This window comes from Juglans microcarpa x Juglans regia, chromosome 3D (assembly GCF_004785595.1).
Source record: "Juglans microcarpa x Juglans regia isolate MS1-56 chromosome 3D, Jm3101_v1.0, whole genome shotgun sequence".
Lineage (NCBI taxonomy): Eukaryota > Viridiplantae > Streptophyta > Magnoliopsida > Fagales > Juglandaceae > Juglans > Juglans microcarpa x Juglans regia.
Window position 1 is genome coordinate 22,808,536 of NC_054598.1, and position 72,089 is coordinate 22,880,624.

The 72,089-nt window shown below is 34.8% G+C and overlaps 5 protein-coding genes and 1 long non-coding RNA gene across 11 annotated transcripts; 3 read left to right on the forward strand and 3 right to left on the reverse strand.

Moving 5' to 3' along the window:
• Positions 1-12,455: 12,455 nt before the first annotated feature.
• LOC121256135 (small heat shock protein, chloroplastic-like) lies at positions 12,456-13,675 on the forward strand. 2 transcript variants are annotated; one of them, XR_005938919.1, is made up of 3 exons: positions 12,529-12,895; positions 13,020-13,580; positions 13,612-13,675. XR_005938919.1 is itself a non-coding variant. In XM_041156791.1 (2 exons), exons 1-2 carry the CDS (start codon positions 12,571-12,573, stop codon positions 13,499-13,501), a joined length of 807 nt encoding a protein of 268 aa, XP_041012725.1. In that variant the 5' UTR covers positions 12,456-12,570; the 3' UTR covers positions 13,502-13,579. The 2 variants fall into 2 exon arrangements, 1 of the variants encoding a protein (XP_041012725.1); XM_041156791.1 differs by lacking the exon at positions 13,612-13,675 and having other exon boundaries at positions 12,456-12,895; positions 13,020-13,579.
• A 24,236-nt stretch (positions 13,676-37,911) lies between these two features.
• On the forward strand, positions 37,912-42,452 carry LOC121255920 (protein WVD2-like 7). 2 transcript variants are annotated; one of them, XM_041156475.1, is made up of 9 exons: positions 37,912-38,324; positions 38,937-39,482; positions 39,577-39,861; positions 40,096-40,154; positions 40,263-40,337; positions 40,950-41,052; positions 41,144-41,215; positions 41,561-41,671; positions 42,051-42,452. In XM_041156475.1, the coding sequence occupies exons 1-9, from the start codon at positions 38,253-38,255 to the stop codon at positions 42,264-42,266; spliced, it is 1,539 nt and encodes a 512-aa protein (XP_041012409.1). In that variant the 5' UTR covers positions 37,912-38,252; the 3' UTR covers positions 42,267-42,452. The 2 variants fall into 2 exon arrangements, with proteins under 2 accessions (XP_041012409.1, XP_041012408.1); XM_041156474.1 differs by having other exon boundaries at positions 37,915-38,324; positions 39,577-39,942.
• Positions 42,453-42,871: 419 nt separating this feature from the next.
• LOC121255919 (two-component response regulator ARR11-like) lies at positions 42,872-47,813 on the reverse strand. Of its 2 annotated transcripts, XM_041156473.1 has the most exons (6): positions 47,522-47,813; positions 45,501-45,653; positions 44,993-45,379; positions 44,735-44,811; positions 44,093-44,246; positions 42,872-44,005 (listed from the first exon to the last, which is right to left on the reverse strand). In XM_041156473.1, exons 1-6 carry the CDS (start codon positions 47,646-47,648, stop codon positions 43,239-43,241), a joined length of 1,665 nt encoding a protein of 554 aa, XP_041012407.1. In that variant the 5' UTR covers positions 47,649-47,813; the 3' UTR covers positions 42,872-43,238. The 2 variants fall into 2 exon arrangements, with proteins under 2 accessions (XP_041012407.1, XP_041012406.1); XM_041156472.1 differs by having other exon boundaries at positions 42,872-44,246; positions 47,522-47,807.
• Positions 47,814-56,701: 8,888 nt separating this feature from the next.
• Positions 56,702-59,066, reverse strand: LOC121256760 (E3 ubiquitin-protein ligase AIRP2-like). Its single transcript, XM_041157648.1, has 5 exons — positions 58,778-59,066; positions 58,003-58,165; positions 57,818-57,884; positions 57,474-57,711; positions 56,702-57,365 (listed from the first exon to the last, which is right to left on the reverse strand). The coding sequence occupies exons 1-5, from the start codon at positions 58,858-58,860 to the stop codon at positions 57,158-57,160; spliced, it is 759 nt and encodes a 252-aa protein (XP_041013582.1). The 5' UTR covers positions 58,861-59,066; the 3' UTR covers positions 56,702-57,157.
• Positions 59,067-64,897: 5,831 nt separating this feature from the next.
• LOC121254928 (probable LRR receptor-like serine/threonine-protein kinase At1g67720) lies at positions 64,898-70,759 on the forward strand. Of its 3 annotated transcripts, none has more exons than XM_041155171.1 (15): positions 64,898-65,020; positions 65,778-66,315; positions 66,436-66,947; positions 67,134-67,263; positions 67,756-67,827; positions 67,910-67,978; positions 68,078-68,149; positions 68,329-68,397; positions 68,556-68,731; positions 68,818-69,071; positions 69,189-69,315; positions 69,423-69,488; positions 69,569-69,755; positions 69,846-69,978; positions 70,234-70,759. In XM_041155171.1, the coding sequence occupies exons 1-15, from the start codon at positions 64,969-64,971 to the stop codon at positions 70,591-70,593; spliced, it is 2,817 nt and encodes a 938-aa protein (XP_041011105.1). In that variant the 5' UTR covers positions 64,898-64,968; the 3' UTR covers positions 70,594-70,759. The 3 variants fall into 3 exon arrangements, 2 of the variants coding, with proteins under 2 accessions (XP_041011105.1, XP_041011104.1); XR_005938747.1 differs by lacking the exon at positions 64,898-65,020 and adding an exon at positions 65,050-65,576 and having other exon boundaries at positions 69,569-69,735; positions 70,234-70,347; XM_041155170.1 differs by lacking the exon at positions 64,898-65,020 and adding an exon at positions 65,055-65,576.
• On the reverse strand, positions 67,620-70,356 carry LOC121254929. The gene is made up of 2 exons (XR_005938748.1): positions 70,220-70,356; positions 67,620-67,944 (listed from the first exon to the last, which is right to left on the reverse strand). It is a non-coding gene; the product is annotated as an uncharacterized LOC121254929 (long non-coding RNA).
• Positions 70,760-72,089: the final 1,330 nt, after the last annotated feature.

Here is a 72,089-nt window from a genome sequence, read left to right on the forward strand (position 1 = left end):
GTATAGCCCAACATCGAGTGGGGGACCCATTTTAGGGGAAGGACTGCGACATTGGACCCAAGGCAAGTTGCAAGGATGTTCGTGCTTTGTCCTCATCAGTCTCTGCCATCCTTCAAGGCCAGAGGGAAAATGAGTGGCTGAGATCGAAGGTCCCTCATTAAAGCATATCTAGAGTCAGACTGACGTCAGAACTAAGATTGATAGTCCTGTAGTGTAAAAGGCATTGGAAAAAAGCCAAGACCTCACTTTCGAGATCATTAAGTGTTTACCCCTCACTCTAGTCAAAGTCTTCAAAAACACAAGTGACTTCAAAGCTTACAACGGAAGGATCAGCACCAGTGCTACTATAATATTCAAAATACTATTCAGGTAGGTTAGCTCCTATGACCATACTATGAATATGGGGTAAATGTTTGTGAGTATGTTGTAAGTTTAAGGTTTGCAATAGTTTGTAATTCACCTCCTTCTTACATGAAAGTACATTTTTCTTCATTATGTTTGATGGTTACCTCTATGTTGTGATTTGGAGATTATGAGTTTGAATGATTTGAATTGATGATGATATGATTTTCGAGTATTGAGTCTTATCGTTTGTCTATAATCATGGACGAGTTGAGGAGTCCCAACACCATTCCTACGGCACATTGCCACGAGTTTCATATGAGTAGAGTAATTCTCCGTGATAATCGAGCAGAACATCTTCGTATTGGCGTCACTTGATAACACGGGTAGAGAAAGTCTCGGGTTGATCATACATGGTGTCCTTGTATGTGTTGGCCAGGTAGAGTGATTCTCCGTATCGAACGGGTGGAGCGAATACCCGTTGGTACTTATATGATGAGATATTGTGGATTTTATGTAGATTGGTAAAAGGGTGGTTCCTCGCCTTAATAATGACTATACATATATGAGGTTTTCTCATAGGGTGATTTCTTGTCATGCTTGTGTACTTGAAATTTATTGTGTGTGATATATTACCATAACTATGAAACAGTGCATGCATATTCATTTTCATTGTCTCTCATTATTAGTACTATCAAGGGCTTTAACCTACTAGCAATTCTTAGAAGTCTAACTGTGGTGGTAACACCTGTGGTTTCATTTTACTGAAGCCGTAGATCTTGATGTAAGTTTAGCCAAGGCAGAGTTTTTCAAAGGAAGAAGGATCAGTCCCGTCCGAGGTGCAGACACAAAGGCCTGTCTCCAATGAGTAGTTATTTGTATTTGTTAATATGTTTATTTTTGTTAGGTGATTAACCATGTATAGTTAGGGGTGTCAAATCATATTAACGGGTCGTGTTCGTGTCGTATCAAAGTATGTATATTATACTATATGGGTCAACTCAAACACGACCCGTTAAGCTTATCGTGTCAAAATTTCAAACTCTAATACAACCCATTAACATAACGGGTTGACAGGACACGACCCATTTTGACCCGTTAGTGAATACTATGAAATAGGTTAACACGACATGACACGACCAGACCCGTTTCAACTGTTTATATAAATGGATTGAACATACCAAAAATTAACCCGTTTAACCTGATTAAATTTAGCATAATTTTATATAAATGTTAAAATCAAAATATCTATAAAAAATATAAAATGAATTACAAGTCCAAAATTACAATCCAAACAATAAAAATATCGAAATTAAAATCTCATCCATTTTACTTTCAAGTCTAAGGGTATAATTCTAACTTTAACTTTTCTAACGGGTCAAAACAGGTTGACCCATTATTAACCTGTTAAGCAATTGTGTCTTAACGGGTTAACTCGTTTTGACCCGAACCTGTTAAGATTAAATCCAAACCCGCTATTATCGTGTTGTGTTCGTGTTGGGTTAATGGGTTGTGCCACATATTACCACCCCTATGTATAGTTCGTTATATTTTAATGTAAGTGATGAACCGATGATGGTGTATAATATGATTTGGAAAGAAATGATGATGACATATAGATATTACTATTGAAGGATAAATTTTCTTGCTGGTAAAATCCTTTAGTACATTTAGTATTAGTCTTTGGCTAATCCCTTTACTTATTCCACTGTAATTTATTTTACTTTACGTGTACTCAACTCGAGAATATGTGCTTAGCCCCGAGTAAGACCTGGGGTGTTGCTGACTAGTTCATATCGCGGATCCTCGCCAAACTCTTTATCGAGAAATGAGGGTGCCACAAAATCTAAAAATCATCACTAGTATATTAGTAACTCAGAATGTCATTAAACTACTAAAATAAAAAAATTCTATAGTTCGGTCTATCAAACATAAATAAAAACAAAATTCTATAGTTCAAACTACAACTCAATTACAACCAACTCTTGAGCCCATAAGCAAACAAGTCAACCTCTAGTCCACTCGGTGTGTTGGTTTATAACGACCCAAGTACAATATGTCCCAAAATACAACTCCACAAATAATTAGCCCAACCTCCTTGAATTTCGCTTAAACACCATTACAAACCCCACATCACAACCCACAATCACCACCTAAATATAATTAGGTACCAAATTCAAGGTCGCAAGTCACTTCCTCCTATGTCTCTGATATCTCAAAACCGACCTTCGCTCAAACCAACCCGATTACACCAATTTCACAAACACAATCTTAATCCACAAAATTTCTCAATTGTTAGAAGAATTTAACAACCCGAATTACCCATAGATGGACCGAAAATTACACGATAGAGAGAGATTGGAAGAAAACTTACCACGACAAGGTGAGGTGGAGTGGTTGGATTTCGGGGCCGAGTTGTAAAAAGGGTTCAACGGAGTGAGCCAACGTGTTTGGACAAGGTACGGCGACCTCTACTAGTCACAATGGTTGGCTTAGCACGAAGAGAGATTTATTAAGAGAGAGAGAGAGAGTGAGTGAGTGAGCATCATATACATAGATATATATATATATATATATAGAAACAGACAAACGAGGATTAAGAGGCTTACCTATAGTTTCATGCGACATCGTGAGTGGCGGAGAAGCTGGGCGGCATGGATAGGGGTGGCCTAAACATGGAGAGGGAGAGAGAGTGAGACCAATTAAGAGAGAGAGAAAAGGGGTGTGTGTGTGTGTGTGTGTAGGGCTGCAACCCGATCCACAATGGCTAATTTAGAGCCGACCCGTCCCGTCAACCAGGCAAGTCGGAGCTGAACCGACCCAACCCGAATATTATGGGTCGGGTCGAAAACAAGACAGTGGGTTTCTCTTTTCTTCTTCTTCTTCAATCTCCACCGTTCACCTCCCAAGAACTCGAAGGGCCACAGTCCTACGGCTACAAACCCCTCACCACTCTCAGTCTCTCCATTACCGAATCGCCAGACCCTTCATCAGGTTCCAAACCCTCCGATAACTCCAATATCATTCCAGGTTGGGTTAATGGGTGAATTCAGAGCTCCAAAACCATCAGAACCCTCGAGACCACAGTGCAAGTTCACCTCCAGCTCTTTACTCGGACCTTGATTACCAAAGCTATCGAGAGTTACGGCGTGGAGGTGGTAATCGAAAAATGGAGGTTTCCTATCTGTTCTCCACTGTGGTGTCTCAATCAGTCCCGCCTTCTGGGCCGCCATGGGGTATATGAGCCAAGTACTTGAAGAGGACGAGGAAGAGGTCGAACTCGAGGACGACTTGGTCAGGGACCTAAGGGACCAAACTTGGCCTCCGGTTCTCGCGTGCTTACCTCCAGCCTTAGTTGGAACAGGAGTCTTGAAACACAGCTTTACCAGTTCCGATTCTGGCCCTTCGTTCTTACCCAACTTTACCGAGTCAAAATTCTTCAAACAGAGAAAGCTAGAAACCTCATCGAGTGTGACCATGATCTCAAGGTCCAAAAGAAAGCAAAGCTTAAATGTCAGTTATGCTCTTTCTCTGGCAAGGAGAAGACGTTGGGGGGCAAGGGCTAGGGTTTGATATAGAAGTGAAAGGTTTTAATAGACGGGTTCCACCGACATTCATCGGGTTTGATAGTTTTGAAACCGATTGTTATGTTAGCCCGACTTTATCGGGTTGGAACTACTCGGGCTGCACGGGTTCATCGGCCCATCAGGCTTCTTGCTCAAGCTTGTGTGTGTGTGTGTGTGTGTGTGTGTGTGTGTGTGTGTGTGTGTGTGTGTGTGTGTGTGAGCGGGTGAGAGAGAGGGATATGGATGGAGAAAGAGATAATGAGAGGCATAGACAGAGACAAAAAGAGAGACTTATTGGCATCAACAACTAAAACCAGGGACAAAGGGCTGTGACGTTGGGTATTTCATGGAGTGTGAGACACGAAAGTGAGAAGCGGCCACAGAGAGAGAGAAGGAATAGAGGTGAGAAACGTCGAATGGGGGTGTCTGCGCGTAGGAGAGAATAAAGAGAGACATTAGGGCAAGGGTTGGAGAAGCAAAATAGGGTTTTAGGTTGTAAGCCCAAAACAACATCGTTTTGGGTCCCTTTTTTCCCTTTTTGGGTGGGCTGGGCTTAAAGTTTTCTTATTGGGCTTGGGCCTAAATGGGCCAGTCATGAAAAGAGGCCTCTATACAAAGTCGTGGGATTCCATATGCATACTAAAGGAAGCAAGAGGTCTTGGGTTAAGGAAAGCAATGACATCAATAGAGCATACATGGTGAGATAAGATTAGGATGAAATATTCACACAAACAGGAATCAACCCTAGACCCAAGCCCTAAAGAACAAATACTTCATAACACATCCCTTCTCAATGCACCCAGGGCAACCAACCTACATATGGAAAGGCATCCTAAGCACCTACAAAACAACCCAAATAAGGGACTTCCATAGTGAAGCTCTTTCCTAACAACTCCCAACAAAAACTATCCGATATGAAATGAACAAGGGTCTAGACCATTGGAAGCCCATTGTCAGAGATAAAAGGAAGAGATAAATATAAGGAAATTTGACTTACAACAGTGACATAAGAGAAGTATGACTCAATTATTCCAAAAAAGGAAAGAGACTTCAATAAAAAGATGATATCTCTACAAATCAAAAGGGATCGTTGACTTCTCAAGAATTTTAATAGGCACAACATCTTCTCCAACCTCCCTCCAATCTTATTTCCTTCATTGTATTGAGAGATATGGGATGCGATGAAAGATTGTAAAATTATCCAACATAGTGGATTTTGTCCCAAACAATCCGTGAAAGTAGGTTTGCCAAACCACGTAAATCTTAGCGTCCCTCTCTTTACTTACATTTATATGTTTTATTTGTTATTTATTTCATGGATGAGTTGTGAGAGTCGTATCAACCCTCAAACCATCATCGTGGGTCATTCAATAGCATCGTTGGACTATAACCCTGTTGGAAAAATTCATCAATACAAACCATTCACCAGCTTGGCATGCCACACCTACATGACCAAAAGATATCCCATCAGAAGAGGTTCACACCATCTCTAGAGGGCAGGTGAAGTTTGGCCCTTCTGAACCACATGTAGCAATGTTTGCTGTAAAAAGGCCAAACAAAGCACCATGCCTTTAACAGCAAGAACCAATTATCTTCATTGAAGAAAATGCTAAATGTGCAGTTCGTCTCACAATGATGCCTTGGCCATCACAACTTTGATTGGCCAATACACTACTCACAAGATCCTGACCAGCAGTGTCAAGAAAATGATCTACTTGGGGGCAATTGAACTTTTAGTCATCCTTGGAATGGCATCACGAGCAACACAGCTGATGGCTAACATTTTAGTCGTTAAAGATCCCTCTGCCTACAAAAAAAATACAAGTGACCCCCCGAACCAACATGTGGCAAGGCAGTGTTAATCTCTATCTTTAATAAACAAGAAGGGGAAGTAAACCCTAATAGTAGATGAGTTTGAGATCTGGGATCCTGCAACTCTGCAAGCTACTACCCCATCCAAGGGGTTAGTCAAAGTGGAAATGGGTGATGACCCTAAGCTCAAGCAAGTAAAGTTTAGGCCATCAATACCTCGTCATCTCCAAAATGAGCTCCAAGCTTTCCTACAACAAAATTGCAATGTTTTTGCCTGGTCCCATGATGATATGCAAAGGATTGATTATGATGTGATTAAGCACTACCTTGGTGTAACCCTAACAGCCAAACCAATTAAGTAGAAAAGGAGAACCTTAGTTGCATAGTGAAACAAGATTGTTGCAGAGGAAATGGACAAGTTACTAAAGGCTTGCTTTATCAAGTAAGTATACTACTCGTCTTAGGTATCTAGCGTTGTGTTGGTTAGGAAGAACACTAGCAAATGGCATATATGGCATCGATGTCATAAACCTTAACATGATTGTTTCTCTTTTATCAAGTAAGTATACCACGGTGGGACACGAGCTCCTCAACTTCATAAACACCTTTTCAAGTTACAACCATATTAGCATGCAAGGCCCCAACCAAGACAAAACATCCTTCACCACAGAACGTGGTACTTACTACTATAAATTGCTACCTTTCAACTTCAAGAATGTTGATGCCACTTATCAATGTCTAGTATATATGATGCTCAAGCACCAAGTTAGCTACAACGTGGAAGTCTACTTGAATGAAATGCCTAATCAAAAGCGTGAAGGCCAGTCACCGCTTCTCAAACCTTGAGAAAGTTTTTGTTGTCCTATGTAGGTATAACATGGAACTCAGCTCATCAAAGTACACATTCGGTATTTGTAACTCCTGTCCTTGTGGTGAGACTTTTTATAAAATGATTTTAGAAAGGACGACAGGAATTACCATTCGATTTAAAACTTTTTGCTTCTATACCTAGAGTGCAAGACTCTACATTATAAAATAAAATGTGCTTTGAGAATAAAAGGGATTTACAGAGGAAAACATCAATTTTAAATATAAAAGGGCCTCTCATGTAGTTAAAACTCTCATGCCTAGACCTCCGTGCTCTTCTCCATGGGCCGTGTCCATCCTAACGCGTACTGCTCATTCAATTCCTGTGGGGGGAGGGGCACACATAAAAACTAAAATGAATCGAATACTCAGTAAGCATTACTTCATATCATTAAAATATAACAACATAGGTTTTCATTCATGCATTCATCATACCATACATACTATTAGTACATGCATGCCTGCATTCGTTTCAAAACATAACTGGATGGAGTTTTTCTTTAAAAAGGGTTTTCTTTTCGTAAAACGTATCTCTCGTCAGTGCCTTCACTTCTTCAAGAGTTCAATGCATTTATGCATTCATACATTATTTATTATCACTTTTATTGGCCGGTACACATTGTTATGCCCCGTGTGTTGGGGTTAGTAGCCTTTTGGACCAGGACTCAGCTCATGGCCACGGGTTGGGAATCTCTTTTCCGTTAGGGGGCAGCACTGGGTGCACTACCAGTACTACTTACCCGGCACTACAATCTGCCCAGTCCATTGGTGCCCTTTTCATTCATTCATTCATATGGCCATAACGTATTTTCATACATTAAATGTTCAGTCCTTTCATTCAGTTCAGTCCTTTCCTTTTCAGTCATTTTCATTTAACAGTTCGTTCATGGAGAAACATCATTTAAGAGCATGGGCTTAAACATCATCTTTCATGGCATCATTTAAAGCATCATTTCATGGCATCCTTAAAACATCAGTTCATAAGGACCTTTTAAAACACTTATTCACGTAGTTTAAAGTAAAGCACGAGGCATAAGCCTCAACATCTCTTTTCGTAGAAAATACATAGATACTACTTATAGTCATCCATTCACATGCATACAATTAATATTTTGGTTGCGTAAAAAGGGGCTGCCAAGAAGGGTTGTACTTACGTATACCTTTGAACACTTATACTTAGCATGTTTTCATAAAACATCTTTCGAGTCGTTTCGTAAGGCATCGTAAGGGAAAAGCATTTCATTTTCAGTTCATATCCTTTTGAAAAATGAACCTAACACTTACCTGGACTCCATGCTATATTCATATCATGCAGTCCGTTCATGTGCGTGTTAGATGGCAACTTGCATGCATACACATAACCTTAACGTCATTCTTTATCTAATGCATAAGCAACTAAATTAGAAGTAGAATTTCACTTCACTTGGAACACTCTCATTCTATCTCGTGCTCTTACGTGCCCTTTACTACGTTAAAACCTTCAGGGTCAACTTACGGTCACTACATCTTCCAAACTCAAGGTCTTACCTCGAGTGTTCATCCACTAAAGTGAACCCATGATTCACCTTAGGATTAAGACACTAAGAACTTCCTCTTATTCTTCTTATTGACCACATTCCGATGCATGATTCTGTCCGACGAAATCACGCATCCCAATCCTAGACAATATATTTGTCACTGCCTCTATGCATCTTAGCTTACACTAGATCCTCATTCCCATTCATACACACTACATGGCTCTAAGTCAACTTTGAGGCTTAAGCACCATCTAACCATGCTTAGGAAAGATTACCCATTACATATGGTGAATTCGTTCGGTACATTGTCTCACCAGATTACAAATGTACCTTACCCCTTTATCACCTATGACGAACATATAACACGATCACATGCTCGTAGGGACAAGCGCCATACTCTGATACCAATCTTCTCCTAACCCGACTAGCATGACTCTTCATGCTACCAATCCCTTTTAACAGTTCATCCCAACACTTAACACGATAAGACTCCATTTACAACTACGTCTTATGTCATGTCATATAGCTCGAGACTACTCCCAAGCTACACCGTGACCTTGTCACGTCATCTGACATCCTGCTACGTCATTTCTACGCCCCTCCTAACTCATCGTGAATATGGTCTCTCACGTACTCCTGTCACATCGTGACATCTCTTTATGTTCCTGCTACGCCACTCCTACACTAACTCCTCACCCATCACAAGCACGACTTCTAGTTTAACCATGTCACATCGTGACATTCCTAGTCATGCTTCCACTGCGCACTCTTACACTTGTTCTGTCACTTCACATATACTCCCAGCCATGAGTCAAATATAGTGACACTGTCATCTCAGACTACAAGCCACGTCTTAACTACCTTAGGACACTATTCCACAGTTCCCGACACCTCTCATGACGCTCTACGCCCAACAACTACACAACCATCATTATCTCTGCGACACGCCATACAGTGTATCGCTGCACCTCATAGAGTACACTCTACGTGTACTCCCTTCACACATACTACGACCCATCACCACTAGTACATACATGCCATATGGTGCATCACTCTATCATATGGAGTACACTCCGTGTGTACTCTCTTCACACACGCTACGCCACACATGGTACACTCACATGTACTCTTCCCATTCCACATTACGCCAGGAGGGTATATTTTACATAAACTCTCCTTATCCCACACTACGCCACAGGAGTACACTTTACGTGCACTCTCTTCCCAATCCACACGATGCCACACCACCATTACAGCATAGTCCACAACACTACACACCACAGTTCCCAATTACGCCCAACACCTCACATACACAGCACATCACATCACCACACTACATAGTAAACTCCACAATACTAATAGCACAATCCACAACCTAACCAACCAACTAACATATATAACGAAGGATAAAAAGTCATACCATCGTCGAGGTTGACCTGTGTGTTGTTCGCTGACCGTCACAGTTGATGACGTCGGAAGGGTAGTACGTGGCAACTAACCCACGTTCGGTGGCCGTTTAGGCCCTTGAAGGTGGCTACGGGTGCGGATCTAAGCTTAGGAGGGTTGGGTCATGGTCCTAGGGTGGTGGTCTCGTGGCGATATCAAGATGGTCACGTTGGAGACATGGCGGCTCATGGAGGAGTTTAGGCCATGGGTCTCAAATAGGGGAAATGCAATGGAGCTTATGGTGGCGTTGGGGTGGCTCCACGGTGGCAATAGGCGATGGATCTAGCTTGGGGTGGAGGAATGGCCTGTGAGAGAGAGTGGGGGAGCTAGGTGGCTCGGCTGGACATGGGGGTGGCCAGGGGAGGTCGCTGGTGGCCAGAGAAGGCTTCAATGGTGGTGCGGTGGCCAGGAGGCGGCGGACAGCAATGGAAATGAGAGAAATCCGTGGGTTTCGTACATGGCCTAAGGAGGAGCTACGGCTGTTGGGTCGGGGGGAGGAGGAAAGGCGTGGTCAAGGGAGACCCGTGGTGGTGCTCGGTGGCCTGGGTGGCCGCGTACGGCGGCCCTAGGAGCTGCGCACGGTGAAGTCGTGCTTGAAGGGCTGCGAGCGTGCGTGGGAGAGAATAGCTGTGAGGTGGAGGCTGGGTTCGGTGGTAGGAGCTCGCTGGCGTGAGAGGACGCCGATGGTGGTGGCGGCGAGGCTAGGCGGCACCAAGCTGGGCTGAAGGAGAATCGAGTGAGAGGGAAAGGGGCGTGTGGCGTAAGCTGGGGGTGAGGAGAGAGAGGGGGGAAGGGAAAACTGAGGGAGAAAGAGAGGAGGCTTGGGTATTTAATCCAGGCCCTTCATCTTGGAATCTACAAGATGATCTAACGGTGGAGAATTAAAACACTGATTTAAAATGCGTAAACATTAACTTAATTAAAAGCACTGAGAGGAATTAAGGTAGAATATTATTTAAACTAAACTTTAGTTTATAAAATAATATTCCTTCATCATTAATAAAATGATGAAGTCTTATTTAATATCTTTAAGGGAATAAAACCATTTAATTAATTTAGAGTTTTCAACATAATTCAAATCACATAATATTTTAAATAACTGAAATGATTTTAATAAAATGATATTAAAATGATTTCTAGCAATTATAATATTTTTGGAGCTCTTCAAAAATATTATAATTATTTTATTTAAAATCAAGTTTAGTTCAATAACACTGGAAATACCTCATATAAATATTTTCAGTGCATTTAAAATATTGGGCGTACTTTAGAAATCACATAATATCTTTAGAAACACGCCATCGAGATTCGGCATGCATAACGAGGCTCACAGTCGCTAGAGAAAAGGGGCAGACTGTTACATAATTGTCATCCTCAAAATTTGCTTACGTCAGAAAAAAGGAGCGGGATGTTACAATATCTCATCCTAAAATTTCTTGGGCTACCTAATTTATCAACGGGGCATTGACACCAGAAAATGGGTTTGAAAATGAACTAGTCCGTACGATTGCTCGCCCAATATTCACTCGGCTAAATTCGAACCAAACTTGACTCGTGAGAAAAAGAAGCTTAATCGTGAAAGCAGAAACCCATTCGATTATTAAATGACATATACTCTCTTAAATTTGACTTGACTCACTTAAGATTCGTTAAAGCCCGCTCATTTCTGTCCAATTTCAATCATTAGTTCAACTCGATTAAGCTCGTCCATAAATCGTTGAATATATATGTATAATTTATTCTAATATATTAATATTCTTATATATATATATATATATATATATATACACATATATATATGCTTTCATGCATATTAAATTTAATAATATAAGTATAGTAACCTTTATAATTAAATATGTAGCATGTAATCAAGTTTCTAATGCCTAGTCATTTATGCCTATATATTGAATATAGTTCATAACCATATGTTAGTTAATTAAGTAATTAAATGATTAAATTATAGTAGTTATTTTATAATGTGATAATAGTTACTATTTAGGACTTAGTTGTTTCAAATTCTACAAGGTAGGAACCATATAAGAAATTTATTCATAAAAGATATTATAATCTTATAATTCAATATAAGGTTTATATATTAGTTTGTAAAAGTTTCATTAAATTTAATAGGTTTCTTAATATTTTTAATTATTCAAATCATTCAAAAATAAATAAATAAATATTTAAAAGAGTACAAATAAAACTTTAGTTGTGACTCGACTCAGTTTAAGCTCGTTTAAGAGCACAAACAAAGATTGAAAAATAACTAAACTCGGCTCGAGCTCATGTTTGATCAACTCAACCCCAGTTCGGCTAGCTCCTGCTCGAACTCAAGTTATTTATGTCCAGCTCAACTCGATAACCCAAAAAATAATAAAAGTGTGAAAATCATATAAATTAAGAAAACTTTATAATTTAAGACTGGCAATATTTTTTCATACTTTTGTGAAAATATTTCTGTGGATTAGATATTTCTTAAAACTAAAATAAATAAACCACATAATGCCATAGTCTCCAATGTAGAGAAATAAATTTATCTATTGAGAAAAGCTAGGACAACAAAAATATATGGAAAATGATATTGGGCTCTCTCAAATTTACTATTCGGATTTTTTTTTTTTTTTTTAATGGTCGAGAAAGTAAGAAGTTGTATTATTAAGATGTTAAAAAAATATTTAAAAAATAAAAGAAAAATCAAGTTCAGCATGCTGGGCGCCTACATTATCCAAAATAAATTACCCGATCCAAAAATCAACAGGGACGTAAGAGTAATTTCGACAGTTGAGGAAAACACGTTCTTTTTTGCTTTTTTTTTTTTTTTTTTTTTTTTTTTTTTAGAGTGACGAGAGAAGACCAAAAAAAAAACACCGTGGACATAAACAAGTCAGCTTGCACGGGACTTTCCCTTATCCGAGTAAAGGTTTCTGGATTTGTCTAGAGATAGCAAGTACCTTCTAGTTCCTCGATGTATTTTCCAGAAACCTACACGCCTACCTTGTATATATACACGAACCCCATATCTCATGCTCTCATCAAATTCCCTTTGCTTCATTCAATATACAGTTTCTCGTCCAGGAAACTCTCAAGGAAAAACGATAAAAATGTCTCAAGCCGTCTCGAATTTGAGCCTCTCCCTGCCTCTGCCATTTAGAAAGGCCGGTACTTCTTCAAAGCCTCCATGCCCAGCACTTCCACACTTGTTCAAACCAATTGGCGGCAGAGGTCCGAGTCAAAACGGTATCAGGGCCATCGCAGGGGAGACCAGAGACAACCTCGACCACTTGCAGAGGGCCAACAAGCCCCAACAATCCAACCCCAAGAAGCGAGCTGCCCCAGTTGCACCCATAGGTAAAGTACTCGACTCCAAACCTATCTCTCGCCTTTAGGCCTTTCTTTAACAAATTCTTGCTATTTTTGTTTGGTTCTTGGGTACTGAAATTATGGGTTGTGTGCGCGCGCGCGCGCTGTGCAGGGTTGTGGGACCGCTTTCCAACGGCAAGAACGATGCAGCAAATGATGGAGACGATGGAGAGGATGATGGAGGATCCGATTACATACTCGGGTGGGTGGTCGGAGCCGTTGCCGAGCGGTAGAGGAGGGTACGGCAGGGGAAGGACGCCATGGGAGATAAAAGAATGTGAGAGTGAGTACAAGATGAGGTTTGACATGCCTGGGATGACCAAGGAGGATGTGAAGGTGTGGGTGGAGGAGAAAATGCTGATCGTAAAGGCTGAGAAGGTGCCCAAGAAGCAGCAGGCCGAAGGTCAGGGAAATGGAGAGGAAGAGGACCAGGATTGGTCTGCCAAGAGTTACGGCAGGTATAGCAGTAGGATTGCTTTGCCGGAGAATATTCAGTTCGAGAAGATTAAGGCGGAGGTGAAAGATGGGGTTTTGTATATAACTATTCCTAAGGCGAGGAGCCCTGCGAAAGTTTTGGACATCAATGTTCAATGACAAGTCTCTTTCGTAGCAAATCACTTTCGAAGTTTTTGGTGTAATTTAAAGAGAATAGATTGTAATTTGCAAGTTTAAGATGGTTTTTTTTTTTAAATCAAGTTCCATTTTGGAATTAGTAGTTATGATTTTGGGTGCTCTTTTGAGTTGAGCAGATTTGCATTTCGTTTGTCAGGTAATCGATCGTGTAAGAATATGACAAATTGGCAACAATCTCTTGCATATTTGGGGAGTTAAGCAAAAATGGGGAAATAATGTCATTATCAATCAAATTGGGCCTTTGAACTAGAATTAACCGAAAACAGCGAAAGTTAAATTGGGCCTTCGATCGTAGCTACTCCAAGGTTGTTTACACACTCCAATCTCATATGTTACTGTTTCTGGGTCGTCTAAAGTGGATCTTTATGAAACGGATTTTGGGTTGGGACGACTCAAGAAAGTAAAGTAGATGAGATCTCAATTGATTTTAGGGGAGCCATTTCACTCACTCAGAGTAGGGAATGATGTGTGGAGGGTGGCGTTGAGGACATGGGCTTTCAGCTACATAAAAGCTCAAATGGATGTCTTTATCACTACATACCATTTCCCGATATTTCGGTATCAATATGTTTTGAATATCGTTTCAAAATAATCGATTAAATTTTATATATAAATTATATTTCAAAATAATAATTTATATATAAATTATAAGTAGCTTAACCTTTATAAGAGTATTTTCATTAGTTTGACTAAATTTTTTTCATTAGTTTGACTAAATTTTTCTTAAAAATGTAGTCAATATCGTATTTTTTTATATTTATCTATTCTATTTAAATTTAATATTTATATTAAATTAGTCATTTATTCTTTATATAATAACAAAATATTATTAATTTAAGAATTTTTTATTTAATTTATTTGTATTATATTTTATAATTTTACTGATTTAATATTAATTATAATTATATTTTAATTAAATTAAATTTATTTATTAATATTAAATATTATTAATATTAACAATAATTATATTATAATTAATTTATCATTATAATTAACTTAATAATTAATATTCTAATTAATATTAATTTATTTTTTTATCATATTTTATATTTATTAATAATAAATTGAATCAAATTTTTTAATTATAAAAAATATCTATCTAGTCATGGCCTCTCTCTTTGTAATTTTTCAATCGTCTTTTCTTTATGTCTTCAGCTCTCAATTCTTTTGAAAATTAATTTCTTTGTAAGTATTATATTTTTAATGAAAAAGTTTATTTCATATCGATACAACTAATAGATTTTCAAGATCCGTTTTAAATTAGAATTAATAAATTATGATTCTCAGAATATGTGACTTCAAAAAATTATTATCTGATTAACCAGCATGATATGAAGAAATTATCAAAATATTATTCCTCTAGAAACTTATTCATGACAGATCATTGTCCAGCAAAGCGACAAATAATTCTGTACAAGATTATGTGTTCTGTACTATGTTTGTTTTTAGCGTCGGCCGACACTGTTCTTGTCTTTGATGTCGGCCGGTACTATGTTTGTCTTTATAATCTGCGATATAAAATAAAAAAACAAAAAAAAGTAGGAATCACTGATACAAATTTTACAAAGATAACCTATAACTAGAGAGAAAAATGGTGGCGCCCCCAATCCCCCTTATATAAATACACAGGGATCGAGACGCCAGGATGGTGACAACACGGTCACACATCCCAACGAAGTGCCAGTGTGTGTACATGCAACAGTGTACAAATATAATAACGCAGCGGTTAGTCAACTAAGTACCAGAATTTAAATACAAATATTTAAACAATTTATCTTAAAAAAAAATAAATATACAGTCATCCCAAATATAATACAAAAGGTAAATACATAAACTGATAAAAATACATAACTCACTAAACAGGAGCAATCCCAGATCACTCCCCCAACGGAGCCAAGCTAAGGCTCGTCATCATTGTCTGCATCAAAATCTGCGATACCATAAAATGGTACCACAGGTAAGTATAAACCAAACAACTCTCGGGATAAAAATACATTAATGCAACCAACAATATAGCAAAATACAGTTAACCATAAAATACCATTTTTTCCCAGAAAAAAAATGATTATTTCCAACACACGCCAAAAATCCCATTTTGGCCCAAAATATCCGTAACACATTTTCCCATAAAATGATTCACACAAACAATCCAATTATCGGACACTGTAGGCGAGAATCGCAGGCGGGACTCTACCACCGTCCCTGCTTACCACCATCCCTACCGCGTGCACCGTAGGCGGGAATCACAGGCGGGACACAACCACCATCCCTGCTTACCACCATCCCTAACGCGTGCACCGTAGGCGGGAATCACAGGCGGGACTCTACCACCATCCCTGCTTACCACCATCCCTACAGTTCCTTTACACATAATAAATACTTAACAGAGCACTGTAGGCGGGAATCACAGGCGGGACACAACCACCATCCCTGCTTACCACCATCCCTACAGTCTCTTTTCCTTTTACTCACATGAAAATCCAAATCCAATAAATACATGAACATGTATGCAATCATGCGAAAACCCAGTTTTCTTTATAAACATGATCATGCATGCAATATGCGATGTACGTGAACAAGTCATAACCAACAACCAACAACCACAATGCAAACAAACACAACTCCGTCCACAATCCATCCGACCCCCGAAACTCCTCGGACTCAGTCCGGCAAAACAACCCAATTCACAGATAATATGCGTTAGTGCAAAAATATATTTAAATCACGAAAGTTCTTTAAGGAAAATACTTACAGTGCAATATAATAATTTCCGGAGGATCTCGAAGTTGCAAGTGGTGATTTCTGAGCAACACCACAGTGTAAAATACACTGTGGCCGTGGGTCACAATTACCAACTTTTCAACGAGGACAAACGAAGACCCAAGATTGATAGGGTAGGGCCTAGGGAGGTCGGTGAAACCAATGGTGGTGGTGGTTTGCCGTGGGTGGCGGCGGAATGGGCGGTAGAAGACCAAAATGCCCAAATCGGAAATGTAGTTGGTGGAGCTTCACCGGTGACGGATCGGAGGTGAGGTTGGGTCCAATGGGTTGCCAAGAGGTCGGGGATGAAGTGGTAGGAAGATGGTGGCCAATGGTGGTGCGACGGCGGCGCAACGGCGGAAGGAGTGCCGCGGCTTCGAAGAGCTACTGGTGGTTAACGGCGGCACGGATGGAGGTGAGATTGGTAGGGTGAGGTCGCCGGCGGCTGGGGAAGCTAATGGGCTGGGCGGTGAGGGCCACCGCCGGCTCACGGCGGCGCTGGCGTGAAGGTGGCCCGCGGCTTCGTGGGGGGCGTGTGGGCTACCGGCGGCGAGGTAGGGGCTGAGGTTTGGGAGGTGAGGTCGCCGGAGGGAGGGGGAGCTGGTCGGCTGGGCGGTGTCGCGCACGGCGGCGCGACGGCGGCGCTGGGAGGAGACGAAGGAAACGGGCGGAGGAGAGGAGAGAGAGAGGTCGCGCGGGAGAGGAGAGGAAAATAAGGAAAAAAAAGAAAAGAAGAAAAGAAAAAGGAAGGAAAGAAAAAAGGAGGGAAAAGAAATGAGGTCCAATCCTCATAACTTGGGTCACAAAAAAGATCCAACGGAGACGATTTTAAAACCACAAGTTAAATAAAATAATTTAAACGTAATGGTAAAGTCAAATTGAAATAATTAAATCCCACAGTAATTAATTTAAATATTGGCGGCGCTGGGAGGAGACGAAGGAAACGGGCGGAGGAGAGGAGAGAGAGAGGTCGCGCGGGAGAGGAGAGGAAAATAAGGAAAAAAAAGAAAAGAAGAAAAGAAAAAGGAAGGAAAGAAAAAAGGAGGGAAAAGAAATGAGGTCCAATCCTCATAACTTGGGTCACAAAAAAGATCCAACGGAGACGATTTTAAAACCACAAGTTAAATAAAATAATTTAAACGTAATGGTAAAGTCAAATTGAAATAATTAAATCCCACAGTAATTAATTTAAATATTGGCGGCGCTGGGAGGAGACGAAGGAAACGGGCGGAGGAGAGGAGAGAGAGAGGTCGCGCGGGAGAGGAGAGGAAAATAAGGAAAAAAAAGAAAAGAAGAAAAGAAAAAGGAAGGAAAGAAAAAAGGAGGGAAAAGAAATGAGGTCCAATCCTCATAACTTGGGTCACAAAAAAGATCCAACGGAGACGATTTTAAAACCACAAGTTAAATAAAATAATTTAAACGTAATGGTAAAGTCAAATTGAAATAATTAAATCCCACAGTAATTAATTTAAATATTAAAAGCAATTTAAATGCATAACAATAAATAAATATTTAGAAAGCACATAAAATTAATTTTCACCAAATAAAATCATAGAAATAAACTTACTAAAAATCCAACCAATTTTAAAATAAGAGGATAAATTTTTGAACAATCAAAAATAATCCTTCAGTAAAAATACACTGAAATACGGGGCGTTACATCCTCCCCCCCTTAAAATAAAATTTCGTCCTCGAAATTTGTAGGGCCAATCATCACTCTAAAGCAGGATACCAAATACAACCAGAACACTCTTAAGAAAATCACACAACCTCCAACACCCAACGGGCATGGATACAACTTGCATAACTTTCCAAAACCCAAGAATAAACCACACATGGCATCCATTACGAAAGGTAAGATTAGACCCATACCTGCCGTAACTCCAGCGTCCTGAGTCCCTGGAATCTCGTCGCCAGCACTACCAGGAGTCACTGCATACACCCGAGCCTGAACTAGTTGCCTCTGATTAGTCCTACCACCGCGATGACCACCCTGATTTCCTTGGGTCCAATTAGGGCACTCACGAGCAAAGTGTCATGTCTGACCACACTCAAAGCACTGGTTCCAACCCTGACGACACTCGCCCTCGTGGGCTCTATTACATCTACCACAAACTGGAGCTCGGCCCCCAATACGTATACCGGAAGCTGCCTGCGCTCTGGCCCCGATCCTTTGCACAAACTTCTGTGGCGACCCGGAGCTGCTCCCTTCACCATCAACGTTCAGTCGCTTCTTACCCGGAGGGGAATCTACCACAGCACCTCGCTCTCGCTCAGCAATTGAGGCCACATTGACCAACCTCTGAAAGTTCTGGATTTCCAAGCATGCGACCTGCCTGCGGATTTGAGGGCGCAACCCTTCTTGGAAACGTTCAGCCCGCATCTCTTCCGTAGCAATGAGGTGAGGAGCAAACCGCCCAAGCTCCATAAATTTCCTTGCATACTGCTCGACAGTCATGTCTCCTTGAACCAAATTATTGAAATCCCGAGCCAATTGCCGTCTCACCGAAACAGGAAAGAATCGATCATCAAATTCTTTCTTAAAACGCTGCCAAGACACAGCAGCCAAGGATCCCAACTCCATCTCTAAAAGTGACCGCTTGGTCTCCCACCAATTTGCCGCTTCACCTTGCAGCATATAACTCCCATATAATACCCTCTGGGCCTCAGTGCATCCACAGACTTCAAACGTTCTTTCCAGATCTTGAATCCACCTTCTAGCCCGTAATGGATCCTCTTCACCAGAAAAAGCAGGGGTCCTATGCGCTAAGAAGCGCTCATAGGTGCACCCGGCCTGCATCGCCCTAAACTGCTCTCCTTGCTGTGGACGAAAATTCTGCTGAAGAAACTCCGTCATCCTATTCAACGCCCTCGCCATGGCATAATTTCCATCACCCCTCGGTAATTCATCCTCGGGCTCATTAGCTTGCCTTCTTGGTCGTACCATTTTCCTGCCATAGCGTAACCCTTAACCCCACTATCAGTTTAAAACAAACTAAAAAAATATAATTATAGTAAAATAAATTAAAATACAACCATATCACATAAAATAAAATAAAATAAAACCAACAAAATAAAATATCATAAGATAAAAGGAATAAAACAAATGAAATAGTACACAAGAAAATAATTGAAACAAGTAAAATTGCCTGCCAAATAATAAAATAACTAAATAAACTAAAATAACAAAAATAAGATAAATAACAAACAATTAACGTACAATTAAAATAAATAAATTAAAATAATGTACTCCCAACAAAATAATTTCAAATCAAAATTTTAAAATTTTCTGGTACTACACCTATGGGACATGTGGTTTTACCCAGAGCCGAACTGCTCTGATACCACCTGTGGCGCCCCCAATCCCCCTTATATAAATACACAGGGATCGAGACGCCAGGATGGTGACAACACGGTCACACATCCCAACGAAGTGCCAGTGTGTGTACATGCAACAGTGTACAAATATAATAACGCAGCGGTTAGTCAACTAAGTACCAGAATTTAAATACAAATATTTAAACAATTTATCTTAAAAAAAATAAATATACAGTCATCCCAAATATAATACAAAAGGTAAATACATAAACTGATAAAAATACATAACTCACTAAACAGGAGCAATCCCAGATCACTCCCCCAACGGAGCCAAGCTAAGGCTCGTCATCATTGTCTGCATCAAAATCTGCGATACCATAAAATGGTACCACAGGTAAGTATAAACCAAACAACTCTCGGGATAAAAATACATTAATGCAACCAACAATATAGCAAAATACAGTTAACCATAAAATACCATTTTTTCCCAGAAAAAAAATGATTATTTCCAACACACGCCAAAAATCCCATTTTGGCCCAAAATATCCGTAACACATTTTCTCATAAAATGATTCACACAAACAATCCAATTATCGGACACTGTAGGCGGGAATCGCAGGCGGGACTCTACCACCGTCCCTGCTTACCACCATCCCTACCGCGTGCACCGTAGGCGGGAATCACAGGCGGGACACAACCACCATCCCTGCTTACCACCATCCCTAACGCGTGCACCGTAGGCGGGAATCACAGGCGGGACTCTACCACCATCCCTGCTTACCACCATCCCTACAGTTCCTTTACACATAATAAATACTTAACAGAGCACTGTAGGCGGGAATCACAGGCGGGACACAACCACCATCCCTGCTTACCACCATCCCTACAGTCTCTTTTCCTTTTACTCACATGAAAATCCAAATCCAATAAATACATGAACATGTATGCAATCATGCGAAAACCCAGTTTTCTTTATAAACATGATCATGCATGCAATATGCGATGTACGTGAACAAGTCATAACCAACAACCAACAACCACAATGCAAACAAACACAACTCCGTCCACAATCCATCCGACCCCCGAAACTCCTCGGACTCAGTCCGGCAAAACAACCCAATTCACAGATAATATGCGTTAGTGCAAAAATATATTTAAATCACGAAAGTTCTTTAAGGAAAATACTTACAGTGCAATATAATAATTTCCGGAGGATCTCGAAGTTGCAAGTGGTGATTTCTGAGCAACACCACAGTGTAAAATACACTGTGGCCGTGGGTCACAATTACCAACTTTTCAACGAGGACAAACGAAGACCCAAGATTGATAGGGTAGGGCCTAGGGAGGTCGGTGAAACCAATGGTGGTGGTGGTTTGCCGTGGGTGGCGGCGGAATGGGCGGTAGAAGACCAAAATGCCCAAATCGGAAATGTAGTTGGTGGAGCTTCACCGGTGACGGATCGGAGGTGAGGTTGGGTCCAATGGGTTGCCAAGAGGTCGGGGATGAAGTGGTAGGAAGATGGTGGCCAATGGTGGTGCGACGGCGGCGCAACGGCGGAAGGAGTGCCGCGGCTTCGAAGAGCTACTGGTGGTTAACGGCGGCACGGATGGAGGTGAGATTGGTAGGGTGAGGTCGCCGGCGGCTGGGGAAGCTAATGGGCTGGGCGGTGAGGGCCACCGCCGGCTCACGGCGGCGCTGGCGTGAAGGTGGCCCGCGGCTTCGTGGGGGGCGTGTGGGCTACCGGCGGCGAGGTAGGGGCTGAGGTTTGGGAGGTGAGGTCGCCGGAGGGAGGGGGAGCTGGTCGGCTGGGCGGTGTCGCGCACGGCGGCGCGACAGCGGCGCTGGGAGGAGACGAAGGAAACGGGCGGAGGAGAGGAGAGAGAGAGGTCGCGCGGGAGAGGAGAGGAAAATAAGGAAAAAAAAGAAAAGAAGAAAAGAAAAAGGAAGGAAAGAAAAAAGGAGGGAAAAGAAATGAGGTCCAATCCTCATAACTTGGGTCACAAAAAAGATCCAACGGAGACGATTTTAAAACCACAAGTTAAATAAAATAATTTAAACGTAATGGTAAAGTCAAATTGAAATAATTAAATCCCACAGTAATTAATTTAAATATTAAAAGCAATTTAAATGCATAACAATAAATAAATATTTAGAAAGCACATAAAATTAATTTTCACCAAATAAAATCATAGAAATAAACTTACTAAAAATCCAACCAATTTTAAAATAAGAGGATAAATTTTTGAACAATCAAAAATAATCCTTCAGTAAAAATACACTGAAATACGGGGCGTTACAAAAATGTATATTGGAAAGCTTGTGTTGGCAAGTTAAGAAAAATCGATGGTCAGCCCATTCAAGCCAGAAGGCTCTAAAAGTGGTTCCGATGGTGTTCCCTCAAGTTCTTAATCTACTTATTTCTCTTTAGAAATAGGAAATTTTTGTTTAAAATCTGTCTCAATGAATTCTTTATTCAAACTTAATGAATCTACCACTAGCATCTCTATAGAATCTGATAATATTAATCAAGAAGACTACAGTATATTAGATATAGAAAGAAATCTACAAGACTGGACAATTCCTGATGTTCCAAAAAATCAAATATACAAAATCTCTACTTTTTCTTATAAATTATCATTCCTTACAAATTATACAATTAAAACAGTAGAGAAAACTATTAGTTTAAATAATGACTATGAATCATTACAACTCTTAACAAAAAAGGCTATTGATCATCACAAAAAATAAAATTATTCTTTTAAACATATTGGACTAGTACAAGTAGCTATAAAGTCACTCACTCGAAATGGCTTAAATACCTCAGTATTGCTTTGTTTAAGAGACAGGAGACATTATAACTTTCATGATTCATTACTTGGAATGGTAGAATCCAGCTTGTTCCAAAGACCGGTCTATTTTAATTGTTATCCCAATTATTCTTTATCATTATTTGATGGTAATATTTTACACGCCTTAACACTAAATATTAAGACAAATGGCCATCAAATGATGAAAATGTCACATGCTTTAACAGTAGTTTATAGGATTCATTATAAATTAATGAAAACAACATTAGAACCGCAAGCTCTAATTACTAGCCCTAAAGGATATACATTATTATTACAATCTAGTACACAAAATTCTAGTATATAAATTCCTAAACAAATCAATTGGAATCAAGTCACACTTCCTAATGAATGATAATTAGAGAATATTACCCCAACACCCAAGATAGAAAATAATTCTAAAGATAATCTCGAATATATAGATCAAAAATCGGATGGGACGATTCAAATAGCTTTTCAGCCTTTTAGAAGATCTTTTTCACATTATTCCTCTCCAGCATCCTCCAGTTATCATACACCCAAATCTATTCTTGAATAATTTCTAGAAATAAATCCTAAAATTTTGACACCAAATCTTTTGATACTAGATTCCAAAATCATGACACCCAGATTCGAGGAATCATTCCTGGAAACATTATTGATACGCCAGTATATGCTATTAGCCATCCTGATAGAGCATCTATCTCCCATAATCCTAAAAAAGAACCCTCTTCTCCGACGTATTCTCAAGTAGTTGAAGATGATGTCCAAATATATACCCTGAATAAAGAAGAATTTAAAATTAACAAACAATATCTCAAACAAGATTATATGAAAAAAGAAAATAGTCACAAAAGAATAATATTTTTCTCAACCTTTACAAAAAATAGAAAGAGATTATATTCAAGAAAAATATTACGAAGATTTAGAAAAAATACAGATCAATATACATTTCTTTACATGGTTTGAGATATATAAATCAAACCAATTATCTACCATAAATAGGACTACTAATCAATGGATTAAAGGAGAAAATAACCAAATTATTTATGAAGAATATCCCCATTTTGAAGCCATCAAGTACAATCAGAGGAATAGTTAAATTTTGGCTACACCAATAAAAAAACATAATATTGCAAATACTGAAAAAAAAACCTTGATAATATAATACAACAAAGCAATTATACTAATTTATATTTAAAAATCATGGGTAAGCAATTAGAAATGATTGAAACCCAAATATCCCCTATAAAACCCACTATTAAAGAAATAAAAGAAACTCCTTTATTTGTTCCCCACGAAATTCCATCCCATTTAAAATCGATTTTTTCCAAAAATAAAAATGATTTATTGAAACAGATCTCTAGTAAATTAGAAAAATAAACTATTAGTAACATTGCTACCACCTCAAAACAACCACATATTAATGTATTAAGCAAAATAGACTCACCCGTAATATCTGACTTTGAAATTAGTAATATTGAAAATCAATTTAAAAATCTAGATCTACAGATAAACAAGATTAGAGGAGATCATGTTAATAATTTTTCTGCTAGAGATTCAAAACAGCATGTCTCTATTACTAGTAATTGGTATCCCAGACCTACTCCACCGGATATGCAATTCGAGGAAAGAGAACATATAGTAAGATCAGCCTTTGCGCTAGATGTATTATACGAATGGAATATAGACGGATTATCTAAATATGAAATACTAAATCATTTTCAAGAAATGATTATGGTAGCCAACGTCTATAAAAGTAACAGAAAAACTGATCATCAGGTAGCATACATTATTGTTACAGGATTTACTGGCCAACTAAAGGGTTGGTGGGATCATTATCTTTCATATGATGAAAGGTCACGTATATTAATAGCTTATAAATATGATGAAAATATGCAAATAATTAAAACAGAAAATGATTTACCTCTAGAAGATGCTGTCAACACATTAATATATGCATTAACTAAATACTTTATTGGTGATTCCGTTCAATTTAAAGAAAGAACTAGTGATTTATTGATTAATCTTAAATGCCCTCAATTATCTGATTTTCATTGGTATAAAGATATATTTCTAACTAAAGTTATGATCAGAAATGATTGCCAACAGCCATACTGGAAGGAAAAGTTCATAGCCGGACTTCCATATTGCTTCGCCCAAAAGGTACGAGAATCATTATTAAGATCAGACGGTACTATTGATTTTCATAATCTCACATATGGTGATATAATAAGTAAGATTAACAGAACTGGATTAACTATGTGCAACGATTTAAGATTAAAAAAGCAAATGGAGAAAGAAAAGAAGTTTGCTAGAAAAGAATTAGGTACTTTTTGTGAACAATTTTGTTATACTCCTTTATTAGCCCCCTCAAGAAGACACAAAAAGAGAAAAAGAGTTTATAAGAATTATTCCAATAAAAAATGAAAATATAGAAAACCTTATAAAAAGACAAAAGAAAAACCAATATATAATAAGCCACTAAAAAGTCCTAAAAAGATTAATAAAAAGAAAAAGCAGATTGTTTGTTATAAATACGGAAAAGTAAGATATTATAAATCAAACTGTAAAGTCAAACAACAAATTAATGAATTAGATATATCCGAAACATTAAAAGACAAATTAATGGATATTTTTATAATACATTCAAGTGAAGATGAGGTTAGTTCTTCAGAAGAAGAAGAAATTTATCAATTAAAAGAATCAAGTTTTTCAGAACAATCTTCCAATAGTGAATTAGAAGAAGATGAAGTACATATTTGTAATTGTCTAAGTAAGGATAATTGCATTTGTAACAAAACCATTAATGTACTTTCAAAACAAGAAGACATTATACTAGAATTAATAAACAAAATCAACAACCCTCAAGAAAGAAAAGATTATTTAGAAAAATTAAAAGATACATTTAATAATCAAAATACTACAATAACTTCATCCTCAACACCTTACAATTTTTCAGAAATAATAGGAAGATTTAAAACTGACAAACAGAAAATTACAATTCAAGATATACAACAAGAAATCAATGAGATAAAATAAGAAATTAGAAATTTAAAAACATCCAATCTTAAATTAGAAGTTTCAAACGAACAATTATTACAAGAAATTATATTATTAAAAATAGAGAAAAATGGAAAGAATCTTCATGATGAAGAACCCAAAATTGAACAGGGAAAATGTTCAACATTAGATGAAACGGACAATTTCATTAATATTCTTGATAAGATAAATTTTCAAAAATGGTATGTTAAAAGTAACAGTTTCAATTAACCAAGAATTCTCTTTTACTACAATTGCCCTATTAGATACAGGAGCGGACCTAAATTGTATACAAGAGGGATTAATACCTTCTAAATATTTTGAAAAAACAAAAAAAACATTATCCCAAGCCAATGGAACAAAATTGAATATAAATTATAAATTATCCAATGCACATATATGTAATAATGGACTTTGTTTTAAAACAACATTCATTTTAGTAAAAAATATTAATACCAAAGTAATCTTAGGAAATCTCTTTCTTGCACTACGTTACCCTTTTCTGTAACAGAAGAAGGAATTTCTACTAAAATACTTGGACAAGAGATACAATTTAAATTCATATTTTCCCCGGTACTAAAAGAAATTAACTCTTTAAAGAAAATTTCACTAACCAGAGAGATTAATTTTTTAACAAAAAATAAAATTAGAAAAAAGGAAAACCAAATAAACTTCTTAAAACAAGAATTAAAATATAAAAGAATTCGAGAACAATTAAAAGATCCATTATTAACCCAAAAAATAGATAATTTCAAAATTACAATTGAAAATGAAATATGTTCTAACCTGCCCAATACATTCTGGAACAGAAAACAACACATAGTTGAATTACCCTATGAAAAAGAGTTTTCTGAGAAAAACATTCCAACCAAGGCTAGACCTATCCAAATGAATAATGAATTACTAGAATATTGTAAAAAAGAAATTAATGATTTAAAAACAAAAGGATTAATAAGGAAAAATAAATCACCATGGAGTTGTGCTGCCTTTTATGTCCAAAAACAGGCAGAATTAGAAAAAGGAGTTCCTCGTTTAGTAATAAATTATAAACCTTTAAATAAGGTATTACAATAGATTAGATACCCAATTCCTGATAAAAAAGATTTATTATCCCGATTATATAATGCTATATTATTCTCAAAATTCGACATGAAAAGTGGGTTTTGACAAATCCAAATCGCTGAAAAAGATCGATATAAAACAGCTTTCACAGTCCCATTTGGACATTTTGAATGGAATGTTATGCCCTTTGGATTAAAAAATGCCACTAGTGAATTTCAAAATATTATGAACGAAATATTTACTCCATTCACTTATTTTTCAATAGTTTATATAGATGATGTATTAATATTTTCTTCATCTATTGAATAACATTGAAAACATTTAAATATTTTTGTTCAAGTTATCAAACAAAATGGATTAGTTGTCTCCTCATCAAAAATAAAACTATTTCAAGAAAAAATTAGATTCCTTGGACATGAAAAAGTTTTTACTTAGAATAGATTGCAAATCAGCCAAGGAAATTTTAATTAAAGATGTGAAAAACCTGGCTGCCAAGCAAGTATTTGCCAGATGGCAAGCTATATTAAGTATTTTTTATTTTGATATTGAGCATATTAAAGGAGAATCTAATTCTCTTCCTGATTTTCTATCCCGAGAATTCTTACAGGGAAAATCATGTCATCTTCAAAGTCCAAAATAAAATCCAAATCCTCACACGCGCGGCCGCCATCTCCTCCTTATCCTTCACCTTGTCCTTCTGCAACTCCAAGACCTTATACGGTATTGGAGTCATTACCACAAATATTAGACCCTCTTACAATCCATTTTCACCATTAACTTCTCCAAAATTACTAACCTATTCCAAAGCTGTTTCTCCTTCTTCTCCTTCTCCTTCCCAAATTATTAATCCCCCATTATTATCTCAACCTTCTTCATCTCCTATTATTATCAAATCTCATTGGCATCTAGTCTTTCCTATTGAATCTGAAATTCAACATCTGTCTGACCCTCAGAAATTACTTTATGCCTTTCTCCTACCAGATTGGCATTATGTTCCACAAAACATTAAGAAAACCCAGCATTTTTATGAATTTATATTAGTAGATACTGACTCAATTATTCTCTCAGAAATTCCTTGTTCCCTTCAAACTCAACCTTCTCCACCAGCATCTCCAATTATTGCTTTTCATAAAGTCATTATCAAACAAGTTCTCACCTTGGAACAATGGGAAAAAATCCGTATTTAACAAGAAAATTCTCTCATCCATATGATTCTCCTTATTATGATTATTACGATTACCAGCAAGCATGGACAAAAATGTTTTTAAAACAAAACAAAAATTTGCGTCATTCATGGTTCCTTCATTTTGATAAACTACAGGAAATTAAAACACTCCCGAAATGGTTCTCACTATGGTGGGAATATTATGGACCCGAGTCTCTTCTCCTTCCTCTTCCCCTTCAGGAAAGTCTCCAAAATTTCATTTCACAAAATGACTGTCCACCAGCATTAAACCATTGTTCACCCCTCTTGCTCTTCTTTCTCAAAACAAAATTAAATTGGATTATGAAATGGGAATACATTATCAAACCTCATCCCTCTCTCAAAACCATTATGTTCCTAGCCCGTCAAGTTTCCACCAAATGGTGAGAAAAATACAATTATGATCATGTATTGAAGATGTTTTCAAAAGTTACCAAAGCTCCGGAAGTCCTAGTCCAACGAAGCAGATTTCAAGCACAATTAGCATCCATTACAAACAAAAAGGATTTGAAAAAATTAGCTGAAGTAATGTCACAAATATCAGACAGTGACGATGAAGAAGAAGCACAACCTAGATTATCTCCACTACAGCAACTCGCATTATCACCAGCCCATCAGGCCTCTCCTTCTCAACAGGCCTCTCAATTTCAGGGCAACCAAGCTGCATCTCCTTCTCAAGATTATTCACCTTACCATCCGATACAACTGATGGATTCTCAAGATCCGTTTAAACTGGAATTAGCAAATTATGATCCTCAGAATATGTGACTCCAAAAAATTATTATCTGACTAACCAGTATGACATGAAGAAATTATCAAAATATTATTCCTCTAGAAAGTTATTCGTGACAGATCATTGTCCAGCAAAGCGACAAATAATTCTGTACAAGATTACGTGTCCTGTACTATGTTTGTTTTTAGCGTCGGCTGACACTGTTCTTGTCTTTAATGTCGGCCGGTACTGTGTTTGTCTTTAGCGTCGGCTGATACTGTTCTTATAATGGCCGGTACTGTTCATGTATTATTAGAGTTACTGTTTTAGTGTCTATATAAAGGGGTTCACGAGGCAAGAAGGGTATTCAGAATTTCTAATCTGAAATCCCTTCCTCTCTCGTCCAAACCTCTCCAGTCTAGTCCTATTCTCCTCTCTTTGTAAATCTTTCAATCGTCCTTCTCTCATGTCTTCAGCCCTCAACTCCTTTGAGAATTAATCTCCTTGTAAGTATTATGTTCTTAATGAAGAAGTTTATTTCATATCTCTTTTCTTCAATTTTTATTTCTTCATGCATATGGTCGGTTATACCGCCTGCCTTCTTTGCTATCATGCATATGGCCGCTCTTACCGCCTTTTATTTTAATATTATATTATTCTAAACATAATATCATTTTATTCTACCTGGGATATACGCCTTTGGTATCAGAGCCATTGGTGATAGTATTTTTATTACTATTTTATTTCAGTATTGTTATTGCTATTTCAGTATTGTTATTGCAATTTTATTTTTTTCTTGATATTTACGATGGATTTCTATTATGCTCATAATACTGGCTTTCGCGATTTGTATGAGTTAAAATGTACAAAATATAATTTAAGAATGGAACTACAAATCTTGATGGATAATATAAAAGATCTTAAAAGACAACAACAATTAATGAGGCAAAATTATACATTAATGATGTCTAAATATCATGTATATCAAAGTAGACAATCTGCGATAGAATATTATGAAGCTGACTACACTTTCCTAAGAAACGAAATTAATAGCATAAGAAACCATCTGAAGATACTTGCTTCATTAAAAAAAAAAAAATAGTAAGGAATCACTGATACAAATTTTACAAAGATAACCCATAACTAGAGAGAAAAATGTATATTGGGAAGCTTGTGTTGGTAAGCCAAGAAAAACCGATGGTCAGCCCATTCAAGCCAGAAGGCTCTAAAGGTGATCCCGGTGGTGTTCCCTCAAGTTCTTAATCTACTTATTTCTCTTTGAAAATAGGAAATTTTTGTTTAAAATCTGTCTCAATGAATTCTTTATTCAAACCTAATGAATCTACCGCTAGCATCCCTATAGAATCTGATAATATTAATCAAGAAGACTACAGTATATTAGATATAGAAAGAAATCTACAAGACTAGACAATTCCTGATGTTCCAAAAACTCAAATATACAAAATCTCTACTTTTTCTTCTAAATTATCATTCCTTACAAATTATACAATTAAAACAGTAGAGAAAACTATTAGTTTAAATAATGACTATGAATCATTACAACTCTTAACAAAAAAGGCTATTGATCATCACAAAAAATAAATTATTCTTTTATACATATTGGACTAGTACAAGTAGCTATAAAGCCACTCACTCGAAATGGCTTAAATACCTCAGTATTGCTTTGTTTAAGAGACGGAAGACATTATAACTTTCATGATTCATTACATGGAATGGTAGAATCCAGCTTGTTCCGAGGACCGGTCTATTTTAATTGTTATCCCAATTTTTATTTATCATTATTTGATGGTAATATTTTACACGCCTTAACACTAAATATTAAGACAAATGGCTATCAAATGATGAAAGGGTGACATGTTTTAACAGTAGTTTATAGGATTCATTATAAATTAATGAAAATAACATTAGAACCACAAGCTCTAATTACTAGCCCTAAAGGATATACATTATTATTACAATCTAATACACAAAATTCTAGTATACAAATTTCTAAACAAATCAATTGGAATCAAGTCACACTTCCTAATGAATGGCAATTAGAGAATATTACCCCAACACCCAAGATAGAAAATAATTCTAAAGATAATCTCGAATATATAGATCAAAAACTGGATGGGACGGTTCAAATAGCTTTTCAGCCTTTTAGAAGATATTTTTCACATTATTCCTCTCCAGCACCCTCCAGTTATCATACACCCAGATCTATTCTTACATCAATTTCTAAAAATAAATCCCAAAATTTTGACACCAGATCTTTTGATACTAGATCCCAAAATCTTGACACCCAGATTCGAGGAATCATTCCTGGAAACATTATTGATACGCCAGTATATGCTATTAGCCATCCTGATAGAGCATCTACCTCACATAATCCTGAAAAAGAACCCTCTTCTCTGACGTATTCTCAAGTAGTTGGAGATGATGCCCAAATATATACCCTGAATAAAGAAGAATTTAAAATTAACAAAGAATATCTCAAACAAGATTATATGAAAAAAGAAAATAGTCACAAAAGAATAATATTTTTCTCAACCTTTACAAAAATAGAAAGAGATTATATTCAAGAAAAATATTACGAAGATTTAGAAAAAATACAGATCAATATACCTTTCTTTACATGGTTTGAGATATATAAATCAAACCAATTATCTACCATAAACAGGACTACTAATCAATGGATTAAAGGAGAAAATAACCAAATTATTTATGAAGAATATCCCACTTTTGAAGCCATCAAGTACAATTAGAGGAATACTCAAATTTTGGCTACACCAATAAAAAAACATAATATTGCAAATACTGAAAAAAACCTTGATAATATAATACAACAAAACAATTATACTAATTTATATTTAAAAATCATGGGTAAACAATTAGAAAGGATTGAAACCTAAATATCCCCTATAAAACCCACTATTAAAGAAATAGAAGAAACTCCCTTATTTGTTCCCCACGAAATTCCATCCCATTTAAAATCGATTTTTTCTAAAAACAAAAATGATTTATTGGAACAGATCTCTAGTAAATTAGAAAAATTAACTATTAGTAACACTGCTACCACCTCAAAACAACCACATATTAATGTATTAAGCAAAATAGACTCACCCGTAATATCTGACTCTGAAATTAGTAAGATTGAAAACCAATTTAAAAATCTAGATCTACAGATAAACAAGATTAGAGGAGATCATGTTAATAATTTTTCGGCTAGAGATTCAAAACAGCATGTCTCTATTACTCGTAATTGGTATCCCAGACCTACTCCACCGGATATGCAATTTGATGAAAGATAACATATAGTAAGATCAGCCTTTGCGCCAGATGTATTATACGAATAGAATATAGACGGATTATCTGAATATGAAATACTAAATCATTTTCAAGAAATGATTATGGTAGCCAACGTCTATAAAAGTAACAGAAAAACTGATTATCAGGTAGCACACATTATTGTTACAGGATTTACTGGCCAACTAAAGGGTTGGTGGGATCATTATCTTTCATATGATGAAAGGTCACGTATATTAACAGAAGATAAATGAGAATTGAATATTTTAATATTTGATTAATCTATTATTTATTTACAAATTTGAAAAATCACTATTGTTGAAGCTAAAATTTTATAATAATGTCTAATTTGATATGGTAGTTTTTTGACACATTAACTAAAGTTTAACTACTATTAAATTTTGTTCAAGCTAGTAAAGATGCTTCAAATGAGTTTGTAGTTCAAAGAAATGAAAAAAAAAACATCTATCGGTCCGATCGAAATTCTAACTAACACAAAACAAGTGCATTGATGCTGATGTGACGTTTTTAATAATTTATTGATGAGTTTTTTATAAGTTTGAAAACTGGTATAGTTTCCGTCCAAAATGTATTTTAAGTAATGATACTGGCGAAAACCGGCTGACGAAGGGATACAAGAATGGGTGGGCAACGGGTTCCAGTTGCTCCATCCTGTTCGTGCCGCTCCTGCCCATGTGGTGAGGTGTTGGGTTTCGTCCCGCTCGAGTCGGGTGCAGGGATTTCATTTACATCTCTTGAAATTTTAATAATATATATAATAAAATTAAAATTATATATATATATAAAATAATCTGAAACTATTTAGGAGTTTTGATTAAAACTCTTGAAATTTCAATTTAGGGGTTTCAATTATTTGGATCAATTTAGAGATTTTGAATTAAATTAAAATTCCTAAATCAATTAATTTAGGGGTTTTAGGGGTTCGGATGATTTAAAACTCTTGAAATTTTAATTTAGGGGTTTCAATTATTTGGATCAATTTAGAGATTTTGAATTAAATTAAAACTCTTAAATCAATTAATTTAGGGGTTTTAGGAGTTCGGATGATTTTAATTTAGGGGTTTTAGGGGTTCGGATTAAATCATCCGAACCCCTAAATCAATTTAGAGGTTTCAATTCAAAACTCTTAAATTATGTTGGTTTTGCACTTTATCTTATTTTTTTATGTGTGGTGTATTATTATAAATTTTTTTATGTCGTATGTTGATTGATTTTATAATTTTTTATTGTATTGTGGAATTAGGAAGGTCTTCTCAAAGGGATTTCATTAATAACTCTCTTACTCCTACCAGTATCCCTGCCCCTACTAGTACTTCTGTCCTAGAACCTAACCTTACTCTAACCCCTAGGAGTGGGAGTACACCTTGCTCCGCCCTTAAGCCCACACAAAGCAAGAAATATGTTTCAATAGTTTGGTCTCATTTTACCAGACTAGAGGGTGGTGATCTCAATAACCCCCAACTATAATATAATTATTATGGAAAAATATATGGATATCACTATAGAAAACATGATACATTACATCACAGTTAAAGGTTCATTTGAAGAAACAATGCAAGAAGAGTCCAATATTAAGATACTTACTAGAGAAGAGTTAATTTAGACTATATATTAGAGTAAAAAAAATGGCAGATGGAAGTAGTGGGGTCCAACATTGAAAGGGTATACGAAGTATAATACTGATGAGTGTAGAAGGAAGTTAGCTCGTATGGTTATTAGAAACGAGCTACCTTTTCAGTTTGTAGATGGGAGAGGGTTCCAAGAATTTGTCCAATAATTGGAACCTAGATTTATGCTTCCTTCTCGCCACACTGTGGTAAATGATATTAAAAATATGTACTTGAAAGATAAAGATGTTTTGAGGGGCCAATTGGAGGGTTTGGTAGTTCGCCTCACTACCGATACTTAGGCTTATGTCCAAAATTTCAATTATATGTCTTTGACTGTTCATTTTATTGATTTTGATTGGATTCTTCATAAAAAAATTATTAAGTTTTGTCAAATAACTGATTACAATGATGAGACGATTGAAAAGGCCTTGGAGGCCTCAATAAAGGAATAGGGGTTGGCACAGGTTTTGACAGTTTCGGTTGATAATGTCTCGTCTAATGATATCGCCTTGAGATATCTGAAGACTTATCTTAGAGAGGCAAATAAGACATTATTGGGTGGTGAATATTTGCATGTTAGATGTTCTGCACATATCTTGAATCTAATTGTGATTGAGGGTTTGAAATATGTTGATAACTAGGTTGCACGAGCTAAACTGGTTGTGAAATTTGTGGGGTCTTCTCCTTCTAGATTGGAGAAATTCAAGATTATTACGAAGACTGTAAGCATAATATCAAATAAGGGTCTTTGTATTGATGTTCCTACCGGATGGAACTCAACCTTCTTGATGTTGGAGGCGGCCTAAGAATATAAGACAGCCTTTCAATTATTAGGTGATGAAGAAGACATTCAATATATCAAATACTTTGATGCGCATAGGGGATTAGGAAAGCCTAATGATGATGATTGGGAGGTAGTTTCTACTTTTGTTGATTTTCTCGAGCTTTTTTACGATGTCAGATTGAAGTTATCTGGTTTTTTGTATCCTACATCCCATGAATTTTGTCAACAAATATGTAGGGTGAAAGAAGAATTAAACGACATGTGTAGGGGTTCTAATCTAATGATGAGAGGGATGACATTGGCCATGAGGGTCAAATATGACAAGTATTGGGAGATTTGACTAGACTAAATATTTTGTTATATGTGGCTGTTATTTATGATCTCCGTCTAAAAATTTCAGGCATGTTATACGGTTTGGGACTTGCACACGATCAGGCATAGACTGATCTTATTGGTGAGATGGTCCGAGATACCTTGACTAAATTATATGATGAGTTTAATGTAATTAAGGGTGGAACTGTATCTACTATATCTACACATATCCCAACACCTCCTCCAAACACCGGGGCAACAAAGAAGCATAGATTGGTATGGACTAAGACTCTCGCAAATAATCTCACACTAGTCCATTAATCTAAGGAGGTGGTTTCAGAGTTAGACAACTATTTTTCAGTGAATTTTATTCAAGATGATGATGGTTTCGACATATTAGGATAGTAGAAGGCAGCATCAAAGAAATATCTCATCCTTTTTTAGATTGCTCGTTGTATGTTGGTCATCCCTATTAGCACCGCTGCCTCAGAATCAGCCTTTAGTACCAGAAGGCGCATATTGGATTCTTTCTGTAGTTTATTATATCCTACAACTATGAAGGCATTGATATGCACACAGAGTTGGACGATGGGAAATGATATTTATGTTCTGGATGTTTTAGATTTTAAAGAGACCGACGAAAAGGGTGGTGATCAGTATGGATTTCGACCATCTAGTAATTGTTATTTTTATTTTATTATTTTGATTTATTATATTCATTTCGATTTCATCAGTATTAATTTTAGTATTTATTGTTGTAGCCATATGAGAAGATTCAGACGTGTCTACCTCTATTGCAATATGAATATATGCTCAAGCCTCAAAAGACTACCCATATGGGTTGCCCCAAATGTCACAGCCAAAAGATTGCAATATTTGATTTGTAATTTTGTAATGTTGATACAATGTCTCTTAGACACTTTTTTGTTTGTAATTTTGTAATTGTTTAGACTTTCCATTACATCATTCCAAGAATCTCATCAACAAATCCCAAAAAAATCGAAGTTGAGAGAACTTGAAACGCCACAAATGGATGGAGGAAGAGAATGATGACAATAGAAGAAGAATCCAGTCAACAAATCTTAAATAGACGGATGGCATCAAAGAGAGAGAGCTGAGAGGGAGATGAGAGAATATGTGAGAGAGAGAAAACGACACACTGAGGAAGTGAGGGGAAGGGGGTATTGGGGGATTAGGGTTTCAGCCTTAGCTCAAAACGATGACGTTTAGTGTATTAAATTAAATAGCATCACTTTATATATTTTTTTCAAAACCGTGGGTATAAAACGATGCCATTTAATCGCTTAAGTGAATGTTGTTTTATTTAAGACATACATATATATATATATATATTATATCGGCTGGTTCGGTAGTTTGAACTTGGTTCAGACTAGGACTAAACTGGTTAACGTCGATTTCTTGTATTTTCTACCATTGGCCAACCGGTTCTCCACTGGTTCTGGTACAACCCTAGTTTTTTAATCACTTAAGATCAGTCCGTCAGTTCCTGTACGGCCATAGTTTTTTATAGTAGGATGAATTTAATTTTTATTAAAATTATGGGAAGTAAAACATTTGGTGTATTAAACCAAAGAGCGTCACTTCATATATATTTTTTTAAAACCTTGTGTATAAAACAACGTTATTTAATCACTTAAGTAAAACGGCATCTTTTTACTTAAGATATATATATATATATATATATATATTATATTGGCCGATTCGACAATTTGAACCTGGCTCAGACTAGAACTGAACTGGCTGACATTGGTTTCTTATATTTCCTACTGCCGGCCGATCAGTTCTCCACCAATTCTGTGCAGCCCTAATTTTTTTAATCACTTAAAGTCAATCTCGTCGGTTCCTATACAATCCTAGTTTTTTTTTTATAGTAGGATGAATTTAATTTTTATTAAAATTATGGGAAGTAAAAAATTTCTCGGTTTGGATTCAAGAATCACTCTAACTAATCTCATCTCATCTTATCATTACAATTTTCCTAAATTCTCATACAAAATATAATAAATAATTTAATTTTTTCAAATAATAAAATAATAATATTAAAAAATAATATTCTAAGAATATTTTATTCAACTAATCTAAAACTGTTTCAACTCATCTCATTTCTATATCCAAACCGCACCTAATCCCCGCAAGCTCTTATACTCCCATCTTGACAGTTTTCCTACTATAGTCTACAACATTACACTCCTTTTTGTTGCACTCTTCTTAGAGCATCCTATTGGCTTGGCCGAATGAGAAAATTAGCTAAAATTTATAAAATTGATGTCAAAAAATTTCACATTAGATTGAACAAATCTAAAATAATGTAGATTTTTTCTATAATGGTTGGCCAAAAATGGAGAATTATAATTGATTCACTCCAAGCAAACATTAAAATACTAAATTTTCACTCCAAGCAAACATTAAAATATTAGTTTCTCACTCCAAGCAAAAATACTATTTGGTTTATAATTAAGAAATTTAGATAGAAATTTAGATGAGGTTAATCAAATATTTTTTATTATTAGCATTAAATGACTTTTGAAAATATGATTTTTTAATATTAATTTAATTAGAATATAATTATTATTAACATTTACTTAGTAGAGTTACAAAATGTGATAAAAATAAATTAAATAAAAAAATTACTAAATTGATAATATTTTATTATTATATAAAGAGTGAATGAATAATTCAATGTGAATATTGAATTTAAATAGAATAGATAAATGTAAAAAGTATAATATTGATTAAATTTTGAAGATTAATTTAACCAAGCTAATGGAGATGCTTTTAATTATGTTGACTCTTTTCTTGACACGTAATCTATCAAGAAAACTCAGGATTTGACTATTAATTTGGCCCAATCTCCTATTTTTTCTCATTTGTTTTCCTTTTTTTTTAACCATTTATTTTCCTTTTTATTGCACTGTTTGTATGATTGTAATGGGATTATTATCAAGGCTCTCCTCATCTATTCTCTTAATTATTGTAATTTTTCTTTAAAAAATAATAATTCTATTTAAAATTTTTTATACCACATATTATTTATGTGATATAATTTAATTTAAAAAATAAATTTTAAAATTTAAATTTTACGAATCAAATTATGTTACGTGAATAATATTTATTTGAGGTAAAAGTTTTCAAATGATGCTGGTTACTAGCCTTGCAAATCTTGTTTAAAGTTGGGTACCCAGGTTGACAAATGAGAAGGCAACAACAAACATAAACGTTGGAGACAAAGGCCGTTGCAAAATCTCTGGGGTAGGATTTGTCTCCCTCCTCCGTCTTAATCTTACTCTGGTGGTTCAAATTCAAAAACCAGCCAAATCAAGAGATAAATCATTCATAGCATTATCGGCCTGATTAAGTAATACAATAAAGTTTTGAGATTCATCCAAATCATAAAATCCACTGATACGAAACATTTGAAGGAAAAACTAGACGTTAGGAAAAGCTTCTAATTATATCCCAAACCTGGGCCCAACTCTCCTCCAAAACGTTCAACCTGTGTCCCAGAAAGAACTGGAAATGAAATAAAAGCGGATGCTTTTGAAAGCGAACCGAAGACCCACGCACGCGCACGCAAGCACAGAAAGGAGAAGCTTTTTCCTGCAAAATCCAATCCAGCGTGGAATTGGAGCCTGTCGTTCAGATTTAAAGCGCATTTTGCATAGACAGAAAGCAGCATTGAGAAAGAGTTTAGATTTTACTGTGGTGTTCTTTGTTTAGTGCGAGTGCGAAGATATGGGTGAGTCTGCCACGTGCCTTGTGAGGTCGTTCTCTCATCCTTCTCATGCTTCTAGTGAAGCCAAAGAGGTCAGTGTGTGAAATTGCGTTCTTTAAAGTTTCTGTATTTTGGACTCTTGGGCGGTGTTCAGAACTTCAGATAATGGATTGTAGTGACGTAACCTATTTTTAGTTTTTTGGTTATGGTTTGTTTGGGTGTTGTGGAAACGTGGGAAAATGAGAGAACATCTGAACATCGGGAACTTGTAACGGCTTGAGGTTAATATAGCTGTCAAAGAACTCAAGTTTCTTGTTTTTCTCTTCTTTTTTCTTTTTTCTTTTTTCTTTTTCATGTATATCAATTTTATCTATAGCTTTTGATAGGCTTTTTGATGAAATCGGCCAGGATAACCAGGCTATCATAGATTTTCACGAATGAAGCATTTGATAGGCTTTTTTATGAAATGCATATCAATTTTCATCTATAGCTTTTCATTTGCAATCAGCATCTCATGGCTTTTCTCTGAAAAAAAATCATGAGCCTATGTTCTCCCGTATCACATACAGAAGCAGGCGATTGATGGGGTTCTAAATGTCATTGGTATCTATCATTTTCCCCTCTAGAACAAGGTTTAAGTTGCTCTGCAAATATACTTGTATGTTTTAGCACTTCATGAGAATACTAATTAAGTTTAATTGCAGCGTGACCCATTTCGTGCTCTAGGGGAATCGATCTCGTTTGGGAGGTTTATGTCCGAATCCTTGGCCTGGGAGAAACGTTCAACCTTCTCTCACAATCCATACTTGGAAGAAGTGGAGAAGTTTTCTAAGCCAGGTTCTGTTGCTCAGAAAAAAGCTTATTTTGAAGCTCATTACAAGAAAAAGGCTGCAGAGAGAGCGGCAGCATTGCTTGAGGAAGCAAATACAACCGCTTGTATTGTCTTTGAGTCAGAAAGTATGGACAAACTTCATGATGATTCGTTCATGGATTTGGCATTGGTGAAAGCAGACAGCCTCAAGGCCATCGATGAACCACATGGGGATGATACCCCTAATACAGCAGTAGGTTATTCTGTCTATGCGAATGGGGATAATCCTAATGTTGGAGTATTGGAAACTAAGAAGGTGGAAGCAGCTGATGCTGTAACCCAAGAAGGCATTAATCTGGTTGAAATTTCAGACCAAACTGAAAAAGTTGAAGACTACCAGAAGATTGTGGCCTCCCAAAAAGAGAAGAAACTCGATAAGGTTCTTGGGTTATATCTTGTTTGTCATTTCTTGATATATCAACTCTGTCCGTTATTTATACTGCCCATCTATCACTTTCTTATTTATGCTGCAGGATGCTGTCTACAAGGAGATTCTCCCTTCACCAAGCAAGAAAAGACAAGGGAATTTTTCTCAGAAGTTGTCAACCAAAAGTAGAGCATCCAAGCTCCCAGTCTCTCCTTCCGAACAAATGATTTCTATGCAATCCATAAATGAAAATTATACATCTGAGAATAGCAAGAAGGTGGCAGGAGACCTGGTTGACAAAAAGAGAAGTTTAAAATCACTTCACATGTCAATCAATTTGGCTTCACGCACCTGCAAAACCAGTAAAACTACAACTCCAGTTTCTCAAAAGGTGCGAAGCAAGAGAACTGATGCAACTTTGTTCAACACATTTGGACATGATAGTTCAATTTCCGTACGAACTATGACTAGCGTATGTAGTCTACTGCTTGCATTTGTATAACTTATTGGTCATTCATCTCGTTTCCTATTGTGCACACATGCACACAATGCACACGTCTGAGTTTATTTGGACTAGGAAAGCTCTGTTAACATACCTGAGAAGAGTTTCCTTTACACACTTCAGGCATCTGTTAATAAGTTAATGAAGGAACGTTCAGTAAAGCCCCAGTCAGAAGATCGAAGGTATTTTGCTGCCTGAATCTCAAATAGTTTAAAACTCTTTTCCATCTTGACCCATGCATAGAAGGACTCTGCTTCTTACACTGACGTGATTATATCTGTGAATCACAGCACTAGAACACTACTCAGCAATTCAGTTTCTGCAGGAATAACAGAGGATCGGAAAGGGCAGTCCCTCCCTATTGAGTAAGCAGTTTGACTGCCTTGATCACATTAATGGTTCATGTTTCTGCAGACATTATATTACTTCCTTAGTTAGTCTTGCTTTTGCTACTTTTCTCTTAGGACCTACTTATTTGACCAAATTGATGCTTTGCATAATGTATATCAAGCACCGTTTTATTGAACATATGTATTTCACCATTTTTGTCTCTGAATGAGTTCCTTTGGATTTTGATAAAGTTGGAATCTCAGCACCTAACCTTTTTCACCGACCATAAAATCCAGCGAACAAAAATGTGAACCTTTTTTGGTAAGTTAAATGGTGAGCTTTCACATGCAGCAGATTGCATTATCCTATGCCTGCACTCAATTATATATGGTAGAACTTCCAGTTGTGCACTTCTTTCCTGATGTCATATTTACAGAGACTGTGCAAATGAAACTTTCAAATTGTCTCCTACAAATACTACATTGGATATCATGGTTATATTTGACAAAACCAAATAATCAATTGGCAGACGAGAATTCCTTTTGCAAATAGGGCCTAAAGTATATGCTTTCTATGTTAGGAACAACGCTGTAACACATTCATTAGGAAACTCGTAGACTGTTCTCATAATTTTTTTTTTCTGGCAGCTGCTCAAATTCTTCAAGTGTCAGTAGAAGCAAAGCACGATCTCCTACTATATCTTTTCCCTTCACTTTCAGGAGTCAAGAAAGAGCAGCAAAGCGTAAAGAGGCAAGATTAATACTATCGTTTTTGTTGACTCATAATTTCATGATCTAGCATTGTGGCAATACTCACATAATTTTTTCTATTGCTATTCCAGTTCTTTCAAAAGCTAGAAGAACAAATAAACACCAAGGAGGCCGAAAAATGGAAGCAACAGACAATGCCTAAGGTTGACTTCATAACCCATAGTATTAACTAGTTGGCGTGGATGGATAAGGATCCTCTCCATTTCTATTGTAATGGAAGTATCATTTAGTGCAAACCATGAGGTATTTTGCTCTAAAGGGATATATCCATTTCAGTTGAAATGGAAAGAATCCCATTCTGGTATGGATTCCCTACAGAAATAATTTATAAATAAATAAAATGAAGCTACCCTGTGTCTTTTAGTGGCTAATATCAGAATGCATAACTGGAGACGAGTTCAAAGCATATTACACATAGCTTTGGGGTCATTTTGTTTCTCAATTATTGAACACACCTACAACTAGCATTTGTTTCCTACTTTCTGCAGGAAAAGGCTCATTTTGACATTAAAAAATTGCGACAGACCACCGAATTCAAAGCCAAACTGCATGAAGATTCAAATCATGGATCACAATCTCCAAGTAGTCCCCTGAAGAAGGTATCTGTATCTATTTGACTTGGTTCTCTATGATGTCTAATTGTCTATAGCGTGTTAAAAGCATGCATTTCATATGCTAGAACTGTTAGGAATATTCTAACAGTAAATGTCTCTTGAGTAATGTAGAAAGCTTCTCCTATGAGTTTATTTCAAGGTGCTATGCAACTGCAAAAATTTGAACTTTCTCTGTAGACACCCTCCTCAAATGCTTTCTTTAATATTTCAATCTTGTCATGTACTAATTATTTTTCCTTCCCTTCTATTCTAGTGAGAGCGTAGAGGCCAAATTTTGTGGGTGTTGATATCAGTTTTTGTTTGGTGTTCATTCATCAGATCATTTGAAAAAAAATTAAAGATACTGATTATTCATGTTTTGCAGAGTCCAAGAACAAAGCCTCAATCACTGAAACTCGGAAGAAACCCAGTTCAGAGCAAAGTTCAGGACTCAAGCTCTCGACCTCCTCTTAAGCCTTCAGGCAGAAATGTACACTCTAACCAAGTGATGGAAAAAGTTGATCAAAGCACAAGTCGTTCTATCATTTCACTAACAAAGAAGAAGGCGCGTGAGAATGCTTCTCCCAATATTCAGCATTAAGTGTCTAAGAAGATAGTAGATTGCTTCATGTAATCGCGAGGTGTCGACTACAGTATTGGAATTCCGATTGATCCATGCAGGTGAGGGCTTGAGCCATTCTTGTAATTATTCATAATATAGAGATAGTATTGTGATGGCAATGGGATTGCCCCGAGGAAAAATAATAATAAGATTCATTTTTATTCATTTTTTTGGTGTGTTGAGAGTTTCTTTTAACACCTGAGAAGTCAAATTTTGTGAGCTGTGTAGGCAGACATATAGAAGAACTCATGCGAGAAAATAATCTATATACACATATCTAAGAATCTACAGTAAAAGGTTGAACCTTGTGCCTATATTTGGGTAGAGCAGCCAGAACCATCTTACATTCACCCCAAGCATATCTTTTTGTGTCTGTATTGCCAATAAGTCTGCAACAGAATCACCCCCTCTGTATTCTAGTTTATCCTATTTAAATCAAGCAACTTGCCCTTCGAAATCCTGAGACGAGTATGCCAGAATGGGATCTGTTATGTACATTGCACTCCCTGCAATTGAACGGTATGATTATTCTAGTAGAATTGCAGAGACCAAAAGCCATGTCATTTATGAAAACTCAAATCAGCTGTCTAAAATGGCAGGACTAATTATCTACTTTTGTACAGATGAAAACCATTTTTCCAGTCCAATGAATTTGCATAGATTAATGATGTTTTGAGGCGAGCACATATTGCCCCAAAGATGGCGCCATTGGCATGCATGTTTTTCTACATACATATAGAACACTCCCAATTCATGTCCCATGTTGTGAACTGAACTTCAACAAGCAAACTTATTAGGATAAAAGTTTGAAACCACTCCTTTTATACAAGTTACATAGCCAGGAAAAGAATTTCCCAATTCTAGAAGTCGGAAGTGCTCCACTTTTGTTTGCCTAAGAAGAAAGAGCAAAGGATCCACTCTTCAGGCTATGTTCAAAAGTTGAGAGCGCGGTCATGCTATAAATAGACCTTGATCGAAAATGGAATACTCTGTTGGGTCAAGGGGACACTCGTAGTCAGAAGTCGGTGTGTCATGCCAGTGGACTGGAATTTCGGCAAGGAAGCTTGGATCATTGCATTCAGTAAACTCTAGGTTTGGGAGTCCAAAATACTTGTTATGAAAATCACCTTGCAGTAAACAAGCTGTCTCATTGAATGGCGCCAAAGTTGAGTCACTTGCTTTCAGGTTTCTTTGGGAATAATCGAAGTCAGTAATGCAACTCAGGTTGAAGCCCTGTGGTTTCATGCTTGATACTGCTGTGGAAACGGGCTCATAAGATTGATGATTCACCACCATGTGGCTCTTGGATTGAACAGGAAAACATTCAATTGCACATTTCTTTGGACTGACATGGCTCACACGATTGCTCTGGTACTCGGCATACAAGGGTTCATTTTTTATAGGACCACTTACGTCTCTTGCAGTCAAAGAAAGTCCGGAAGAAACGGATGGGACTGGATGTAGTTTATCGATTTTGACGTGATGTTCTGGAGCACATGGTGGCAGCTGGCTAAAGCCATCCTCCAACTGAAGAAGCGGCTTATGTTCTCGTTTGAGTTCAATTTTAGGAGCTTCACTCCAAATGCGACAGTCAAATGCTTCATAGTTTACTTCTGAGCCCAGTGATGCAAAAGAATGATCGAAGCTCATCTGTGAACTCGTCTCCTGAGGATCAGGATTATCAGCATTCAAGGTTTTTTTGGTATCTGGCATGTGCTCTGAGAAAATTCCCTTCAGATCCCCTTCTTGGATTTTGACATCCACATCCTGACCAAATAATTTATGTGCAGAAAATTGGTACCTACCGTTAGCAACGTCATTTTGGTTCGTGTTGATTGAACTCTGAGGGCCAAAACTTCCAGCAGGATCCTTCAAATGCATATCAGAGTGCTTTATCCCACCAAAAGAAGCTTTTAAATCACTTTCTTTCTGCAATCTACTCAAGTAGAGGCGGTACTTCTGCACAAGCAAATATTGTCATATGAGGACCCGCATTACGCTCAAACAGAAAAATCATTATTTGATCTGTTCACCACATTATTCTCTCTTATTTTGACTATCATCTACTAAGAGAAGAGTTTGTGTGTTTGATTCAATAAGGGGTCTGTGGTTGTTGCAGTGCGAGAGGTGGGAGGGTTGCTATGGTTTATGTGAAATTAAGAACAAAGATGCCTTAAAATTGCAGGTTTGGTGAAACTGAATCGATCACTCTTGATTTCAGCATATGAAAAATTAAGAGTCCGAACATTTGAAAGTATAAATGAAAAGAGATGAAACTTTTATTTTCTACGGGTTTATTCACATCAATATATATATATATATATATATATATATATATATTTAAGATATATATATGTATATCAGTGTCAATAAATGTTTTCATCACATACACCATTAAATTAGCAATTCCTTGGTAGGATCAAGACTAAAAAGAGCGAGTTATTTACCTGCAAGTGACTAGCAACATTTTCTCTAGTGAGCCAAGGCACATTCATCAAATCGAGTATCTTTTTGGGGCCAACTTCTGCCAAACAGACACTATATGTCATGGCTCTGTTGAAGCAAGGATATAGATGGCAGCTATATGATTCGAGGACCACATAAAGACAAAGAACTAGTATCAAGCCAAACTTAATGTTGCTTTAGTTTTTACCTTTTTTTATACAAAAACAAACGGTAAAACTTGAAATTTATACTGTACTTACTATCAAAACCAATCTGATTTACAGCCTTGACAAATTTCTGGTGCAGATCTACTGACCAAACAACTCTATGTTTCTTTGCAGAAGAATGATCACCAAAGTCTTTCTCATCATGTTTGTTGTCAAAATCTTTTCTTTTCTTGACTGAGGTCATATCTTCTCCACAAAACATGTGCCCATCATCAGATAGATCTGATCCATTTCTTGATATTTGGATACCTTCAAAACTTTCATGACCCTCAATATCCCTTATTTCAAGTATTTTTTTTCTGAAGACATGCTGCCATATATTTCGGAGTTCTTTCATCCTTATTGGCTTCAGGAGATAATCACAGGCTCCATGCTGAACACCTTTCATCACCCTGCCTGTCTCTCCATCAACAGACATCACTGTGCAGGTTCATAAATTGCAACTCATCAGAGGCAGGAATGGCAGTAAATGTGAATATAAAGCAAAAAGATTTTTAGAATGTTAGGCAAAAGTTTCACATAGTAGGGGCAGATAACTAACTAATGACAGGCAGATCCATTTCCAGTCCAACGTGCTCGAGAAGCTTAAAACCATCCATGTCGGGCATGTTGACATCACTGATTACGATGTCATACCCGTCTTTCCTTTCACGCAGCAAGTTCAGAGCATCTCTTGCCAAACCACACGTAGTCACTGATGAAAAAAAAAACAGCAAAACCAGAAGTCGTCAGAGTCATTTCAAATATTTGGTGCTGCCATCCTGTTGTTGATTGATCAGCTGAATACATAGTCATAAAAGAAGAGTCATCCTATGCAATAAAATTTATTCAAACTACAATTGGCAGTTTAAGTTGAATATACAAAGCCGCTGAACCTTTTCTTAGATCAAGTCTATAAATTATGCTTGCCAATCAGGCGACACCCCCAGACTCCAAAATGGAAGTCTGGAGTTCGAAACCCCCCTCCCCCATGTATATATAAAAAAAAAAAAAGTCTATAAATTATGCTTCAATTTTTTGAGATCAACCTTTTCCATGCAAAATAAAATCACTTGCTATCTTGTTTCTCCTTTCATTCATGAGAAAGAAGATAAGATAAGAAACAGTTTCCATATGATTAAAGGGAATGAAGAAAGATACACTCCACGAGTAACAACTTAAAAGGGGTTTTACAAGAGAACTAAAATAGAGTTTTTACAGCAGAGTAATACATTATTGAACAATACAAAAAATATAGAAATGGGAATGCGAAACCAGAAAGACTTCTGAAAATTGATCATGTAGAGAAGTTATAATATTGGTTTTGCAGAACATAAAAGAGATAGCTTATGAGTTTTAACTTCATATTAGAAGTTCTGATCGTGTCTGATAATTGACAAAGATCCAGACAGCACTGATTGATGTAAAAGAGAAAATGTTGATCTTTTGGCTAGCATTACAAGCTTGTTTTCCAGAACTACATTCTTTCCACTAACAGTGATAATTAGCCTTCATAGTGCCTATTAAATTCTTCATCACATATTGGACTGTCTTTTGTGGGTGCTTTGTTTTACTATGTTTAATAGGTAAATACTATTAAGGCTGCATTTAACTGACCTCAAATTTTCACAAGCTTGCTCAAGGAATATGGTTTTACTCACGTGTGACTTGTCAAGATCAAGCTTGAAATCTTAACTTCAAATTTACCTCTTTAATGACAAGCATCAACAAAAGGCGTGCTAAACTCGACAGCAGATCTTTTGCACTGCAACTAATATAGATAAGAATTATATAAGTACCCTATCACAGGCACAAGAGCCCTTTTTATCTGCATACACCACCTTTCAGAAAGTTCTCTGAACCGAAAAAAAGGAAAAATTATGACCAACGGCGCTCTATTCCTTCCGTTATAAGTGAACAAGACCAACTCAGAAATAGTATCTTCTCAATTATCCTATAGAAAAACAATATCTAACTTGAATTTCTCTACTTTTGTATTCAGAGCAATTACCTCTAAATGCCGGGACGACTGTGCACTAAATAAAAGTCTAGCTAATACAGTTCGTCTAAGTCTTCATCCCAGCAGGTCCATAAAACATACAGTCATCTGAACTCAGCAAATCGCGAAATACTCATGACAAAATAGGGTTAGAGACGCAGCGTACAAATAACTCTGATAGATTTGAGAATCAATTTTCATCGACGGAACTAACAAATTTCACTTATAATGACTACAGTAACAGCTTGAATTCACAAAAACAAAATCAAAAGCATCCTTAAATCTCTCCATTTCTATGTCAAAGACATACAGCCTTTAGACCTATATATAAAATAATAAGCAATGAATTTAACATGCTGTTCTAATACTGTCGAGAACATACAGACAATAACAGAACACATGAAGAAAATGAAACATACCCAGGAACCATTATACTTCAAATTAAACCGTAATTTGAGAAACCCACCTCCTAATCAACAAGCTTTGGGAGAAGAAACCAGATAAGCCACGAAGTGCCATGGTAAAAGAAACGCAGAGAATATTTAGCAACACAGTGAACAGTGTTAAAGCAAGTGGGTACATACCCTCGTAGGAGCACTTCTTGAGCATCTTTTCGAGGATTTTGAGCCATGTCGGATCGTCATCAACGACGAGAACGCGAAGACCAGCTGGGAACGAATCGTTCCGAGGAGAAGAGAAGCCGTTCTCCATGAAGAAGAAGCTGAAAATTCAGATTGAAGTGAACGGGGGGAGATTGAAGCAAGGGGGGAAGAAGAGACTGGAAGCTCTCTGGAAGACAAAACCGATGACAAAGGATCAAATGTCCCCCGACAGTTATAGAAATATATAAATGGCTTTTTTTTTTCTTTTTTTCTTTTTTTTTGGGTTCGAAAGGAAGGACGAGAGAAAGAGAGAGAGAGAGAGAGCACCAACGGATATTGGCGCCGGCTAGCTAACGGTCACTGTGGCGCACGTTAGCCTTTTGAACCTTTCGGTTTGGGCCTCTCTGTTTTCCAAAACAAAAATAAAAGAAAATCGCAAAGAAATTGGAAAGGGAGAAAGAGTGGGAAAGGGAGAGAGAAGCTATGAGAAATTGTGAAAGGGTGGATGGAATATTGATTAACAAAAGTGATACAGAAACGAACCCAAAAACTGGATAAAACGCAGACTCTCACATGTTTTGCATTTCACTATTCATTGCATTGAACAGTGCAAACTTCAATTAATAGTGTAAAATATACGAGGGTTCGTGTTTTACCTAATTTTTTGATCCGTTTGTGTAGCATCACACATTGATTAATTAGACTAAAAATAATAGAATGAGAATATAATATATAAATTTTAAATAATACTTCTCATCAGTTACTATTCACTACTTCACACTCCATACTCTATAAAAAAATTAAAAAAAAAAACTATCAAGTATAAAGTGTAGAGGTGAATAGTGACTGATGTATAACAAAACATATAAATTTTAGGGTGCTCATGAATGAGAAAATCTATTTATAAGTATTATTTTTAACACACCTAACACACTACTGATATGGAAAGCTTCCACGTCAACTATCTTAAGGGTACGTTTGGAAACTAAACCAATCTCAACTCATCTCAAAATTGTACAAGCCTTTTTAACCTGTCATTGGTCATTTTTGCACATTCTTGGTGAGCAGTCAAACAAGAGGGTAACCACCATTCAGTGTTCACCAATGAGTGTCAATTTTGAAATGAACGTTTTGTTAGATGGGGTTAATCCAAGGAAGAAGATGGAGCAAAAACAAGGTCGGATGCATATAAAAGGGCTCTCTTCCTATCCTTTGGGTTTATTTTATTGAGCACCATATTCATATCCGTCAATTTCTATGTCCCTTCCACCTTCACCATGAGCTTTGATTTGAATACATTTGAGTGTGTATGTGTGTGTCGACAACTACTTTCTAAGTATTTCTTCGATTTCATCCACAAACTGAGAGTAAAAACAATTAGGATCCAGTTGTAACTCCGTACATGTTGGGGATGATTCCTTCTCTCAGAATCGGAATCAACCCTATACATTTAAAACAAATTGAGCTAAGATTATTTAGTAATTAATACAAAACCATTTTTAGGGATTTGATTAGATTGATCGAAGTTAGTTCATCTTGGACTTAGGGGTGTAATCAGTCTGGTTTGGTTTGGGGAGGTGTCCATCATTTTTGCCAGACCGGACCGTTAGCTATCAGTCTGATTCCAACATTTTATTAAATAATTTAATTAATTTAATACAAAATAATTAAATTAATAAAATTAATATTAGTGATATCTAGTTCTCTATTCTCCCTCCAAATAAGAATACTAAATAATTTTTTTGTATATATGATCAATGATTATCCCTTAAATAGAAATTACATAATTAACTTATACAACTACTATATAAAATAATATATTATATATATATATATAAATATTTATATATATATTCGGTCAATCTCGATTCGGTCCGGTCTAAAAAAACCACACCACGAGACTGACAAATTAGACTATCGGTCCGATCGGTTTTTCTAGTCCAGGCCGATTGTCTTACACCCTTACTTGGACTAGTTTCGGAAAATAATGATTTTTTTAAAATTGAGAGAGTCAATTCAATCCTCCATTTTAAAGTAACGAGTAAAACTCAATGTTTGTTTAAGTAATTTTATAATATGATAGAAGTATCACGTTATCTATATTCTAAAGCTACTTATTCATGAGAACTCATGTCAAGTTTACATACAAATCTTATATAAGAAAGTTTACATATTGTTGTAACTTAATATAATACGTTAAATCTATTTTACAATAAAAATAATTTTACAATCTGATAGTTCACGTTAAACTATGTTAGTATAACTTTTTTTTATAATATTTGAGGTTAGATTTTGAATTGTTAGCATAAGCCTAAATATTATATGTTTTATTTTGGAAAAGATATATTATTATTATAAATAAATTCTTAAATAATAGAGTGAGAATATCACTTCACCTGTACTCTGGAGTGTAAATCGGTTGGTCTGGTTCGGGGGGTGATGTCCATCATTTTCCTCAGACCGGACCAGACTGAACATCTATTAGGTCCGGTTCAATTATTTTTTATTTTTTTTCTTTTTTTTTAAAAATAAATTAATAACAAATTATTTAAATTATCAAATTAAAATTAAATGAATTATTAATATAGATTATGTAACTAACTCATTAAAAAAATAATTAATTATAATTATATCGGTGATGTTAATTGTTAATTGTTAATTTGTTACTAACTTAGAGTATGTCAATGTATTATGATAGTTAATGCAAAATGAGCTACATTAAACTCTTTACATTTTGTATATGAAGTATAAATAATTGAATTATCCATAGATTTTCGTGCATACATGCTTTATATTTACTTGCAACTTAAGTATTTTACAAAAAAATTTATCTAATAACTTTAATTAGACCATAAATGTAGATGTTAGTAATTAGTTTATGGTGAATTGGTAATAAGTTAATTGATAATATACATTAGTTAATTAATAGAATATTAATTTGTAATTACATATTTAAAATTTTATATTATAAATAGTGATAGATTAGATGAAAATTACATAATTAATTATATAATTATTATATAAATAATATATATAATATACTTTTATTTATTTATTTTACTATTTAGTCGGTCTAGTCCAGTTTACCACCCCACTCCAAGACCTGATCGAAAACTTTCAGTCTTCTATTTCATAGGTCTCAATCACGGTTCGATTCGATCCAGACCAAACCAATTGGTCTGATCGGTTTTTTCAATCTGGGTCGGCCAACTTTCGGCACTGCTTATACCGTTAAACTACTCAATAATGAAATATAAAACGCTTTTTCACTTACCCCAAAGAGGAAGATAAACAATTTGGCAAGTTCTTGACTTGGTGCAAAGGCACGTGGAATGCATTTGAGAGACAAGGGGAAAAGTTGTGTCAAGAGGTGTATTTTGTTGGATAAATCCAAAAGCAGAAGAAGTTGAAGAGGAATTAGGTTTCAATTAGTAAAAAGACACAACATCATAATTACCTTCTTACCTCTTTTGACTTCTTGCTATGTTGAACCAATGAGTGTGTGACAAGTGTTGAAGCTCACTGCACCACGACAGTACCTTAACAAAATTAAAGTAAGAGAAAGTGGAGGAGCAGAAAACCTTTTATTTTATTTTATTATTTTATTTTTATTTGATGTGGTTGATGCCCAATAATTGGCATAGTCTAGTCTAATGCATATAGTATGTACTTTGGGGACTGAAATTCCATCCAATAATTATATATAAGTGCAATTTGGTATACGACCAAAAGATCATCCAACCCTGAGGAAAACGATCGATATCATCTCTCTTTCCTTCTTCCTTGTCAACTTGTATTTGGACTCGTTAAAATATAAATAAATAAAATGAGTGGTACAATATTTATTAAAAATTTAACATATATTTTTCTAAAATTTCACGTAGACGGTAATAAATATTGTAAGACGTACTTTATGTTTCTATCTATCACCTAATTAAATCTCTCAATTTTAAATAAGAAAATGAGATAATATTAATACAGGTGATGGATATGAATAATACATATTATATATGAACAACTGTAAAATATTATAGGACTTATTTTATATGTATATCTCTCTTTCTCTGGAGACCTTAAATTCTTGTTGAAATTGAGACAATGATCTTGATCTGAATGAGAAATGTGAATGATACAAGTTCTTCGTCGAACTTCTATTCTGATATCATATTATTAAATAGAGTTGGCATTCAATCACAAGGACAGAACAATGCAGCAAGATATATACTTTCGATCCGAAACTTTCACCAGCTAGCCTTGCACAATTCAGTTTGTAAGTCTTAACATCATCAACACGAGAGATCCCATTAGACCAAAAAAAAAAAAAAATCAGTAATTCCCATGACATCATTTGACTCAAGTTTTTGGTGTTGATCTTCAAATGAGACTTAATACATATAGGGAAATTAAGAACCCTAACATGCATGCATGCATGGGATCGATGCAAGACGATTCGAGCAAACTACTTTCAAATATTAAAAGATTAATATATATATATATATTATAATGATTCGTGTAAGTAAAGAATAGCAAAAAGTAAAAAAACAATTACTTTGGAAATGAAAGTTTTATATATGACCTTATGGAATTATTATTAATTAGTAGTATTATTGGAATCAAGTGCGCATGCGTGCGTGCGTGCCTGAAATAAATAGCATAAATCAGACAATAATATTAATCATGTAGGAGGGGGAACCAATCATAATGAATAAATGAATCCACAAAAGCCCAAAGCCAAGATAAAGATTGATGATGAGGGAGAGCTAGCTAGCTTGAGGCCGCCATCCATGCATACTGCCTTTAATTTGCTCCATAATATTGATGATCATGACAAAGAATTCTCTAATAAGTCGGCATCTTCTTGAATTCCTATAGCTTTCTAAAGAATGAATTCTATGTGCTAATGATTGGTTAATAATTATGTTTAATGACCAACGAGAGCAAGTTCCCAGATTGCGCACTTCGTGCTGCCTATACAATCTTAATTACCTGACTATTCAATTGGGATGTGATTCAAGCATATATACATGGGACATACCTAACAACAAAGTGATTACATAAAAATAATTTTACAAACTTATGTGAATTGATGTGATTCGTCAGATTGTAAAGTTACTTTTATTATAAAATAGATCTAACGGATCAGATGAAGTCACGTCAATTTGTATGATTATTTTGGTAGAAATGAAGCCATGTAAGTTTGTGGCTATATAAATACTACAGCTAGCTTTGAGCAGACCCTCTCTCTCTCTCTCTCTCTCTCTCTCTCTCTCCTATGTGGATCTAATTCATTTTTCCCTTCTAACTCATTTGTGTATTAAATTTATTGATCATTTCTTATTTTAATGATTGAGTTTGGTACTGACTGTTCAGGTTTTATAACTTTGAGCAAAGAGGGTTTTAGAGGTGTAACCTTTTGAGAGTGGGATAGAGGAGGAGAAGGAGGAACAATTCAAGGGGGGGGGGGGGGGGGGGGGAAAGAACTCAATGGCTCTAAAAGGAAAATTCCCACTAACAAATTCTTTATATCCAAGAGAATTATTTACTTCAAGAGAGACTGAGCATGATTGGTGACTAAAAAATGGGAGGATGAACTTCATGCAACTTCTCTTAAGTGGGGTGTAGCTTTTTATTTGTTTAACTAAAGCTTAGAATATTACTCTTTCTTATGCTTTCCAATGATGCTTCGACTGTTGTTCCAAATCTATTTCATCTCTCTTTCTCTTTCTCTCACTCTTGCTTTTTTTTTTTTTTTTTTTCAAAACATTGTTTCTTTTAATGTGTTCTTCACAAAGTCTTATACCTTGCTTGAATTTGTTAGATAATTCATTTTGATAATTTGTCCTTCTTTCTAAGGTCTCGTCAATGGAATTAAGATTTAGGGATAGCAATATGTGACATGACCCATGAACCTAATACGAACACGATATGAAATTAGCAGGTTTGGATTTGATGTTAACGAGTTCGGGTCAAAACGGGTTGACCCATTAAGAGATGATTTATAAACGGGTCAACCTATTTAACACAAAACCAACTCGTTTTAACCCGTTTTGAATTTATTTCAAAATTAAAATTTTATTATTGTTAAGTTGTAACATTGGTATTTCTCAGTATGCTTATGTTTTTATTATTTTTATTGTTGAGATTGCAATTTTAGATCTATGCTCATATTTGTTATTATATGATTTGTAATATTGGTTTTATTATATGTTAAAATTTAAAAAAATATTGATATATATTCTTTTAAGATATTGTGGTTATTAATAAATATAGATTTTAACTTTTATGTGAAATTATGTTAATCAGGTCAAATAAGTTATGCATTTTAGTTCAACCCATTTATATGAAATACACAAGTTTAAATGAGTTATGTCGTGTTAACATATTTCTAATTAATTATTAAATTGGTCAAAACGGGTGACACGACACGACCCATTATCTAAATGGGTTGGGTTAGGGTTTGAAATTTTGATAGGTTTAGCTTAACAGGTTGGGTTTAGGTTGACCTATATAGTCGAATGTTCATGACTTGATACAACACGAACACAACCCAAAAAAAAGATTTGCCACCCTACTAAGATTTGGATATTTAAGATTTTCTCTCTTGAAGTTATAACAATATTGTTTTCGAATTAGATGATGCAGATCTGATTATGTCACTGTTAAAATATAATATAAATAATAAAATCTACATTTTTTTACAAATTTAAACTTTTGAAACAAGTGATGATTTTACATAGTATTAAAACAGAGGTCATGAGTCCAAACCCTAACTCTACACTTCAACACATTAACTAAATGTTGCACCTGCTGGACTCACTTATTGAGGAATAGTCTAGTCCACACTTAAGGGAACATTTTACATATTGGGCCAACTTATTGAGGGGAATTTAGACCACACCTGAGGAAAAGTGTTAAGATATAATATAAATAATAAAATCTATATCTTCCTATTAATTTAAACTTTTGAAATTTTTAGATTTTTTTATTTTAAGTTTTGCTCACGAAACAACACTAAATGTTTCATCTGATTAAGCAAATGAATAGGTGAGGTGAGATCAATTGTGATAAATAAAAAATAGTAATGCTAATTGTTAGATACAGTCTTAGAATTTACAAACCTCAAGCACTCCCTTTGAAAAAAGTGGGTCCAAAAAAATTGATTTTTTTTAATTTTTTTATGTGAGTCCTAAATTTCTCATATTTTTTTTTTTAAAAAAAAAAGGAGGCGTGCACACTCTAGAACTGTATAAACCATTTACTAATAAAAAAAAAGTTTACTTCATTCATTTATGTTTTAACAAAACATATCCAATAACCAAATTCATTTTTGTGAATAGAACTGGTATATACACAAAGAAATTATACAAAAGTAAATCTACAAATTGATTTGATTTCATGTGATTCGTTAAATCTATTTTATAATTTGATGTATTATATTAAGTCACATTATTTTGTGGTTTACTTTTGTTACTAAAATATTTTCCTTTTGTGAATTAATGGTATATCTTCTAACGTGCATATTTCTTTACTGATGGGCTCAAAGCCCAGTAACCTAGACACTGGGTTTTAAGGACTTTGGTTTCATGAACTAGGGCACAGAGCAGATGGATGGCCCAATTCCCACCTCTTTCCCAAAAAGAACGTAATCCTAACCGAATTGCTCAAAACTCACATCACTCCGGGCAAGAAAACCTTATGTAAGATATAGCCAACCTCAGGGTTTCCTTAAAGATGCATACAAATAAAAGGAAATTCAAGATTATTAAAAAAAAAAAGGAGTTTAGGAAATTGATATTAACAAACAAGCATAGTCTGTTGCTTACAGTTAAGGGGATAATGAGTATAAATCGATGATACAAGGTAGATACAAGTAAATCTCGTCTAAGGTACCCAATAGGTACCGTAACTACCTAATCCATCAAACATCCTTTAGAGTTTGGAGGGTTTGACGAAATTACCAACATGTCCAATGGTTGGGCATGTGCTAAGGTAGGAACAATCTCTGTTACTTTTCATCCTAAATCTTATCATCCAAAGTCATATGTTTATATGATGTTTTAATTGATGAGTAATGCTACTCATCATCCCAACTCTCATCATCTTATGATATAGCATTAGATGATTGAAGACTATTTATTATATTTTACTTGTGAACCTATCATCTAATGTCACATCATGAAATGATAAGAAGATGATGAGAAAATGAATAATAAATAATGAATAGATTTTTTTCTTAATTGATTTCTCCTATCAACCACTTGAAGGGAAATGATTTGTACAATCCTAACAAGTCTCGTGTACTCCTTTTAAAAAAAATAAATAAATATGATATTTTAAAAAAAAATTATTTCTTAATAATAAACTCTATTTTTAAAAAGTAAATGCGTAGAATTTGCACGTCCTGTCAAGGTGAAGAAGAATGGAGACATGAAAGAGTTTGAGATGACTTTTGGAGTTGTTGTGGACCGCCTGACACAGTTCTAATAGATGAGATAGTATATCCAAAGTTCCCATTCCAAGTCATAGGTGAGAACAAATTCTTAAAATATAATTACAGTGGTTTAATTTATATCTTCCATTAAATTTTCTACCTACCAATTGAGCCAATTTATTGAAGGATGGCCTTTGCCTCCTCAGCTCTTCCAGTCATCTTAAAGTTTCAAACTCATTAATTTATTCCAGAAAACCTCTAACAATGCTGCCTGAGATGTTTGGAATAATGTGTTGTTTGGATATAAAATATAGCTTTTCAACTCATCTTATCACATTTAATTATTACAAAATTTTTAAATTCCGACGCAAAATATAATAAACAATTCAACTTTTTTAAATTCAAAAATAAAAATAATATTCTAACTATATTTTATTCAACTTTTAACTTTCATCTTATCTCGTCTCTTTATCCAAACCTCTTCTAAATCAATCATGCCGTACATTTACCATATAAACAATAGCAAGTACGGTATAGAAGAAGAGAAATGATGTGTATACGTCTTAAATAGACAAACTTGCGCAGACCTTTGTAAAAAAGTAGATTAAAAACGTATTAAAAAACTATTATTTTTTAATGGGACTCACCGTTTTACAAAGCACCTGCGTGAGACTTGTCTAGTTAAAACTTATACTTAGCATTACTCCTTAATCGGCCTTTGTGGGAATCCAAGAAGAAAAGGTTTAGTATTACATACATAAATTCTGGCATATGTCGTAATATTATAAGCAGAAACCCACATACTAATTCAATTGTTTGTCATTTACATTCCCAATACTCAGGTCCAAAAAGCTGAGTTGAATGCCAAGCATGCATACATTTATACATTTTTACATTTGGTACTGCCCTAACATACTTGCAGGTGCTTTGTCCATCCTATATATTGTCTAAACTGCTAACTGAGAGATCCCATGAATGTTCAAAGATTCACCTGATTTCAATAGCCTCATTCCAAGTCCATGAGAATGGACATCCAGTGGACCAGTAGTTCTGTTAACTATATACAGCTACCATGGAACAGCTCCTCAAATTGCCATTATATATACGAGAATTAAACTTCACCAGAATTCTATATCAATGAGTAATCAGCATTTCCTTTAGTATGCTACTTCATTCTCTCCCATAAGTCAGAGCATGTAATCATACACGACCAGATGAGTGTCAGGCATACGAAGAGGCAGATTTTCCATATAAAGGTAGAAACGCCTCAAGTTCTCCTTTGCAAGGCTAATGACATCAATCACATCATTGTTGCTAATAAGAACCCATAAATCTTTAGAGTCAACTTGCTTCAGGCTGCCGCGACAAAAAGGGCAGGACTGAGACCGCGCATTCCTGCAATTCAGTCTCAAGCATATTATAACGATAACGAACAAAATAAAACAAAACTTAAGAGAGTAATTTACAGAAAGATTCAACAGTACAGATGGGAGCTGGGGCTACCAGTCATGGAAGCAGCTGTGGCACATAGCATGCCCACAGCCGGGCAATAACATCCTTGTGCAATTTTCCATGCATATCCCGCATTCTTCGTCTCTCTCAAGATCATCATTATCAGAAAGCTTTCTCCTTCCTTCCCCCCTCTTTCTGGTTGAAACTTCTGTGGAATGGCTTGTCACGGTATCATCTGGCAATTCAATAAACTCGCCTTCAAGTTGCCTAAGAGATGGGTATATCACAGCTGCAAGAAATTCACCATCAAATGCATTTAGGAGTTGAAACCAAGAAAGGTGGAGACTATATAATCGAATGGTTGTTAGCAAGAAGCCACAGAAAGAAGAAAAGACCATAAAACTCCCGTAGAGTAGCTTTCCTTTCTTTTGAGGACATCGTTGGCATTCCGTCAACATATACCTGGACAATTATGCAGAGCATCATTTGGATTTCTAAAGTCGGAGCAAGGGAATAAAAGAACACCAATGCAAAGATTAAACATGGAACTGAAAATGAGAAGAAACAGATAACAACCCACCTTGTATATTAGTATCTCGAGAAGCCCTAAGTAACTGGGGAGGGCATCTGTACAACTATAATCCATCCATTCGATCAAATAAAGAAGAAAGGGAGCAAAGGGGCTGTAGGACAATCTGAGCTGGATATAATCTCCACAATAGTCTCTTGGGAGAGCATTTGCCCTGCAGAACCTCACACATTCAATTAATCATCTCTTCATGACCATCTCTTCGGATGCCAAGATCATTAAAGCAAACAATTTCGAGGCAGAAATGAGAAGGAATAAATGACCGCTTTTCGCTACCCACATTGTATAATCTTTGGTTTTTTATGGGGTTTTAGATGGTAGAAATTTCAAGAATGAACTAAAAATGGGCATATATGATATATATAATATATATAATGGTTATAGTCTGCATATAATTAAGGCATTTCTCAGTACAAAGCCCTTATGAAAGCATCCGCAGTAATACGCAAATCCGAAAAACCCCAAATTCATCCCATCTACCATAATTTGACGACAAAACACCATCTAACTACAACAATTGATACAGTTAATTATCTTCACTTGTTCGTAATTAAAAAAATTTAAATTACTTTAATTTTCTGTCCTTATCCATAAAAGAAAATTTGTTATAATTGAGGAACAACTGAATATAATTAACTAGGAAGACAGATATATTTGGAGGAGAACCGGAAGAAACATAATCAAATGATCTCCACTAAAAGGATAACCAAAACGCAAATGGGCTGTACAGTATTTTGAATTGTTGAGAAAAAGGTTCAAGACTTACAGGGTGTTGGCATGTTGTATATCGGCTTCAAGAGTTTTGAGAGATTCTTTGAAACAAGATCTTTTGGACTGTTTCTGCCACATTTGTCTTTCTTTCTATTCCTTGAGTAAAAGATGGAACAAAGAGAAATAATTACAAAAAGACTCGCTTTTTGGGAATGGTTTTGTTCTGGAATGGAATACTGGGGAGGAGAGATTAGATGAAGACTTTTTAAAAGAGAAAAGAGAGAGAGAGAGAGATTGCTTAAGGTTCAAACCTTCCACACTTGAAGAAAAGAAAGGGATACCTTCTCTCTTACATATATCTGTTCATTTCCTTTCATTATTTTTCTCAACTGCAATTTGGGCTTGCCATTATTCCAACTCTGACGTTGTTACTTTGGGCTCAATATAGTTCATCTGCTGTAATTAATGTTGCCCACGAAAAGTACCACTTTCCCATTCAAGCTTTCAAGCGACGAAGCCAACGACAGGAAAAAATAAAAATAAAATAAAATAATAATAATGCTATATATAATCATAAAATAGGAACATATTACGTAATCATTTTAAAAAAAATAAAATTTATTATTAAAAAATTAATTTTTTTCATGTAAATCTCGTATTTTATTATTTTTTTTAAAAAAGATTACGCGATAATTACATAATTCACGATTACAAATATCTTTTCTAAAACAAAAAAACTGTAAAAAAGAAGAAAAAATCTTTTTATTATCTATTTTCTTATCATCCTCTGAGTATCTTATAATGTGATGTTAGATAATAAATTTATAAATAAAATATAAAAATTATCACATTATAAAATGATGAGATAATGATAAAAATTAAGATAATGAGTAAAATTATTAAAAAAAGAAAGGTATGCCAAACGCAAAGCCTAAAACAAGCATACAGCCTTAAAGCAAAGAATTAATTTTGTTATAAAAAGTAAAAATAAAGTTAAATGAACTCAATCCTCTTCATAAAAAAGTCGCATGAAAATAGAAGCAGTGACGCCACTTTATTAAGGTGCGGTTTCGTAGGTTGTTCCGTAGATATGGCGAAAGACACTCGTTCTTTGTCGCACATTGATTGGTACATTGATTCCAAAATTGAATGAAAGCATTAAGATAGTTAAGTAAATCAAGCAAATCAAAAATTTGCTGGCGTCCGAGACTAGTGTAAAGTTTTATAGCATTGTTCGGAGAGGAATCGACTTGGTTAAAATTTTTCTTCTAGATTAAATTATATTACGTAAACAGTTTAATATATATATATTATTTACATCGATTTATAAATAGAATTTTTTTTATTATAAATTGAGAAAATTGTTGTATAGTAGCTTTTAGGGCCTATTTAAGATTGTGATAGGAGTTTTAGCAAAAAAAAAAGAAAAAAAAGAAAAAAGATGTGATAGGAGTCTTAAAAGGATTTTAAATAGGTTGTTTGGGTATTATATATTAAAATAATTTTTAATATTAAATAAGTTAAAAAGTATATTTGAAAAAAAATATTATTTTGATTTTTTTTTCTACAAACGTATTTTTTTAGATAATATGAAACGTAATTTAAATTTTAAAATGAATGTCAATGATCGAAAATATCTATATAACTTTTAGATAATTACAACTTTTAAATTTTTAAAGATATAATCATAATATTTAAAAAATTAAATAATCATCATTTTTATTTCAAAATTATTTTTTAAACTTTTTTCTAAATAAATATATCATATTTAAAAATATATAATTATCTAACAATAAATAAGTTATTAATTAACCTATAAGTTCTCAATCGGTGATTAAATTGAGGAGGTCAACTTAAAAAGTATGTACGGTCAACGCGATGGTCCAGATTTAAATAGCCCGCTTTTGTGCGGTAGTTGGAAATGACACCACACTCGGCTCCGTACGACCAACAACTCCGATTTGATGGTTTCGTCTCGGACCGAAACAAAATTGGTCTTTTGGTTTAAATGGTTTCAAATCATCTAATTTAATTATTATAATTTTTTTTAAATTTTTATATAAAATATGATAAAAAAAATTTAACTTTTCTAAATTTTAAAATAATAATAATATTAAAAAATAATATTTTATTTAATTTTTAACTTTTATCTCAACTCAACTCATTTCAATTTATTATCTAAATTTCACTTAATTCTATTTATCATCTCCACACACTACATCTATTTTAATTTTTTTTTTATTTTTTTATAACAAATATTTGGTGCATGAATGACAAATAGAACAATTCAATTAGTTTAGAAAAATGATAGTTACAATCGTAAATGTGCAAGTACCGTGCAATCTCTTTAAAAAAAAAATAAACACAAAATCTATATGAAAAAAAATTAATTTTTTAATAATAGACCTCACTCTTTTTTAAAGAAATTACGTGATACTTACATACTTTACGACTGTATGTAATACTATTTATTAGTTTAATAAAAATAAAATAAAATGAAAAATTAAAAATAATATTAAAATATATAAAGTGTATAGCATAAGAGAATAGCATCTCTCCATTTTATTATTAACAATGCATCCTTAACTTACGGGAATTCGAAACCAAAACGAATTTGTTGATTGACGAAAATAAAGCAAAATCATATCCTATTGTCAATCTCCGGACTTTCCAAATCCTGGACTATTCTCTAGCTCCCCTATTCTCCTTGTGAATAAAAAATTGGATAATGTTACATATGAGTTATAAATAGATGAATCTTGAACAGATTATTTATAAAAAGAATGGGTTTCACTAGAAAAATAATTTTTTTTTACAATTTTCAACATAAAGTCTACTTTTTTTTATAAAAAGATTACGAAAAATTTGTACAAATCATTATTCTAAAAAATTCTTATACACCAACTTCTCTGTTTTCTTTTATATAAATATATTCTTATTCTTTCTTTATGTACTTACTGTATTTATTCTAACCAATAATAATTTATTAGTATCCTTGTATCTTTCAATTTTTGCTTTTCTTTTTATATAATGGTTTAAACACAACACAATCACCTATGTCGATTCGAACAAAAAAAAAAATTATGAGTTCTGCTATATATAATTATTATTGTATATTTTTTACGCACTTCATTGATTTGATAGGCAAAAATAATTATTTATATTAAAAAAATAACGCAGTCAATCACATTAGTAAAGTATACAAATAATATGCGAAATGATTGTCCATAGAATTTTTGAAAAAGTATATAACTTGGCATCATTGGCTTAATAAAGTGGCGCTAGAATGATAGAGGAACCAAAAGGTCTTTGTTGAGAAATATCATTCAGAACCAATCATATTTTAAAATAAAAATATTTATGTAAAGTAAATTAGCAATATTATTTTTGTAAATTATTTTATAAAAATAATTGTAAAAATATTTGTATATCTATCATTTTCTATATTTTTATATAATTAGTAATGAAGCCAGTTTTAGGCTATAAATTTATTTTGAAGTAAAAAAACTTCTACAAAAATAGTGTCATATCAATGTACTTTTATGTTATTTATTTACAAGAAGTGTTGCGGACATAAAATAAAAATAAAAAAAATTAATATGACTTTAATTTATAAATTTATTTTTATATAATATGCAAAAACATTTATTTTTTATTTAACTTAATTTGCTTACTAACAATGCATGCAATTTTGTATGGATAATTAGAACACTCTCATTGGATTATCCAAAGTTAAAGGATATTTTTTATGAATGTAAGATAAATTTAACTTTTAGCTATTCCATTCAGATAAATCTTCATATTGGAATAGCTATTTTTCATTATATAATAATAAAATAATATAAGATAAATTTGATTTTAGTTATTCACATCAAATCTCTACATTAAATTATACATTTATTCATTATATAGTAATGAATAATTAATAATTTCAAAAATATTTAATTTTTTTAATTATTAATTTAATTTAATTTATCATATTTTACTATTCTATCTATTATATATTAATTAATAATCATATTCTTATTAAATTAATATATCACTAACTCAAATTAATATATCAATTGTGATAAAATATGTGATAGAAAGAAAGAGAGAGAGAAATAATTAATAAAATATATATTTGATGTATGTACAGTAACTTTTAAATTTAAAAAAACTTTTAAAAGTCACTGTAACTAAATTTTAAATATTTAGAATTTAACTAATCTAATGTGAGTATATTTTACTTTCTAATAATTAAATACTCATTAAATTTAACTTTTAACTAATTCAATAAGAATCCTGTAAGAGGGAGCAAAACAAAAAATGGTCCCCAATGCACGCGGTTGCTTTTAACTTTTGCATTAGCATTATCAATAAAAAGAATGGTTTGCACGTACGAAATTGCTACGTTTAGAGCGTGTAGGGCCGTCTTAGGAACCACCTTCGTAATTAGAGTTATGTTCTTTTACATATATAAATATATATATATATATATATTTTTGTGATATATTTTACTGATATGATTAGTTAAAATAATTATTTTATATTAAATAAAATGATGCAGCTAATTATATGAGTGAAATGCACAAAACATAAAATTTTTATTATAATTAATAGTTATTTATGGATTTTTTTTTTATTTTTTTGCATATGGACCTTTTCAAAAGGCCTTCAATTTGGTTTTACTTGATAAATTGTTTTGTACGGCCCGTAAACTACGGGCCGACAATGGTTTTACTCAATTTGGTTCGATTTTTCGACTCGAATTGGCTTTTTGACCGATCAAAGACCAAATTGTACTCAAGAGTCAAGGGTCATTATTGGGATTCACAAGTGGGAAATCATGAATACTCTGCGAAAAAATTATTCCAAAAAAAAAAAAAAGGGAGAATAGTTTTTTAAATGAAAAATTTTATTTAGAATGAAAGATTATATGTATAGTTTTATTGATGAATGTGAGTAAAAGAAAAAAAAGTATAATTTTAAAAAAGATATTATTATAATTTTAAATTTTTTTTAAACATAACTGTAAGAATTTGTACGAACAGTCTTTAAAATAGAGATTATATATAGACTAACTCTTTTTAAATATGTCACAGTTGGATGGATGTTAGATAAACTTCATTTAAAAGTATCAACAAAATATAGGTGAGGCAATTTGATGAAGGATAGAGTTTTCATCCAAACTGAATTTGAGGTATTTTTTGAAAAAAAAAAAAAAACTAAAAACTTTACATATATTTTCTTTAAAAAAACATAAGCATGCCACGTGTTCAAGAAACACATGGTCAAAATTTCAAATGGATGAAAACTCTGCCGTGTGATTACTCTTGGGATCTTAAGCAAGACAAGATATATAGTCCCGTTGGGCATCAAATATGGCCCCCCAACGTCACCTATCCATTTGACTTGGGTTGCCATGGCCTTTGTATCTCTATTTTGAGCCTGAGGAGGGGTCATGTGACTTGACCATACTTTTTTTTTTTTTTTTTTTTCCTTGAGATGAACAGAAACCAAAATCTCTAACAATATGAACTTGAGATTCACTTATCATGATTATTTGTACTCCCAAGCTTGAAGTATTATTGCATGATTGCAAAAACATATTGCATTATGAAACTCCACTCATATTTTTTTCTGTCTCATTTCGGGGCTAAACGATAAAAAAAGAATGCTATTTTCTGTTCTTGTAATCTAGCAAATCTTTAAAGGGGATTGGAAAATTAAAAGGAAAATCATAATATTCTTAAATGGATGATGGTGAATATAATTGAATTGAGTATTGGGTTATTCTGCACGGGAGATTTAGATGGGGACCAACCACCTGTGCTGAGTCCAGCTATAAAGTGGCATCATCTGCACACTTCTCGGCTTTAAAGTCGAGGACAAGTTGGTCCAAAGGGACAATAAAAAAAAGATCTTGTCGTAAGCAAAAGCAGAAAGCAAATCAAAGCAAAAGCATTTTATTAAATGCCTACATTCTCTCCTAGAGTAATGGTATATTCTACAGTAATTTTTAAAAAAAATAAAATTTATTATTAAAAAATTAATTTTTTTATATATATCTTATATTTATTTATTTTTTTTTAAATAATTATATAGTGCTTGCGTACTTATAACTGTAACTATCATTTTTAATGCCGATAATGATATTTCTTTTTCTTTCTTTTGCATGGCCTAGGTTCTCTTTCTGGTCCTTGTCCAACGTGCATTGATATCACATATTGCTTTTTTACGTTCTAGATTCCCACCACCTAAATAATGTCATTTCTGTGCAGCTTGCATGTGTTACCCTTTCCTCAGATTTCTGATGATAAAGACTGTATTTTTTCTTGCATATTTCATTACCATGAGCATAAAAAAAATTATGAATCTGCATTAATGCACGGCCTATGAGATTATATTTTATCAGAAGCAGTTCCTCATATTTATAAATCATGTAAAATATATAGCCAAGAAAGAGTAATGAATGACTTCAAAATTGATTTGTCTGCACTTTTTAGCAGCTAGAGCTTGTGTCAGAGTCTTTTCCAAAAGGTGAAACTGACATAAACAAGTTGAGACCTCTTTTTTTTTTTTTCTTCTTGGGAAAAGAAGATTCCAAATTTCAAAAAAAGATAAGCGTGAATGAACAATGAGGAAGTTGATCATCAATCACTAAAGTAAAAGGTAAGTGAAAGAAAGATGGTCGAGACGAAAAAACAGTGGTTTTGTTTGTAGTACTCAATCACTGAGATTTTAGGGAAAGAAAAAGAAAATATCAAAGGGATTGGGTTGTCTTCCCTGATCTTCTTCTTCAATGGGTTCATTTCCTTATTTCCTGGTGATATTTCCTTTGTTTCTATTATCTGCTGTGTGCCAAGTTGAAGGTATGTTCTTCCTTAACCAAAACTAAAGTATTCAATGTAGTGATTGTCACAAATTTCTGAAATGGGACTCTTTAATGTATTTCATGTAAATTGAATGCATCACGGTTAGTAATTATGATTGGTCTAGAATCTGCAACTTTGTTATGAGCTTGGCCATGGCAGGATCTAAATCTGTGCAAAAAAACTGATTCAACTCTGCAGAATTCGTCAGTCTAGACTGTGGAGGCACGAGTAATTACACTGACCGTAGTACTGGGTTGCCATGGACATCAGACATGGGATTCATGAGCCGTGGAAAATCAGCGGAAGTAGAAAATCCAAGAGGAAACCTAGTACAGTATCAAAGGCGGCGAGAGTTTCCCATAGACGGCAAGAAGTACTGCTACACTTTAATGACCCAAGAAAGAAGGCGGTATCTAGTTCGTGCAACGTTTCAGTATGGCAGCCGGGCTAATGAAGAAACATATCCCCAGTTTCAGTTGTACTTGGACGCAACCAAGTGGTCAACTGTATCGATTTTGGATGCTTCAAGAATATATGTGAAGGAAGCTGTCATCAGGGCACCCTCTGATTCCATCAATGTGTGCATATGCTGTGCAACAACTGGTTCTCCATTCATATCTACACTTGAGCTGCGTCCCTTCAACCTTTCAATGTACGCCACTGATTTCGAAGACAATTTCTTCTTGGAAGTTGCAGCTAGATTGAACTTTGGTGCCCCAAGTGAAGATCCCCTAAGGTAAACTCCCTTCAAGTGCTCATTAACTTTTGAAGTTTGAGGAACAACTAGACTAAAATTATAACTTTTCATCAGCTAGTTTTTGTGCAAAAAGAATTTACTAATTTTCCTTTTACTCAGGTACCCAGATGATCCCTATGACAGAATTTGGGAGTCCGATCTGGTTAAAAGGCAAAACTTTCTTGTAGGTGTGGCCCCGGGGACAGAGAGAATAAGTACATCGAAGAATGTAGACATAAGAACAAGAGAGTACCCACCTGAAAAATTGATGCAAACAGCTGTTGTTGGCACCAAAGGGAAGCTCAGCTACAGATTAAATTTAGACGATTTCCCTGCCAATGCTCGCGCTTATGCATACTTTGCTGAAATTGAAGACTTAGGTGCCAATGAAACTCGGAAGTTTAAATTGGCGGAACCTTACACACAAGACTACAGCAATGCAGTGGTGAATATTGCTGAGAATGCCAATGGGAGCTATACTCTTTATGAACCCAGCTACATGAATGTGACTCTAGATTTCGTTCTGTCATTTGCCTTCTTTAAGACCCGGGATTCAACTCGAGGACCGCTTCTTAATGCAATGGAAATTAGTAAATACGTAAAGATTGATTCAAAGACTGAAGGACAAGACTGTAAGTCCCTGATCTCAGTTTACTTTGTTGCAAGAAATCCTTCTAGCCATTAATTAATTAATTACATTATGAACTTTTAGCAGTTAGCACTATGTAGCTGTAATTTGGTCGTATCGTGAGTGACTTACAATATCATGACCAAAATGAGCTGATCATTATTTGTGTTTTTTTATTTTCAATTGGTAGTGATTGTTGCCAATGCCCTTCGCTCCATGTCTTCTGAAAGCATTTGGACAAATGAAGGTGATCCTTGTGTCCCAACTCAGTGGGAATGGGTAGCCTGTAGCTTAACCCCTCCACCGAGAATTACAAAAATGTAAATTCTCCATACTTTCTTACTGACAATTCTGATTCAATATTTAGTATGCTGTGATCAGTCCATATATGCTATACAATATGAAAACCCAAGTATCTTCAATGGAATTCTAACAGTAACACTCTGAACCTATATTTTGATCAGTATAATGTCATTAAGCCATTTTACCAACAATGTACTTAATGTCATATCCAACAACTCAAAACACCAGGATCAGTCAACTAACTCACCTCTGAACAATAGCAGCGATAAGTCAGTTGCCAACTGATGCATCCAAAAAAGTCACTTGTTTTAGGTTTTAATGGAAGATGTTGTTAATTACCGGACAAACTTGTAATGGCAGTGCAATAGATGAATCCATGTAAACCATTTTCATAGATGAAAATAAGAGTTAAGGTTATATGTAGCAAAGCTAAGTTACATATAAAGAATAAACATTGTGACTTATTTAAAGAGCTGAATTATGGAGGGAATCTCTCACATGTTGTACAGTGGCCTATCAAGAAAGAATGTGCAGGGTGAAATCCCATTAGAGCTCAACAACATGGAGGCCTTGACAGAGTTGTAAGTGCAAATCTGCTTTTCAATGAACTTGCTCTACTTGAACAATTGATTTCTTCTGCTCTGATCGCTTTCTTTTTCTTAGGTGGTTGGATGGTAATTCCCTCACAGGTCCACTCCCTGACATAAGTAATCTTATCAATTTAAAGATTCTGTAAGCCTTCAGTTCAAACTTTAATTATACAAATTTAAAATGATCACACCATTTATCTCAGTGATTTTTTCCCCTATTTTATTATTGGTGAATATGCAGGCATCTAGAGAACAACCAATTGAGTGGTCCACTACCTTCTTCCCTTGGCACTTTGCCAAACTTACAAGAAGTGTATGTAGCCATATGGTTCTTTTTTAAAGTTCTGCTATTGAGCTAGAAACATTCACAATTCACTTCATTCTAGGGGGATCATTTTCAGGAAATGGCTTTAACCTGCCATGATTTATTATCAGCAAGATTGCCCTAATAAATGTGCATTTTCAGTAACTTTTGAAATCTATATATGCTAGGTTCATACAAAACAACTCTTTTACTGGGGAAATACCACGAGGACTCTTAAGTGGGAGAGTCGATTTTCAGTAAGTATGCTTCTATGTTTGGCCGTCAATTGTGGAAAAGAAAACTAGGAGTATTTGAAACTCGGAAAGAAAGTACCAACGGGGATATTTTAAATATGAGGGTCCCAAATAAGCAAGCACAGGGAATTCATTAATAGCTGCACAGCTTTCTCTTGCAGATATGGAGATAATCCCAAACTGCATAAAGGGGAACAGAACAAGAAGCATTTTAAGCTGATACTTGGAATTTCGATTGGAGTGCTTGTAATTCTGTCAGTTCTCTTCTTAGGAAGTTTATTATTTATGCGAAGTTTTCGAAGAAAGACATATCAAAAGAAAAGCGATATTGCAAAAGGTTTGTATGCTTATAAATTCCATATGTATTGTCCATGTGAGGGTGTGCAGATTTCCTTAGTTCAGCATTTATTTTGTGTTCATCAGGTGATTCTAAGCGTAGCAGCACCAAACCTTCAACCACATATTCAATTGCCCGTGGAGCGCATTTAGTGGATGACGGCATAACTTACTATATTGCACTCTCTGAACTAGAAGAAGCTACCCAAAACTTTTCAAAGAAAATTGGCAAAGGAAGCTTTGGATCTGTCTTTTATGGGAAAATGAAAGACGGAAAAGAGGTGGCAGTTAAGATCATGGCAGATCTGACCAGCCATGGAAACCAGCAATTTGTGACCGAGGTAGTGTCAGATAATAGATAAATAGTTCCAACAATCATACTTTTGGATATACTATCAAACGATGATTGCAAAAGTTTTCATGAATACAAGTTCATTTACAAGGCAACATACTTGCAGGTAGCCCTCTTGTCAAGAATTCACCATAGAAATTTGGTTCCATTAATTGGATACTGTGAAGAAGAACATCAATGTATTTTGGTATATGAGTATATGCACAATGGAACCTTGCGGGATCGCATACATGGTCACCTCTTGTACTCTTGCTTCATAGAAATATTCTTTCTATTCATCTGTCATTCTTCTCAGCTGCTGCTAAATGATTTGTTAAAAAGATCCTAAATTTGTTGACAGATTCTGCAAACCAGAATCGCTTAGACTGGCTTGCTCGTCTTTATATAGCTGAAGATGCAGCTAAAGGTTTGATGTGGAACTTACTGCTAGTTCATGCACATTTCATTTCAAGTTTACAGTAAAAAAGAAAGTTCAGATGTTTGTAGGTCTCGAGTACTTGCACACTGGATGCAACCCAAGCATCATTCACCGAGATGTAAAAACAAGCAATATTCTCCTAGACATCAATATGAGAGCAAAAGTGTCAGACTTTGGACTTTCAAGGCAAGCTGAAGAAGATTTAACCCATATATCAAGTGTGGCACGAGGAACAGTTGGCTACCTGGATCCTGAGTAAGCCATAAATACTTAGAATGTATGCATAATCAATTACATGTTTCCTCCTGAATGATCTTAGCTATTAATGCATATCCTCTCTTCCAGGTACTATGCAAATCAGCAGTTGACTGAAAAGAGTGATGTTTACAGTTTTGGGGTTGTTCTCTTGGAATTGATCTCTGGAAGAAAGCCTATTTCCCCAGAAGTATATGGTCCTGAAATAAACATTGTTCACTGGGTATGCAATTTGCAAAATATCCTTCATTTTAGAGTTGTGGACATTTAAGGAATGGGCTGTGGTAGGAATGAATCTAAAATAAATATACCGAAAATCCAGAGACTAATATTGTGATTGAACATATTGACATATATCAGAAACTTTACAAAAACTGCATCTTGCAGGTGAAGTACTAAAAATGGAAATTCAATATCAATGTTTTGTCACTCAAAATTTTGCTCTAAATGATAGTAAATTAAACCTGTTGTTTTGCAGGCAAGGTCTTTGATTCGTAAGGGGGATATTATTAGTGTCATAGACCCTTTCCTGGTAGGGAATGTCAAGATCGAGTCCGTTTGGAGGATTGCTGAAGTTGCCATCCAATGTGTTGAACAACAAGGGGTTTCCAGGCCAAGGATGCAGGAAATCATTTTGGCCATACAGGATGCTATCAAGATTGAGAAGGGGACTGAAGGCAACCAAAAGATCGTGTCACCAGGTAGTTCCAAGGCACAAACTTCAAGAAAAACTTTGCTGACAAGTTTTCTTGAGATCGAGAGCCCGACTTATCAAAGGTTCCATCAGCAAGATAATCTTGCAGCAGCACCCCACCTCGAGAATATACAATCAGTGTAACATGTAATCTATATCATCTTTAACAAATGATTTTGCTTCTGCCTAGATTGACAACACGGTTTTGTTCTGTTCTTCATCATCTCTTATCAAACTGTAATCCTTTTACCCTCATAGAATTATGTATCAAAGGTTTTAGGTGATTGATGTATCAAGGGTTTTGGATGAACATCTTGGTATTCTCTTTCCTTTCTTCCCTCATGTTTCCATGCATATATGTTAGTGATGGAAAATCTTATAAAATTTGACTTGACTGCAGAGAAGGACCAAAAACACTTTGTATATAGTGCGTCAAAATAACATTGGTCATAAAAAATGTAATAAATTTTATGAATCCTCCATTGTTTGTGAAATAAAAAAAAGATATAAAAAAGACTGGTGAAAAAAAAAAACAAAATATTCCAAATTATTATAGTTGGCTTTTTTTTTTTTAATTTAATTTAAAGGGATATTTTGTATTTTTGAGAATTTTTATGTGTAATTTTTTTTTTCTTTTTTAAGTGGAAAACAAGTACTTGGAGAGGATTATATGTATTTTCTCATAAATTTAATTAGATTTGCTGGTATTAACTAACACCCCCTTCACAATTGTTAAGCTCTTTCTGGATTGTCTCATCAATTCAATTGGGGTAGGTGTGAAGAGGCTTGGCTTGTGGTCCAGTAGTAGACTAGTGGTGTAGAGCTGCACCCAACTCCTCGTTTCTGTGTTTTGGATGGGCCCAAACCTTCCCTTCAGCGATTTCAACGCTTCTTTTTGGCATTAAAAAAAGCATTAGGTTTATAGTTATTAGCGCGACTATGAACTAGTTTTAGTTGGATATAGCTGTACTACCCTACCAGCATTATTTAGTTATTAATTTAGACTATAAACGAATGGACATAACTATAAGAATTTTGTTATATATAATCACTTTTATGTATTTTATTAATGTGATTGATCAAATTAGTTAATATTAAAAAAAAAGACGCAACTAATTATATTAATGAAGCGCGTAAAAAGTATGAAAAAATGACTACAAATAGAATTTTTCGAAAAGAAAAGACATATCTTAATTATGAGAAATGATATTATAGTTATAAAATGTCAAGCGTTGCAAACTACTTTTAAAAAAGAATAGAATCTACTACTTTTTTAATGATAGACTCTATTCTTTTTCAAAAGAGTGTGATCGCTTGTATAATTCATGATTATATCTAATATTATTCCTTAACTATATAAGATCAATCTCTCAAATCTCATTTGTAGATGGGTGGAAAGCCGAATCTGTTTTACCTTTTTTTTTTTTAATTTATTTTTGCTAATATTTTATTACTTTTATTTTAAATATTTATTATTTTTTAATATAATAATTATTGGCCTCTAAAAACTATTTTTATGTTTTTTTTTTTAATAATTAGGTGATAGATATGGAATTGAAATGTCATGTGTTAACTCTTGATCAATTTTTTTTTTTTTTTTTTGAGATGACCTCTTGATCAATTGATACGTGACAACTTAT

Bases quoted from the DNA above. Each gene is read 5' to 3' on its own strand.
- LOC121256135 (XM_041156791.1), top strand. From the start codon at position 12,571: ATGCTCTCATCAAATTCCCTTTGCTTCATTCAATATACAGTTTCTCGT. The intron at 12,896-13,019 runs GTAAAGTACTCG...CGCGCTGTGCAG, and splicing joins TGCCCCAGTTGCACCCATAG to GGTTGTGGGACCGCTTTCCA.
- LOC121255920 (XM_041156474.1), top strand. From the start codon at position 38,253: ATGGGTGAGTCTGCCACGTGCCTTGTGAGGTCGTTCTCTCATCCTTCT. The intron at 41,053-41,143 runs GCAAGATTAATA...TTGCTATTCCAG, and splicing joins GAGCAGCAAAGCGTAAAGAG to TTCTTTCAAAAGCTAGAAGA. The intron at 41,672-42,050 runs GTATCTGTATCT...CATGTTTTGCAG, and splicing joins CAAGTAGTCCCCTGAAGAAG to AGTCCAAGAACAAAGCCTCA.
- LOC121255919 (XM_041156472.1), bottom strand. From the start codon at position 47,648: ATGGAGAACGGCTTCTCTTCTCCTCGGAACGATTCGTTCCCAGCTGGT. The intron at 45,654-47,521 runs GTATGTACCCAC...TTTTTTCATCAG, and splicing joins CAAGAAGTGCTCCTACGAGG to TGACTACGTGTGGTTTGGCA. The intron at 45,380-45,500 runs GTTAGTTATCTG...GAACCTGCACAG, and splicing joins AATGGATCTGCCTGTCATTA to TGATGTCTGTTGATGGAGAG.
- LOC121256760 (XM_041157648.1), bottom strand. From the start codon at position 58,860: ATGTGGCAGAAACAGTCCAAAAGATCTTGTTTCAAAGAATCTCTCAAA. The intron at 57,885-58,002 runs GTGGGTTGTTAT...ATAATTGTCCAG, and splicing joins TCGAGATACTAATATACAAG to GTATATGTTGACGGAATGCC. The intron at 57,366-57,473 runs GTAGCCCCAGCT...ACTGAATTGCAG, and splicing joins CACAGCTGCTTCCATGACTG to GAATGCGCGGTCTCAGTCCT.
- LOC121254928 (XM_041155170.1), top strand. From the start codon at position 65,507: ATGGGTTCATTTCCTTATTTCCTGGTGATATTTCCTTTGTTTCTATTA. The intron at 66,948-67,133 runs GTAAGTCCCTGA...TTCAATTGGTAG, and splicing joins AAAGACTGAAGGACAAGACT to TGATTGTTGCCAATGCCCTT. The intron at 68,732-68,817 runs GTTTGTATGCTT...TGTGTTCATCAG, and splicing joins GAAAAGCGATATTGCAAAAG to GTGATTCTAAGCGTAGCAGC.